Consider the following 72,089-nt stretch of genomic DNA (forward strand, 5'->3'; position numbering starts at 1 on the left):
TGTGTGTGTGTGTGTGTGTGTGTGTGTGTGTGTGTGTGTGTGTGTGTGTGTGTGTGTGTGTGTGTGTGTGTGTGTGTGTGTCTGAAGACAAGGGGAGAAGAAGGTTAGAGAGGCAATGGGACACATGGTATAGGGCCACAGCAGGGGGCGGGTGGAGAAGATGCAGTAGTGCAAGAGATGGAGAGAGCATTGATGGGAGGTTGGGTTGGAGATGACAAAGAGAGGATGCACAGCTTACCAGAGAGTGATGAGATTGAAGAAATAGTTTGGGGGAAACCCACTGCAGACGCAATGTCAATCTTAATTATTAATTCATTAACCTGCTGGTCTCCCATCCCCCGATGCAGCAACACACACACACACACACACACACACACACACACACACACACACACACACACACACACACACACACACACACACACACACACACACACACACACACACACACACACACACACACACACAGATGCACTCCCAGCTCCCTCATCTGTGTCCCTAGAGAGGCGGATGGATGGATGGCGAAATAAAGAGGTGCGTCTGCTTCTAAGTGACATCTGCTGGACCATGACAGCGGAAACATTTTGGGAACACTGGAAATCCCTGATGTGACAACGGGATGGAGGAAGGAGTTATTGCTGAATGAGGAGAAAAGATAACAGCTTGGCTTTATTAGAGTTATGATGGTGCACACATCATACAGTATGTGTGTGTGTTGTGAAATGACAGGAATATGTGCTGTCACGCAAAAAACACTGATAAGTGTTTGTTTGTGTGTGTGTTTGTGCACGCGCGCGCGTGTGTGTGTGTGTGTGTGTGTGTGTGTGTGTGTGTGTGTGTGTGTGGGTGGGTTCTTGTATTTCTACCCTTCTTGAGACATCAACAAGGAAAAGTACCTTCCATATCAGGACCGGTGAATAAGTTAGGACCAAAATCATGGTCCCAATACGGAAAACCAATGCGTTTAATAGAGAGTGTCTTATTTTCACCCCTGGTGGTGAAATCTATCAAAATTAGGGTGGTCCCAAAAAGGAGGGATTTTTCAAATTGACTGTGTGTCTGTTTTAAAAGTGCTTCCCCTCTTGTCAACATATGAAATAACAAGCGTGTGTAAGAAATTGAAATGTGCCCCCTTTGGCCAAAATTAATTTAAAAAAAGAATATATATATATATATATATATATATATATATATATATATATATATATATATATATATATATATATATATATATATATATATATATATATATATATATATATATATATACATATATATATATATATATACATATATATATATACATATATATATACATATATATATATATACACATATATATACACATATATATACATACATATATACATACATATATATATACATATATATACATACATATATATATATATATATATATATATATATATATATATATAGAGAGAGAGAGAGAGAGACATACTGTAATAACTTGAAGTAAATTACAAACAAAGAAAAATACAAAAAATTAATGAACTAAAAGCAGTCTTTTTCTCACGTGTCGACTTTTTTCTTATAAAATTGGGAACCATTTCTCATATTCTTTCTGTTTCTGTAATATTGCAATATTTTCTCGTAAAATTATTCCTTTTTTATGTAAAATGATTACTTTTTAATGCAAAATGGTGACATTTGTCATATAAAATTCTGACTTTTATCACATTATTGCCAATTTTTTTGTTGTTCTTGTAAAATAGTGACATGTGTTGAGTATAATTATGACTTTTGTCATAATTTTGCCAAGAAAAATTCAGATTATTATTATAATATTAGCAACATTTTTAAGTTTTCTTATAAAATTGGGACTTTTGTTGAGTAATTACGACTCTTTTCATAAATTTGTCAAAATGTTAAGCTTTTCTTCTAAAATTGCGACTGTTCTTGAGTAAAATTCCAACTTTTATCATAACATTGCACAAATGTTCAGTTTTTCACGTGAAATGTTGACATGCTTTGAGTAAAATTACGACTTTTATTATAACATTGCACAAATGTTCAGTTTTTCACGTGAAATGTTGACATGCTTTGAGTAAAATTACGACTTTTATTATAACATTGCCAAAATTCTAAGTTTTTCTTGTGAAATTCCAACTCATTTTTCACAACAAGCGTTTTTATATTTGAATAGTATGTTCAGCGGTCGCAGAGGCAAAAACTCGGACATGGGAGGAGTTCGGGGAAGCCATGGAAAACGACTTCCGGACGGCTTCGAAGCGATTCTGGACCACCATCCACCGCCTCAGGAAGGTGAAGCAGTGCACTGTCAACACCGTGTATGGTGCGGGTGGTGTTCTGCTGACCTCGACTGCGGATGTTGTGGATCGGTGGAGGGAATACTTCGAAGACCTCCTCAATCCCACCAACACGTCTTCCTATGAGGAAGCAGTGCCTGGGGAATCTGTGGTGGGCTCTCCCATTTCTGGGGCTGAGGTTGCTGAGGTAGTTAAAAAGCTCCTCGGTGGCAAAGCCCCGGGGGTGGATGAGATCCGCCCGGAGTTCCTTAAGGCTCTGGATGCTGTGGGGCTGTCTTGGTTGACAAGACTCTGCAGCATCGCGTGGACATTGGGGGCGGTACCTCTGGATTGGCAGACCGTGGTGGTGGTTCCTCTCTTTAAGAAGGGGAACCGGAGGGTGTGTTCTAACTATCGTGGGATCCCACTCCTCAGCCTTCCCGGTAAGGTATATTCAGGTGTGCTGGAGAGGAGGCTACGCCGGATAGTTGAACCTCGGATTCAGGAGGAACAGTGTGGTTTTCGTCCTGGTCATGGAACTGTAGACCAGCTCTTTACTCTCAGCAGGGTCCTTGAGGGTGCATGGGAGTTTGCCCATCCAGTCTACATGTGATTTGTGGACTTGGAGAATAAATGATAAATGGGTTATACTTGTATAGCGCTTTTCTACCTTCAAGGTACTCAAAGCGCTTTGACAGTATTTCCACATTTACCCATTCACACACACATTCACACACTGATGGCGGGAGCTGCCATGCAAGGCGCTAACCAGCAGCCATCAGAGGCAAAGGGTGAAGTGTCTTGCCCAAGGACACAACGGACGTGACTAGGAAGGTAGAAGGTGGGAAGGCATTCGACCGGAAGTTCTGTGGGGAGTGCTCAGAAAGTATGGGGTATCGAACTGTCTGATTGTGGTGGTCCGCTCCCTGTATGATCAGTGTCAGAGCTTGGTCCGCATTTCCGGCAGTAAAGTCGGACACGTTTCCAGTGAGGGTTGGACCCCGCCAAGGCTGCCCTTTGTCACCGATTCTGTTCATAACTTTTATGGACAGAATTTCTAGGCGCAGTCAAGGCGTTGAGGGGATCCGGTTTGGTGGCTGCAGGATTAGGTCTCTGCTTTTTGCAGATAATGTGGTCCTGATGGCTTCATCTGGCCAGGATCTTCAGCTCTCACTGGATCGGTTCGCAGCTGAGTGTGAAGCGACTGGGATGAGAATCAGCACCTCCAAGAGAGAGAGAAGCATCAGAAGAAAGTCCAAGCGGGAGGTCGAGAATCCAAAAGGCAGTCCGGGGGGCAAGGGGAACAACGAGGGATCACAGGGGAACACGGGAAGCGCTGCGGGAAGACAACAAGAACATCAGAACAATGGAAACATGGAAGTCACAGGGAAGGAGCGAGTTCGCGGGATGGAAGCCAGATACAGGACGCTTACAAGGGTAAAGAAGACTATACTCCGGCGCCGCCTGGCAGGTTCTGCGAGCTTATGAAGGCAGGTCCTTCATTAAGTGCAGGTGTGCAGAATGCCGGTGATCGTTTGCAGCTGGTGGCTGCCGCGGGGCGGAGACGCGCACGGCGCGCTCCTGGATGTGCGCGCCCGTTGGCGTGTCCCGAGGTGCGCTCACTGGAGCGCACAGACGGATGAGAGGCGTTGGCAGGCGCCTGAGCCGTAACATCTCGCCCGGAAAAGGGTGGAGTGCCATCTCCGGGTTGGGGAGGAGACCCTACCCCAAGTGGAGGAGTTCAAGTACCTAGGAGTTTTGTTCACGAGTGAGGGAAGAGTGGATCGTGCGATCGACAGGCGGATCGGTGCGGCGTCTTCAGTAATGCGGACGTTGTATCGATTCGTTGTGGTGAAGAAGGAGCTGAGCCGGAAGGCAAAGCTCTCAATTTACCGGTCGATCTACGTTCCCATCCTCACCTATGGTCATGAGCTTTGGGTTATGACCGAAAGGACACGATCACGGGTACAAGCGGCCGAAATGAGTTTCCTCCGCCGTGTGGCGGGGCTCTCCCTTAGAGATAGGGTGAGAAGCTCTGCCATCCGGGGGGCGCTCAAAGTAAAGCCGCTGCTCCTCCACATCGAGAGAAGCCAGATGAGGTGGTTCGGGCATCTGGTCAGGATGCCACCCGAACGCCTCCCTAGGGAGGTGTTTAGGGCACGTCCAACCGGTAGGAGGCCACGGGGAAGACCCAGGACACGTTGGGAAGACTATGTCTTCCGGCTGGCCTGGGAGCGCCTCGGGATCCCCCAGGAAGAGCTGGACGAAGTGGCTGGGGAGAGGAAAGTCTGGGCTTCCCTGCTTAGGCTGCTGCTCCCGCGACCCGACCTCGGATAAGCGGAAGAAGATGGATGGATGGATGTATGTATACATTATTATTGTTGTAAATACAAATCTTTATATATCTAGAAAGGATGGTCCTATAGAGGTAGGCATTTTTCGGAGGTCTCAGGAAGGTAACAAATACAAGAATGTGTGTGTGTGTGTGTGTGTGTGTGTGTGTGTGTGTGTGTGTGTGTGTGTGTGTGTGTGTGTGTGTGTGTGTGTGTGTGTGTGTGTGTGTGTGTGTGTGTGTGTGTGCGTGAGTGTGTGTGTGTATGTGTGTGTGCGTGCGTGTGTGTTTGTCATCATATCAGTAAAAGAAGCAGGCTTATGGAATGACAAATCAATAGGCTTATGTGCTCAAACAACAACATTATGTACAACAACAACGCCAAGGTTAAAAGGTTTTTGGTTCGACACCACAGAAAATTATTACCAAGTGGACACAGTTTAACAATACCTCACACACACACACGTACACACATATCTGAGGATAAGCTCACTCACAAAGATGGGTGAATACTGATGGAAAATGAGAGGAAAGAATCCTCCAAATGAGCACCTGTCCAAGATGATTAATGCTCTAAAGCCGTCTGCCACAACAGGCCAAACAACAGGGAGTTGTTTGAGGCAGACTGAACACGCAACAGTAATATGTCAAACACACAAACTCACACAGTGCACGTGCATGTCTACACATAGAGACTTTATATAGATTAGTGTGCTTCTGTGTAAATCGTTCATTTTGATCTGCTGACTTTGAATAAGAAAAATGTATGCGTTTTTACTGTGTGTGTGTGCATGTATGTGTGTATGTGTCTTTATGAGCCACATCAGAATCATAATCAGAAATACTTTAACAATCCCTGAGGGGAAATTAAAATTTTCAGCACAATCCCATTCAAGATCAGACAAACATTACAGGGAGACAGAACAGGATCGCTGACGGGTCTGCCAACTTCCGGCGCCCCTTACAAAAAAGGTGAGAAACAGGTAAAAGCTGGCCTAAGCTTAGGCCCCTGGAGTGGGGGTCCAGACTGAGGTCAAGGAAGAAAAAAACCTAATAGCCATAGCACACATAAGCATGTGTGTAAGAGTGAAACATCAAACATCAAAGAACACAAATGACATTAAAGACATTAACAGAGCAGAGCTGATGCAACCAGACATTTCTACATACAGCAACAAAAGTAAAAACAACAAAAAACAAACATATACACTGTTGTGGCCTCTGCGGTGTTCCACGCCATCGTCTGTTGGGTTGGGGATAGCATGACCAGAAACAGGAGCAGACCCAACAAAGCAACCAAGAGAGCCGACTCCACCCTCGGCCGCCTACCAACTCTCGGCCAGTGTCCAGTCTGCATGGATGAGCAAGGATGCGTCTAAGGAGACTGAAGTGTCCGATACCTGCTCATTCAGCCAAGACACTGTGAAGCTTGTCCGTCCCGGCGCTCAGCGCTAGCTCCATGTCTTAAATATAACTCATCATTTGGCCATTCGGTTAGAAAGAGGTGTTTGCTGTAAAGAGTGTAAACAAGAAGCCCAGAATACTTATCCTATGTTCAGCAGACATCACTAGGCTAAACCAAGTACATCTACAGTCTACATTAAGATAAATGCAACAGTACAACCCCGGGGAAAAAAATGATGGAATCACCAGACTTGGAGGATGTTCATTTAGTTGTTTCATTTTGTAAAAAAAAGCAGATACCATATTTGGTTATGGTTACAGTGTTAGCTTGTTTCATACATGCATACAATTACAATATAATTAATCATGTTTCCAGGAGCAGAAAGGAGCAGATAGCAATTTCTAACACACTGGTCTACTCTATCTCCAGCACAAGAGTGAATTGATAATACATGATGAAGTGAATAAATAAATAGATGACACAAAACTATAATTAGTTTATAGTTTTTTTCAACATTCTGGCTTTAAGAAACTCTAAATTGTGGTAATAACATTTTTAGATCAAACAGAGTAAAAAAAATATGGAATCACTCAATTCTGAGGAAAAAAATATGGAATCCTGAAAAACAAAGAAACAAAAAGCACGACAACACACCACTGGTACTTTGTTGCACAACTTCTGGCTTTTATACTAGCTTGGAGGTAACGAGTGACCAACAGTACTCTTCATCAATCTTGCTACAACTTTCTCTAATTGCTGTTGTCAGATCAGCTTTGCAGCTTGGAGTCTTGTCACGGACCATTTTATTTCATTTCCACCACCGATTTTCAGTTGGATTGAGATCTGGACTATATAAATGCATATATTATATAAAAAGATCATATAATATAATAATATAATATATCAGTATATATTATATACTGTATATATAATATACACAGGAGAGGGGGGCAGAGCAGAAAAGAAATGGCAGATCAATTGGTCTAAAAAGGGGTCTATTTAAAGGCTAGTGTATACAAATGAGTTTTAAGATGGGACTTAAATGCTTCTACTGAGGTAGCATCTCTAACTGTTACTGGGAGGGCATTCCAGAGTATTGGAGCCCGAACAGAAAACGCTCTATAGCCCGCAGACTTTTTTTGGGCTCTGGGAATCACTAATAAACCGGAGTTCTTTGAACGCAGATTTCTTGCCGGGACATATGGTACAATACAATCAGCAAGATGGGATGGAGCTACTTACTACGTAAGTAGTACAACCTTAAAGTCACATCTTAAGTACACAGGAAGCCAGTGCAGGTGAGCCAGTATAGGCGTAATATGATCAAATTTTCTTGTTCTTGTCAAAAGTCTAGCAGCCGCATTTTGTACCAACTGTAATCTTTTAATGCTAGACATAGGGAGACCCGAAAATAATACATTACAGTAATCGAGACGAGACGTAACGAACGCATGAATAATGATGTCAGCGTCGCTGGTGGACAAAATGGAACGAATTTTAGCGATATTACGGAGATGAAAGAAGGCTGTTTTAGTAACACTCTTAATGTGTGACTCAAATGAGAGAGTTGGGTCGAAGTTAAATACAGAGATTCTTTACCGAGTCATCTTGTGTAATTGTTTGGTTGTCAAATGTTAAGGTGGTATTATTAAATAAATGTCGGTGTCTAGCAGGACCGATAATCAGCAGTTCCGTTTTCTTAGCGTTAAGATGCAAAATGTTAGCGGACATCCATCTGCTGGGATAGGCTTCAGCTCCTGTGTGACCCTAATGATAGAAAATGGATGATCCACCTGAATACGCTTATGTCTGATGGTGTTTATTTTACATGTACGTCTCAATGTTCATGTAAATGCGAAACACTGAGAACATTTATAAAAGCCTTTATTTGGTTTCTAGTTTGAAAGGTGTTCTTTAAAAAATCAAAATATCAAATACATTCTATAAAAGACACTGGTTATTTCCTTTATTTTCCATATTTTTCAGTGTTCTATATACAGTAGGCCTACTATTACTACTGCAATAACACTAAACATATTTTTATTACATTATATGACCTTTAAGTGTTTTGCAATGTGGCTCATCAGCATCACAATGGCCGTGTTTTGCTTCACACCACGGCTTCATTCAGTATGAACTGACGATTATTCAGCTGCTTTGTGTTGGACTCCACTGACTGCCTCATCAGCCGTCATTGTCATGGAAGAGGACACTGCCTGTCAGCGTTAGTGTGTGCAAGTGTGTGTGTGTGTGTGTCTCATCTAGGTCATTATATCTACAGGCATGAAAAAGTAGGTAACAATGACATACAGTACATCGCCTTATTGGACAGAGGCAGATAAACGGGGGATGGTCGTCAAGAGGCATCCATCACTTTCACCTGTGACCACTTGGCGTTGAGACTTTCTGTTTACAGTGTGCATATGGCTTCATGTGCTTGTGTGTGGGTGTGCGTGTGGGTGGGTGTGAGCGGGCGTGAGGGGGTATGTGTGTGAGAGAGCCTGCCAGACAGACAAACATGGGAAACCCTGCCAACATAATGACAGAATGTGCAATGTGTGTTTGAGGCATGCGTGCCAGCTATGAGTTTGCCGGGCAGCCGGGTCAACAGACTGACACGTCGCCATGGCAACAGCACCGCACTCGGTACTCCCATGCCAAGTTGAAAATACGGAATTATGGTAGTATTTTCAATTGTACAGGTAAGTTGTCAGTTTTGGAACATGCATGCTGACACACAGGTGGAGAGGGTGTCATTCAACATTTTCCTTCAATGATTCGACATGAATCCACTCGAAATATGATGCCTTTTTTTGTGTGTGCATGAATTGCGTCCAATTTCCAGAAAACTCAGACCCCTGACAGAGCAACATTTGAAGGAGCTAGAGAGTGTGCTGCAGGAAATAGGAGGAATACCTCACTGCCGCTTTTCTTTCCGAAGAAGAAGCCAACACATGCGCGCTCCTGTTTGGCCTTCAGCTTGTACATTTTCTACAATTGTTTTTCCAGTGTTGATCCCGCTGTATGGAAGGCAACTGTTTTCAGCCATGAGCTTGAATTAGTCCCACAGCACGAAAGGCTGACTAAACCAAGAATACATGGTTGACATGACGCATGTTGCAGGAACAATTCTTGCTGATGAACAAACTCAAACATGCATCCTGCCTTACTGGTTGGCTAATTGTTGGTCTGCACCTCATCCAATAACCATTACTAATAATCAACACTGTAGAGCAGGGGTGTCAAACGTACTGCCAGAGGGCCGGATCAGGCCCGCGAACAGGTTTAACCTGACTCTCGCCAGACCCTTGTAGTTCGCTGAGCTCAACACAAGGGTCTGGGCTTGAAGGCATTGCAAACTCCTTCCAGATAGCAAAAAATAATGAACCAATCAGGATCGCCGAGTGGGTTTTCATAGATGTGACGTAGCGCCAAAGCGACTGTTTGATTCAAACAACAATGGGGGCACGCAGCCCTCGCTGCGTCGTGTGCTGACATTGATTCTGCTGTTGCAACTGTTTTGTCGAATCTTTCGAATATTAATTATTTAAAAGATGAACAGAGAACAGTTTTGAAGGAATTTGAAGGTGGCAAGGATGTTTTGGCTCTTCTTCCGACCGGGTTTGGATTTCCCACCGTCGCTCTCATCAGCGTCACGGGTTGATTTCGATGTGAGTGGTTGAAGTAGCACGTCATTCAAGATAACGGACAAGTGGTTTATCCAATCACATACAATTATTTTTTTACAAGGCCCCGCCTTCTGAAATAAATGTCCTATTGAGAAGTCCCAGATCCTTGTGTGGAGCTCAGCGAACTACAAGGATCTGGCGAGAGTCAGGTTAGGATGAGTTTGTTAAGTATAAAAATGTACCTGAAATTTTTGAATGAAAGAAACTGCTGTTCTAAATGTGTCCACTGGATGTCGCAAAAGCAATTCTTTGAATCTTTTTAGATGATGCTACATATGTACAAAATAAACCACATGATGTTAAAGTTAAAGTTAAAGTACCAATGATTGTCACACACACACTAGGTGTGGCAAATGTATTCTCTGCATTTGATCCATCACCCTTGATCACCCCCTGGGAGGTGAGGGGAGCAGTGAGCAACAGCACTACATGAATAACATACTGTAATTTGATTTTGATAAAAAAAAAAGTATCTTGATGGACTGAAAATTAACACCAATGAGTTGACTGATGAACATTATCACATAATTTATTCAGAAAATATAAATAACGACAAATAAAGATAGAATACTATTAACCGCAACATGCAAGTGTAAAAAAACAACAACATTATGATTTGTAAAATATCAGAATGTGCTTGTTCTATTTTTAAACAAAGAAAATAATCTGAAGTTGTCTTTATTTTTACGTTATCGTGCCCTGATTTTAGCAGTCCGGCCCACTTGGGAGTAGATTTTTCTCCATGAGGCCCGCGATCTAAAATGAGTTTGACACCCCTGCTGTAGAGACTTCCAAAGAAATGACATTATCATGATGTTTGGAAAATAATACCAGTGGATATTAATAATGGAAGGAGCGTTACCTGGAAGGGGTGTTACAAGGGAGAGAGAGACAGGCTCATTGGGAGGAGGAAGTTTCAATAATGTGACCACTATGGGGTTTACTTTCCACCTTGTCCTTTTCAATGGAGCTGACCCTTTCACATGTTCAAAAGTACAGTTTTAATACTTTACTATATTGCATACCGAGCATTTTACGTTGCCTAATTTCACTTATGAATGGGTGGTATGGCCTAAAATCTATATTGCAATATACTGCTGCCTCCTGCTATAACAATATTTATCACAATACACTATTTGGCATATAAATAATAATATAACCATTTCAAAACAGGTTAAAAAGGTTCCTATTTTGGCTGCAGACATATGCAGTAACACATTTCCAGTTGTATTATCTTCTCAAAACTGTTATTAATGTACTTGTTTGTTTACTGTTAATATCTAGTTACTTTCCGTTGTAACATGGTTTTATATACACTTCTGTTCAAATTTAATAAGCTCTTATTCTTCTGTTGTTTGGATACCTTACATTAGTTTTGGGCGGTACAAATCTAGGTATAATATGGGTGTAAATATTTACACCCATATTAATGTTAGGATCACTAACTGATTACATTTGTAAAATTACAAAACTGGATGGTGGTGTAACGATATCATCCATCCATCGATATCAATCAATGCTTAAAAATAATTTCCCTATTCTATTTTATCACACACAAAATGTATGATAAAGTCAATGGTGTAAAATAATTAAACAAAATCAAAAACTGCTTTTGGCTGGGATTTAAATCCTTTGCTTTTTGCACTTAACGTACTCCAGCATCCAGAGACTTATTTCCTGAGCTGTAAACAATAACAAAAACAATGTTGTCATAAAAAAATATTGATCTAATCACTGTAGTACCAACCATATACTAATACGTTACAGTACTTGATATCGTTACTGAAAATATTTGTAACGATCTGCCCACCCTTGTTTACATTCAAGAGCTCAAGCTTAGCGGTTAGCTCTTCTTTTTTGTGTATCCTCATACGGTGTGTTTACTGTAGCATGTTTAGCTGTTTCTTGTCTTATTATCATCCAGTGATACTGCTACATGTAAGAAATAATGTTTATTTGCCGGCATATAAGCGAGGAAATGTGTGGGACACAGCTAGAAAGCCCCATTTTCCAACATACTAGGTTCCCTTCAAAGGTAAAAGTGATATTAAATGTTAATTTATCCATTTAATTTGTTTAAAATTATAATTATTCTCTACAAAATGTGTTTCATATTAATATGTATGTGTGTCTGGATCAAATCATTAGATTAATATTATTTTTGAAGGGGAGAAATGTTGTTGTTTTTGTCAGACCTTTTGAAACAGGTAGTACAAGCCAAGTTACCATTTAATTTCTCTATTTCTTTTTGCACAGTGTTACTAATTTATGGAGGTGTGATATAACCAGAAACCGTTGTAAAACAAGGACCACCTGAACACCATTGTATGATGTTTCAACAATTTAGAACATCTGGACCACTAAAGTGGTACTTTATGGAATGTTTAACCACAAATATTTCCCACACAGAACTCTGCCAATGCAGAGGGAGAGATCCATGTTCAAACTATAATACTGTCAGATAAGTAATGTTCAAAATAAGCTACCAGGTTTTTGTTGTATTATTATGACTCAAGATATGATTTCATTTGAGTCTTTAATTTATGTCAGAAATAAAACGGAGTCAGAGGTTTTTGTTCTGAGATTTCTTTCCATCCGATTACGCATATTTGGGTCAAGAGTGTGGAAAATGTTACTGATTCTTCATGACTGCCTCTAAAAATGGAGAGCAGGAGGTGGTTGTAGGATTTGTTCTCCATTCTGCTCGCACACCCTGCACAACCACGTCCACAGGGTAAGAAAAAGGGAAATATAACAATTTAAAAAGTAACGTGCAGGATAATCTGAAATGATTACTGATTGTTTACTTGAAATTGGTTGCATTTAGAAACTTTTGAATGAGAACATAATAATAAAAAAAATAAAAAGATTCAAAATATACAATGTGAGCGGAAGGTTTAAACACACATTCTCATTCTAATAAATGAAAATGAGTCTTTTGACTCAAACAGTATTATCATGTATCTCACTATAAAGTAGCAAAAGAAATAACCCAAAAAAGGAAAATCATCAACAAATAAAAAAATATATCATTTTAAATATACAGTTTGCGGCTCTGTTGCAAACTTTTTAAAGAAAATTATTGCATTCCTGGCCTAAATTAAGAATTTTCCAGTATAGCAATGGCAATGTACAACAAACATTAATACTACAGTAGTGCTGGCCACTGAAATACATACATATTGGATCAAACAAGTTTAAAGGTGATGATGTGGGTGTTAATTCATGTCGAGAGGGCTCTCATTGTGTCAAAAAAACATATATGAAATGTCGGTGATGTTTTTTTTTGGTTGTTTGTTTTTTATGCTGTAGCAACATGAAACTATTTCATATATAATTAATAATTCTGATTTGGTTGCTTTGTTGGGTCTGCTCCTGTCTCTGGCCATGCTCACCCCACCCCAGCAGATGATGGCGTGGAACACCGCAGAGGCCACCATAGTGTACATGTTTATGTTTTTTTGTTTCTTTGTTTGTATTTTTGTTGTTATTTTATTTTACCTGTTTACCTGTTTCTCACCTTTTTTGTAAGGGGTGCCGGTAGTTGGCAGACCTGTCTGCTCTTGAATGGGATTGTGCTGAAAGTCTTAATTTCCCTTCGGAGATTAATAAAGTATTTCTGATTCTGATTCTCGGAAATTATTTTACCATGGTCGGGCCTGGAATCAATTAACAGCAATAAAATGAGAGCTTCTGTTAATGAAATCATAAACACATTATGTTACCAAAACAATATTGTAACTATGACTATGGTTTTAGAGGTGTAATAGCACTAAGCTTTTGTTTTAGAATTTCCATGCATGCAAGTAACAGTTTTTTGCAGGTTGACAAAGGGGTTCTTATACCCACAGTTCCCAGATTAACCATCCAGGGCCCCATATAGCATATATATTCAAGAGATATATCCATATTTTAACACTTCATTTATTTCCCTTACATTTGATATTCTACTCCATGCAGCTTTTTGTTATCTCCTATTATCCCAGCTCATCATGAGTACTTATTCTTCTCGAACAGGAAGTAAACAAACCATCAGTTACTGCTGTGGCATGAAGAAGGGATTAGGAATACATCAAATCTGCTTCTTCATACTTCTTTTTGGATATGTGAATGGTGCAGGTGTAAACAATGTTGAATGTAACACTGTTGAGCAAGCTCAGAATTAACCTTAAGCATATAATACTCTTTCAAATGTTCTTGTAATCAGACCATATTTTTTGGTATATTAGATGGAATCTTTACCTGACATGTTTCGACTGTCATCTGCAGTCTTCTTCAGAAGGGTCACCTGACCACTGTGACCAAACATCCCACAGCACGACAAACTATCAGTCGTGAGAACACTTATGAATGGGCCAACATCATAACAGAAGAACAAAATAGACAAAAAGAAGAGAAACACATCAACAATGCACTCAAAAACTGCCAATATCCCACCTGGGCCATCAAAAAAGGGGAACAATAAGTAAAAAACAAGTAAAAGAGAACAAAGAAGAAACTCAAAGAAAAACCTGAAATGAAGAACAAAGAGGTCATAACCTTACCATACATTCGGGGAGTAACTGAACCAATACAGTGGGTGATGAAAAAACACAAAATAAACAACAGTTGTACCTCACACAAAAACAAGACAGTTACTTGTACATCCAAAAGACAAAATAGAACGAGACAACAAATGCAATGTCATCTACGAAGAATGAAATCAGAAAGAATGCGAAAAAGAGACTACTGGAAGGTTTATAAGAAGCCTAAAACAAAAATCCGAACAGGAAATCTTAAAATCAGCCATATCAGATCATTGCAAAATAAATAACCACATCATGGACTGGGACAAGGGGCAAAATCATCGGGACTGAAAGTAACACATTTAAACGATGGATTAAGGAGGCGATCGAACTAAGGAAGCGGCCCAAGGAAACCATCAATCGGGATGAGGGAGCAATCATGCTTTCGCATACCTGGGACTCCCTCCTCTATTGACCATCAAGCGGCGGGAAGTTAGCCAACCAGGTAGACTTGACAGGTCTACCTGGTTGGCCACGCCTATAAGAACAGCTGATAGGCAACACGTCACAGTGGCCAGGTGACCCTTCTGAAGAAGACTGCAGATGACAGTTGAAACATGTCAAGTAAAGATTCCATCTAATATACCGAAAAATATGGTCTGAAAGAATATATGAATAAGAAGACATAATTAACCTTTTTGAGCAACTTAAGCATATACAGTAGATCCTGTTGTTTAGTGTCTATTAAAAGAATACTGAAACCCACTACTACTGACCACGCTGTCTGATAGTTTGTATATCAATGATGAAATCTTAACATTGCAACACATGCCAATACGGCCGGGTTAGATTAGTAAAGTGCAATTTTAAATTTCCCGCGAAATATCCTGCTGAAAACGTCTCGGTATGATGACGTTTGCGCGTGGCGTCACGGATTGTAGCGGACATTTTAGGACACCATTCTGGCCAGCTATTAAGTCATCTGTTTTCATCGCAAAATTCCACAGTATTCTGGACATCTGTGTTGGTGACTCTTTTGCAATTTGTTTAATGAACAATGGAGATAGCAAAGAAGAAAGCTGTAGGTGGGAAGCGGTGTATTAGCGGCCGGCTGCAGCAACACAAACACGTAGCCGGTGTTTCATTGTTTACATTCCCGAAGGATGACAGTCAAGCTTTACCATTGGCCTGTGGAGAACTGGGACAACAGAGACTCTTACCAGGAGGACTTTGAGTTGGATACACATTGGCCTGTGGAGAACTGGGACAACAGAGACTCTTACCAGGAGGACTTTGAGTTGGATACGCGGTACCGTGAGTACGCAGCTGCGGCTTCCAAACATTTGATCGCTTGCCCGTATGTGCGTGCCGCTATGTACATGTCACGTACGTAACTTTGGGGAAATATGTGCTGTATGAACTTTGAGGAGGTGAACGGTACTTTGGGCTGTGGGATTGAGTGTGTTGTGCGGGTGTTCGAGTTGTATTGGTGGGTTATATGGACGGGAGGGGGGAGGTGTTTGTTATGTGGGATTAATTTGTGGCATATCAAATATAAGCCTGGTTGTGTTGTGGCTAATAGAGTATATATATGTCTTGTGTTTATTTACTGTTTTAGTCATTCCCAGCTGAATATCAGGTCCCACCCGCCTCTCACAGCATCTTCCCTATCTAAATCGCTTCCACTGCCCTCTAGTCCTTCACGGTCACTTTCCTCATCCACAAATCTTTCATCCTCGCTCAAATTAATGGGGAAATCGTCGCTTTCTCAGTCCGAATCGCTCTCGCTGCTGGTGGCCATGATTGTAAACAATGTGCAGATGTGAGGAGCTCCACAACCTGTGACGTCACGCTACTTCCGGTACAGGCAAGGCTTTTTTATCAACGACCAAAAGTTGCGAACTTTATCGTCGTTTTTCTCTACTAAATCCTTTCAGCAAAAATATGGCAATATCGCGAAATGATCAAGTATGACACATAGAATGGACCTGCTATACCCGTTTGAATAAGAAAATCACATTTCAGTAGGCCTTTAATGTTGTCATTCATCCAGGTCATTGTCATCTCAAGGCATTCAATCGATCACAACTGTTTGGTTTGTCCCATCCGAGTAGGCTTCATCAGTTCGTCCTCATATACTTAGATCAGTTCTAGTCCATCCTGTTGTTTAATTGTACTTCCTGAGACCTATAGTTTAAAAACTTGTTTCGACAATTTTAGCCGTTCTGCTATAACTGGACCTATAGCAGAACACTGATCTATATAGTACAAAAAAGTTGTTTTATTTATTGTTTTTTTATTTTTATTTTCGTATTTACCTATGTTTTATTTTTATTCATTTATCTATGTTTTAAAAGAGGCCTGTCGACTAAATTCTCTATCCCTGAATGAGTAATTGGTCTGCATGTGTCCATTTAGTCCAGCAGATGTCGCTATGTGTACAACATTCACCATGAAAACCTGCTCTGACGCCTGAATCCTAATCTGATCCCCCTGCAGGATGACGCAGTGTTGGGATTTTCCCAAAGTGTCGCCTGGCTGGAGGAAATGCAAATGTGGGTTAAATGGCGAGTTTCTGACAGAAAAACATGTCCTCATAATCTAATCTTTTCCTGACTCAGCCTCTCATGACTCCTGCAGCATGCATGTGTCACCTTGTTGTCGCATCATGCCCACTGTTATATTTTTAAAGTTCAACTTGAAACCTTGAATTTTAGTGGCGTTGTTACTATTACACTTTAAAATAAAATTAAGACTAAATGGGGTTAGTATTTGCCAAGAATTGATATCCAACAATAAATACATTTAGAGAATATTTTAGTATCAATTTTTGTATCTTCCAAGTAAATAGGGCCATGGCGCCAATACCATCACTGATACCAATATCACTTCTCATTGAAGATTTTTAAAGATCTTTTAAATAATATCTTGATTTTTGCATTTGATTAATTTATCATGATTTCAATCCGAACAAAACAAATAGTTTACACACAAATTGAAAATGTAGTTTATCAATGCCTACAGCTGCCAGCACTAAAAGATGAGCCTGTTTTGATGCTATGATAAATGTTATGTTGTGATACTGTATTTTATTTTTTCTTATATCGTAAATGTATTGTGTGCTTTTTTTCTTTTTCTCACTTTTTCTTTTCTTTCTCTTTGAAATTGTCATTTTACTGCCTTTTTCACATCATGGCCAGGGGACTAGAGATGAAAACTAGCCTTCTGGCTAATTCTGGCTTTTTTAACCATGTATAGTCATTTGTTTTAAAATTGCATTGTCCCCTTTGAAATAAACTAATCTTAATCTTAAACACACTCCTATTTATCGTATCCATATATTACAAAAATAGTTTGAGCAAAAAAATAAAAGGTCAATATTGCCAAATAAGTCAACAAAGGCTCTCATTCAAATCTTTCCATGCACTCCTGTCATAGAGACTTGATCCCTGAGTTTTTAAAGAAAATATCAACAATATTTCTGAATAAAAAATCACATACAGTACTGTATATATTTGTGAAAATAAACAGGGAGAACTGAAAAATATTAATCTGATCACACTAGTATTGATCTGAAACCTAAGCCATACTGGTATAGAAAATGTCTGCATTTGGATGGATGGGTTCCCCTTTATATGTACTGTTATGATCAAGGTTTAGTGACTGGCATTGGTGAGTCTGGGTGACGCCACAAGACTTTTTAGTAGAGTGCTAAGATAAGTCCGATAATCAAAAGGAAAATGAATACATTTTTAGTTTTGTTAGTGATGGAGTGAAAAGAGCCTGGCGTGAGCAGAAAACTCCCCAAAATATTTATATTCTTTGAAAACACTTTTAAAACCCCTGGTTTATAGAAAGTAGGTGTATACAAGCCTGTGTTATGCTAACCTTGACCTTTCCTCTGGTCATGCCAGTGACAAACTAAGTCAAAAAACAAACAAGCGTCTGGTTTCACTGCAGCTCTTTTTGCCAGAAACATATCAGTATCAACTGGTCAGAGATGTGGTTTCTGTTGACGCGTTGTAGTGAAGCAAGGTTTAGAGCAGTGACGAGCAGTTAGGTTCATAGCTGGTGAGGCACTGAACTTTTTTGTGCTTTGTTGTTTCAGGTTGAAGCTCAGCTACTTTATTGTAAAAGGGACACCGTTTCAATTAAAACATCTCTCAGCCACTTTTCCTCTCCGTAGAAATGCGGCAGCCACGAGCACCTGCTATCTCACATACGGTATCTTACGGTATCTTACATACTTCATTATTAATGAAAATTCATTACACTCTCTGTAGAAAGTCATGGTATACTGTATGATAAACAGTATAATAGAAGCTACTACAACTATAGTAGTTTTATGACGTAGCAACACATGCTAGGATACCCAAAAATCCACACAAGTTATTGCTAACAAATATCGTCATGGCCAACGTAAAATGTATTATACTCAAGATGCCCGAAAAGGAGCTAATCACTGCTTTGAATCAATGTGTGAATAGGTGCTGCTTCATGATCATAACCAAAAGCTGGCTACATCCAATAATGTATGACGCGGCTATCTAGCTAGCAGCGTTAGCCACCGATAGGACCGAAGAAGAGAAACCGAAAGTGTAGGAAAGTGAAACTGTGTGTGTACGTGATGTGTGTGATGATAGTATATATCTGTATCATGAATCAATTTAAGTGGACCCGGACTTAAACAAGTTGAAAAACGTATTCGGGTGTTACCATTTAGTGGTCAATTGTACAGAATATGTACTTCACTGTGTAATCTACTAATAAAAGTTTCAATCAATACGTGGAGGTTCTCATGGCGCAACGCTGATCCTTTCATCTTACACATCAAGTGATGTTTCTATTCCACCTAATGCTAACATTAGCACTGTTCTGAGCTAGCCTTCATGATTAGCTACTGTCCTTCACGCTCACTTTTTTCATTCCAATGTTTAGAAAAACAACATTTTGTAAAGTGTAGTTAGTCATATACTACTAGCTAAAAATTGAGTTTATGGAGTTTACTGTGACATTCGCTATGCTAACTAGCAGTGAGGAGACTTGTAATATTAATTTTTTGCACCCATCCTAAGCAGAGAGACAGCTCGTATCCCAAAAGACTCGGGAGGCCCTCATAAACCGAGGTACCACTGTGTACACTGCAAAAACTGAAATCTAAGTAAGATTAAATATCTCAAATGAGGGTGATGTTTGCTTATTTTCTGTCTGATAAGATAATTCTTCTCACTAAGCAGATTGTATGTTAGAGTGTTTTACTTGTTTCAAGGGTTTTGGTCCTAAATTATCTCTGTAAGATATTACAGCTTGTTGCTGAGATTTTATGACCTAAATTGAGTGAAACATGCTTGAAACTAGAATATCAACTGTTGAAAAGGTGTGTCATCAACACTCACAAGTATAAAACTACTTTTTTAAAGTAATAATTTCTTATTTTAAGCATGTAAAAAAAAATCATGACTTTGACACAATTGTCTCATATTAAAACAGATGACAGCCAAATGGACTTTGCTGTTTTATTTTCAATTAAACAATAGAAAATACGTACTCATATAGTAGTACAGTTGTTATTAGTGAGAATATACTTATTTTAAGGAATTTTTGGGTTCATTGAGGTTAGCTAATTTTACTTGTTTTGTAAAGTCTTGACGAGCCAAATTTTCTTGTTCTATTGGCAAATAATTTTGCTTAGTTCAAATAAAATACCCCTAATTTTTGTTTTGTTTTTTCTTGTTTTTGAACACTGACTTTTTGCAGTGTAGTTTACTTTTTGTGCCATTGTTTGGTGGTATGTCCTGAGATTTTTCTAATGTAAATTATATTTCTTTCTCAATGCAGTCGTCCCTCGCCACCTTCAAAGTTTTGTGGCTTCACTGTAACACTAATGTTTTGGGGGTCAAAAGTATTTTTTGTCTAAATCAAACATTTCCAAGCAAAAAAAAAATGGCCTAATGAAATAAAATTCTTGATGCTACTGAAATATTGATGAGACCAAACCAACCAGAGCACACTGTTCAGTAATGTGGTCTCTTATTGGCTCAGCCTTGGGCGGCATCCCTGTATTGGATTACACGAGTGTAAAGGTGATTAAAGTATGTTATTTAATGTGTAGAGGGCTCTCGTAATGTTAAAACACTTATTTAAAAGGCCATAAACAGTTTTCTTAATGCTACAGCTATGAAAATATTCAGTTTATTATGGTTTGTCATAGTTTGTTACTTTGCAGAGATTAATTTACAATGGTCAGGTCCAGAACCAATTAACAGGGATAAACGAGGGTTTACTGTAATTCAATCATGTGAATGAGCTGTATAAAAAATTATGCTTACTCCCAATACGCAGATTAGATATGTAGTTTAACGCAGTGGTTCTCCAACTTTGTTTCACCAAGTACAGCAAAAAAGCTCTCTAAGTACCACCATAATGACCAACTTTCAAAAAAGTAGCATAGTAGGCCTAAGTATTAATTAAAAACTTGGCAGAGGTTTTACTTAACAAGTATATTTAACATTTTTGGCCACCGTAACAATACACGCAGTTCGAAGAGTAAAACTGTGTTTGAATTAGTGTTGCCGCGATACCAATATTTTGGTACCACTACCGGTACCAAAATTATTTTGGTACTTTTCGGTACTTTTCTAAATAAAGGAGACCATAAAAATTGCATTATTGGCTTTATTTTAACAAAAAATCTTACGGTACATTAAACATATGTTTTGTTATTGTCCTTAAATAAAATAGTGAACATACAAGACAACTTGTCTTTTATTAGTAAGTAAGCAAACAAAGGCTCCTAATTAGTCTGATGACGTATGCATTAATTTATTGCGTAATTTTCCATTCTATTATTTTGTCAAAATTACTAAGGACAAGTGGTAGAAAATGAATTATTAATCTACTTGTTCATTTACTGTTAATATCTGCTTACTTTCTCTATTAACATGTTCTATCGACACTTCTGTTGAAATGTAATAATCACTTATTCTTCCCTTGTTTGATACTTTACATTAGTTTTGGAGGATACCACAAATTTGGGTATCAATCCGACACCAAGTTGTTACAGGATCGTACATTGGTCATATTCAAAGTCCTCATGTGTCCAGGGACATATTTCCGGGGTTTTTTAAACATAATAAAAATGTTAAAAAAACGAAAGAAGATTTTTTGATGCTAAAAATATCGACGTAATCATAGTAGTATTGACTAGATACGCTACTGTACATGGTATCATTACAAGTGGATGTTAGGTGTAGATCCACCAATGGCGTTTGTTTACATTTGGTTGGTGGCGGACCGGTACTTTTCAGAGGCGGTATAGTACCGAATAAGATTCATTAGAATCGCGTTACTATACTAATACCGGTATACCGTACAACCCTAGTTTGAATATACAAAAATAAAACACTGTACTTCAATCAAGTGATTCTTTGGCATACCACCAGATGGCGCCTGTGTACCACAACTGGTACACATACCACAGTTTGAGAATCTCTGGTCTAATGTGTATTTTACCCTTCTTGTATAGTTAATACAAGGTAACCAGAATGTATACAGTAGTAGTTAGCATGCAGGCTGCACCGTCAGGAGATCTGCGTTCAAATCTCCGTTTGTGTGGAGTTTGCATGTCCTCCTGTGCGTGGGTGGGTTTTTAACCACATTCCTTAAAATAGTGTTTTTCAACCTTTTTTGAGCCAAGGCACATTTTTTGCGGAGAAAAAATCCGGAGGCACACCACCAGCAGAAATCATTAAAAAACGAAACTCAGTTGACAGTAAAAAGTCGTTGGATATGACTTTAAACCATAACCAACCATGCATCAATATAGCTCTTGTCTCAAAGCAGGTGCACTGTCACGACCTGTCACATCACACTATGACTTATTTGGAGTTTATTGCTGTTTTCCTGTGTGTAGTGTTTTAGTTCTTGTCTTGCGCTCCTATTTTGATGTCTTTTTCTCTTTTTTTGGTATTTTCCTGTAGCAGTTTCATGTCTTCCTTTGAGCGATATTTCCCGCATCTACTTTGTTTTAGCAATCAAGAAGTTTTAAGTTGTTTTATCCTTCTTTGTGGGGACATTGTTGATTGTCATATCATGTTCGGATGTACTTTGTGGACGCCGTCTTTGCTCCACAGTAAGTCTTTGCTGTCGTCCAGCATTCTGGTTTTGTTTACTTTACAGCCAGTTCAGTTTTAGTTTCGTTCTGCATAGCCTTCCCTAAGCTTCAATGACTTTCCTTATGGCCACTCACCTTTTGTGTATTTTTGGTCTAAGCATTAGATACCTTTTTACCTGCACACTGCCTCCCGCTGTTTCCGACATCTACAAAGTAATTAGCTACCGGCTGCCACCTACTGATATGGAAGAGTATTACACGGTTACTCTGCCGAGCTGTAGACAGCTCCGACACTCAACAACAACACATCATTTGCAGATTATAATTACTGGTTTGCAAAATATATTTTTATTCCAAATAGGTTAAATTAAATAATCTCCCACGGCACACCAAACTGTAACCCAGTGGTTGAAAAACACTGCTTTAAAAGATAAAAATACACAACACAGACACACGTACCATAGCCCCCCACATCACACGCCTTCGTCACTTCACTCCCTTGGTCGCGGCAGCTTTGGGATGTCAGCTGGGATAGGCTCCATCTTCCCCGTGGCCCTAATGAGCAGCAGTGGTATAGAAAATGGACGGCTGGCTGGCCCGATGCACTAATTATTTAGGAGCAAGTGCACTCAGGTATGTCGCTGTAAGGCGGGAAGGCCAAAGAAACACAATGCGTGGATGCTTGATGATCGTGCCAACAACCTGTCATCAGCTGAGTCCTAACTATGCACATTCCTTCCCGCACATGTGGTGTTGTGATTACTGCTTTCACACGAAGCCAGCAGGACTTCCTGCAGGAAGAAAACAACGGAAGGAGACTGAAAAACAAGCCAGCCGCTGTGAAGCAGACACAATCATTGGAGATAATAATTTACCGGTAGCCTAGAACGTGCCCTGCTCCCATTTCCTGTTTGTGCCGTCCACATTCCCCCACGTAGCTGATTATAAAAGTTTGTTCAAACCTTTTATGCAATATGCAACGCTTTGTGTTTGTTTTGCCTCACGCAAGTGCTGTGTGTCATTGTCTCAAAGGTGATACGCAGAGAGGAGGAGGGATAAAGATGAATGCGCTGATGTCAGGCCGTCCCACTGGTGTTGGCTACAAATGCAGCAGAGTAAAGCTGCGCCTGCATTCCAGCCCTCTGACGACTGACCTCACACACACACACTTGCACACACACACACACATACACACAGACTTGCACACACAGCTCCATGCTCCCACGTCACACACTCATCACACGACTCAATCGGTACGAGGAGATGCTGGCAGCTGGCGGCCACTGAGTAAGTCCACTCTCATTCTCTTGGCGTCTTTGTTGCGATGGCTATTCTACGGCCAGTCATTTATCTCCCGCGCCCTCTGAAAACATCCACTGTGTTGTCACACGGAGGGACTTTCCAAACTCTTCTCTCAGTATGCCTTGCACACACCTTGACCCTCTCTCTCTCTCGCTCTGCTCCCCCGGCTTTCTGTTCCCTGCATGGTGTGAGCAGAGGCACAAGCGAAGACTATTTGCATGTTGGAGCGCAGCCAGAGGGGGGATGCTTTGTCTTGACATGCCAACCACAGAGTTAGGCCTGTGGATGTCGGTCCTCCATGCAGCAGTGTTTAATGCAGGGGTGTCAAACTCATTTTAGATCGGGGGCCACATGGAGAAAAATCGACTCCCAAGTGGGCCGGACTGGTAAAATCCTGGCACAATAACTTAAAACTAAAGACAACTTCAGATTGTTTTCTTTGTTTAAAAATAGAACAAGCACATTCTGAAAAATCATGAATCCGCACAAAATAACACATGAAGAAACATGAATTGGACATCATGTGGACTAAGAAACCAACCAAAAAACAAAAAAAATAACAAAGGAAAAAAAAAAAAAAAATCAATGAATCAAACAAAATATATCCATATTGGTGTATGTATACCGACTTGTCATTATCATCCATTATCATATGTTATACTTGTTCTGAAATTGTCATGTATCCATCAAATCTGCTGTTGAAACTTGGACTATATAACCAACATATTTAACCAAAATATAAGTTGATTGTAAATGAGGGGCAGGACATGGGTAAGCATTCTTGCTTTTTTCCTGTATCCCTTTTCGGTGGGTGCCGTTGCATGTCTGTCGAATTACAAAGAGTGATGAAGTGTTGCTATATACTGTATGTCTGTCTGCCGGAATAAATAAACAAATAAATAAATTCATTCATTCATTCATTCAAAATGTACAAATCATAATGTTGCTGGGGTTTTTTTACACTTACATGTTGCAGTTAATAGTATTCTATCTTTATTTGTCGTTATTTATACTTTCTGAATAGATTATGTGATAATGTTCATCAGTCAACTCATTGGTGTTAATTTTTAATCTAACACAATAAAAAAATAATATCAAAATCAAATTACAGGATGTCATTAATGTAGTTTGCTCATTTTTCCTCGACTGGTGCACTAGCATCAGGTGGTTGTTTTTTTGTTTTTTTTACATATGTTGCATAATTTACAAAGATAAAAATAATTGCTATTGCCACATCTAGTGGACACATCTAGAAAAGCAGTTTCTTTCATTCAAAAATTTCAGCGGGCCTGATCCGTACGTTTGACACCCCTGGTTTAATGTGCATGCTTCATTACTGCATGTATAAACCACTTCCTTGTATATGAAATGAGAAATAAGTTAAAGTAAAGTTGAAATCCAAATTGATAAAGCTGGTGGACTCAACACGCTGTAGCTTCATTCATTCATTCATTCATGTTTTACTGCCTTTTCTGCCCAGGGTGATAGGTGAGCTTGGACTATGTTTTAAATGTATTTTCTCTACAATTTAGTAAAACTTGCAAATTGAACCTGAGGTTAGTGTGCAATTCTTCGTTAACTGAATGTCTTGCGCTCGTTTTGGTTTGTCAGTAGGTTGTCAATATGTTTGCAATACTCAACATATTGTTGAGTATTTTGTTTCACCTGACCACAGAACTTTCCTACAGAAGGTCATATCTTTGTACATGTGACAAAAATTGAGCTGTTTGGCCACAATACCCAGCAATAGGTTTGGAGGAGAAAAGGTGGCACCTTTAATCCCAGGAACACCATTCCTACCGTCAAGCATGGGGGTGGTAGTATTATGCTCTGGGCCTGTTTTGCTGCCAATGGAACTGGTGCTTTACAGAGAGTAAATGGGACAATGAAAAAGGAGGATTACCTCCAAATTTTTCACGGAGGTTGGGTCTTGGGCGCAGTTGGGTGTACTAACAGGACAATGACCCCAAATACATGTCAAAAGTGGTAAAGGAATGGCTAAATCAGGTTAGAATTAAGGTTTTAGAATGGCCTTCCCAAAGTCCTGACTTAAATGTGTAGAGAATGCTGAAGAAACAAGTCCATGTCAGAAAACCAACAAATTTAGCTGAACTGCACCAATTTTGTCAAGAGGAGTGGTCAACAATTCAACTAGAAGCTTGTGGATGGCTACCAAAAGCGCCTTATTGCAGTGAAACTTGCCAAGGGACATGTAACCAAATAATAACATTGCTGTATGTATACTTTTGACCCAGCCGATTTGGTCACATTTTCAGTAGACCCATAATAAATTCATAAAAGAACCAAACTTCATGAATGTTTTTGTGACCAACAAGTATGTGCTCCAATCACTCTATCACAAAAAAAATAAGAGTTGCAGAAATGATTGGACACTCAAGACAGCCATGACATTATGTTCTTTATGTAAACTTTTGACCTCGACTGCAGGTGTTTTATTTTGTAGTGTAATGTTAGAACATATTTGATCAAGTGAAATTACTCAGAGAACAAAGGTAGGTATGAAAAACGCTAACCTTATGACAAATTTATGCTTTTGAAGTCGAGCCTTGTTTTTTTGATGACACCTCGTGGCCTCAATAATTCAACAAACTGGGGTCATGAGTCGCAGGAAGTTGAATGGTGCAGACATGTTTGTTACTGGATACTTTCTAATAGGCTTCATTCTGCTCTGGAGACTTTGTATGTGTAAGTAATATACAACTATAATTCTTTAATACTTGTTTATATTGACAAATCCCCACCTTCTACCATCCTAGTCACGTCCGTTGTGTCCTTGGGCAAGACACTTCACCCTTGCTCCTGATGGCTGCTGGTTAGCGCCTTGCATGGCAGCTCCCGCCATCAGTGTGTGAATGTGTGTGTGAATGGATGAATGTGGAAATACTGTCAAAGCGCTTTGAGTACCTTGAAGGTACAAAAGCGCTATACAAGTATAACCCATTTATCATTTTATTTACAAATGTTGTGTTTTAGACTATGGTATTGTTCAAATAAGGACACTTAATGTGTTTGTCTATAGATCGTGTACTATTGTGTGCTTAGCTGTTGTGTAGCAGCTAGTTCCTCGTACCCTATAGACCACCATTTTACCGTTTGTAAAGGACTTGACTAAAATACAAAAAAATACCAACTTTATGTGCTTATTGGAGCACATATGGATGTTAAATGGCTGTCCAGCTTTGCACAAGTAAACAATGCTGCAGGACTGCTTGTATCAGAGCTTAAATCAGAGATTTCACATGCAAGGCAATACCATCTGATACTTGTCACTTTTCTCCTGATAACGGGCCGATGCCCGGTATCCCTATCGGATCGGGACACCCCAAAGTGTGACATCATTATTTTGCCAAGGGCAGAGCCGTACGTGAGCTAGCAGGTGCTTGTCGCCGACATCTTTCTATAGCAAGGTACGGCATAGCTTAGCCAGGATGTTCACAACAATTCACAAAGCGGCTGAGAGAATTTTAAAACTAAAAGAAAGTAAGGATGAATATATAATAACAGAGCTTCCAAGATGATGATTGTTGTTGTTTTTTTCTTACTCCTCATAATAAGCAAACTGTATTAATATTTTAATAAGTTAAAGTAGAGGTGCCCAAACTCAAACCCAGAAGTCAGTTCCAGGCCGCAACATATTCCAAAAATAATATTAAAGTCAATCCATATCAGAATATAACAAAACAGGATGAGGGGCACACTAAAGTACTTTTAATAACTATTCGCTTTGTTACACAAAGCTGAAGTATAAGCTGTTTTTCTGGTACATAGAGCACATATTATTGGTTTTTACCTGTTCAAACCTGGGACTACTTTTGTGTACGTGTGCACGCTACAGCCATGTGCTTGTGTACGACAAAGACAGCCAAAACAATTATTTGTATTGGATTAAATATGTAATTGTGAAAGCTACTGAGACTTTAATTTTTTATGTTTTCGTTTGAATATAGTTTGTGCTAATATTTTTTGTTTTAAAATTTCTCAATTTTGAGCCATTTTGTGAAGTTATTACATTTCATTTTTAAATATGGTGCAGGCCAATCATCAACAAGCTGCTACATTTTGCATTAACTATTTGGAGAGTGTCTTGTCAATATTTAAAATAATGTTTCCATGGCGATTGTGTCTGCAGGTTGTTGTGGAAAAAACTTCACCCACCATTACTGTTATCTCAATATGTGGTAGTTAGGATTACATTTAAAGGTTTTGAATCAATATCTAATTTGGAATCAGCTGTTAGAGGCAGAAAATAATTGTTGTGCAGCTTTGTAAGACCCACAAACGTTGAAGAGCACGCCTGCTGAAAGGTTTAGCGTAATGCTTAGCTCCAAATCTGGCTGACACGTGGCCACACCTGAAGCCCCAAAGTCAGGCCTGATGTTTCACCTGTGTCAACACTGTCTGACCGCCGTCCTGCAGCCATTGGCTGAACCTTATCAAATACCTTCAATCCCATTGGCTCATCCGGAGTCATCCCTTTTTGAATTGTTGTTTACGCACACTTTGAAGGGGGAATAAAGTAACTGCCAGGAATTTGCTTTTTGAGGACTTCCTTGTAATGACTAACTGGGCTGTTAATGGCTACCAGTGTTGCGTGTGGAGGTTATTTTCTGGAAAGGGGTTTGTGCATATGAGCGCTTGTGAGTCAGATTAATTATAAAGCTTTTCGAGTAAGACTGCAGTCGATATATAACTTGTTTGCCTCGCAGTGTTTGAAAACACATTTTCACTAGTATATGCTGGTCATAGTCTGTCACTTCAGTCAGACCCTGCAAGATTTTGCCAGGTTGTGATTGCACCAGCGAAATGTGTGCTACTGTAAAGGACACAGAAATGAAAAGGTGGATAACAGGTAGTCTTCCACTTTCGCTTCCATCTGACTAAAAGCACAAACAAAAATGTTGCTCTTCCAACTACCTACTTTTGCTTTACCAACTTCTTACTTCACTATTTATTATCCTAGCTGCACTCGGGCGGAAGGCGGGGTACACCCTGGACAAGTCGCAACTCATCACAGGGCCAACACAGATAGACAGAAATACAAAATACAAAACAAATGTGTGTGTGTATGTGTGTGTGTGTGTGTGTGTGTGTGTGTGTGTGTGTGTGTGTGTGTGTGTGTGTGTGTGTGTGTGTGTGTGTGTGTGTGTGTGTGTGTGTGTGTGTGTGTAATAGGCAATTTTTCCAAAAAGGAGTTGCAAAGTGAAATACTTTAGATAAGGTAATCACAGCCTTTATTAGGTCAATAGTTCATGTTTCAGGTTCGATCCCCGCTTCCGCCATCCTAGTCACTGCCGTTGTGTCCGTGAGCAAGACACTTTACCCACCTGCTACTGGTGCCACCCACACTGGTTTAAATGTAACTTATTTAATAGGTTTCACTATGTAAAGTGCTTTGAGTCACTAGAGAAAAGCGCTATATGAATATAATTCACTTCATATCAACACTGATTTTTGATGGATTATAATTTTTGGAGCAATTGACAGTTTTTGCCAGAAATTCACACTATCCCTCATTGCCGAAAAATGGAGAAACTCATAGAAGTGTGATAAGTTACACTACCATTCAAAAGTTTGGGGTCACATTGAAATGTCCTTATTTTTGAAGGAAAAGCACTGTACTTTTCAATGAAGATAACCTTAAACTACTCTTAACTTTAAAGAAATACACTCTATACATTGCTAATGTGGTAAATGACTATTCTAGCTGCAAATGTCTGGTTTTTGGTGCAATATCTACATAGGTGTATAGAGGTCCATTTCCAGCAACTATCACTCCAGTGTTCTAATGGTACAATGTGTTTGCTCATTGGCTCAGAAGGCTAATTGATGATTAGAAAACCCTTGTGCAATCATGTTCACACATCTGAAAACAGTTTAGCTCGTTACAGAAGCTACAAAACTGACCTTCCTTTGAGCAGATTGAGTTTCTGGAGCATCACATTTGTGGGGTCAATTAAACGCTCAAAATGGCCAGAAAAAGAGAACTTTCATCTGAAACTCGACAGTCTATTCTTGTTCTTAGAAATGAAGGCTATTCCACAAAATTGTTTGGGTGACCCCAAACTTTTGAATGGTAGTGTATATGGGATTTATAACACTTTAAATCTTTCAGAAGCTTCCAACCTATCCATACATTAAGTTGTTGTTGTTGTTGTTTTTTTATGTCTTTTATATTTTATTTTATTTTTGTGAGAAAATAATACATTATTTTTATAATGGGAAACATAAATTATTGCTCAGTGGAATATTTGAGATTAGGTATTGGCACCCCTGAAAGGGTAATAATTTATAACACAGATTTTGATGCGGTAACAATTTATCAACAACCCAGCAAATATTGTACCAAAAACACAAACCAGCCGCTACATTTAAGAAACAAGAGAACGTGAACAAAATACAACTTTAAAAGTGAGCTATACAATAATACAACATCCTGTATTTATTTTAAATAAGTAAAAGACAGATTTTATGTACTTTTTCCAAAAAAACTTTGCACATCTGGTTCACTGTTTCACCACTCCTTAGTGCTGGGGGCACATTGCCTGCGCTCATGCCATGCCATCAGGCGACACTGTCTACGATAAGCGCTCTTGCTACGCCCTCCAAAAATAGATGGCCTGGCGCTATTCCATGCACGATCCACAGACATAAAAAGTACTTATGCATTGTGACATGTATCATGTGGGACACCTGTGTGACCTCCAGCGGCAGGAGTAAGTGGCACTGACCTGCAATAAAAAATCTAATTACATCAGATTGATAAAATGATACATCTTGCTATGAAACAAAAATAGTTTACTCTATTACAAATAATCATTCTTCATTAAGAGATAGTAGTAGTAGTTGTAGTGATAGTAGGGATTCTTCCCTCCTCTCCTCTGGTATGTAAGGATTAGAGCAGGTGTCCCTAAACTATGGCCCAAGCATCCAAAATCCGGCCCACAGGAAGTCCCAAGTTTAAAAAATAAAAAAAATACTTGTGCTTTTGTGGGAATGTGGGCAAGTTCGCATGTTTTTGTATGCATATGTATGTGTGAATGGGATTTTACGTGGGTATCTGATAAACATTTAGAAGCACTACATGTTTGTAATGATCCTTTATGTATTTTACTGTAAACCTTTTTTATTTATATTTTCCACGGAGGGAGAGAGGAAAGATGACGGTATAAGGGAGAATGTATAATATTTAAGGGACTAAATTGGTTGAACATTGGATATCATACAGGCGACAAAACATTATGGAACCTGATCTGTACAGGGTTCAACTTGAATATCTTTTCATACTCTTGTGTACTAAAAGAGGGATTTGGAAGGCATTTCCCCTTCGTCTCAGCTCGATTGTTGTCTCTGCTTTCACCACCTATTTCCCTCTCTCCCTCTATATTTTTCTATTTGTTTATATTTTTTATTATTTTCTATTTTATTACTCAGTTGTACTGCATATATGTTGAGGATGAGACCGATCTATATATACATCAATATTATGGATAAGTTGTTGACTTTGTTTTACACTGGACATGCTAGCGTAGAGGGGCTCCCCTGTCCTCGTTCCCGGTGGGCTTGTCTCCGGGGCGCTGTGGTGGGTGCTGCCGTAGCTGGGTCGACAGCCGGTTTAGTGTTGTGGTGCTGCGGTGGCGCCCGTTGGGGCGCTCGGGAGACGGGTCTATACGTACCCTGGTGCAATGGAAGTAGTTTGATATGCGAAATGAATACTACCACATTCCTTTTTTCAAGTGAATATATGCGTGGTTGTGGGTGAGTGCGTATATGTATTTACATGTATGTGCACATATAGGTCCGCATATATATTACCGGTTTTTTTCTGTTTTGTTTTTTTGTCTCTCATGTTCAAAAAAGAACACTGGTTACTAGGTAGTATAACTAGGAATATGCTCTCTGTCCTGATATAGATATAATCCCAGAGATTTAACTTTGATATAGAATCATGAACCGTGGATATTGATACTTTTTGTTTTCTTATTGGAACATTGACTTTTCTCCTATATACCCTCTTAGGGGTTTTTGTTTATCTTTTCTTTTATTCTAACTCACAATGTTATGGTTGAGGGACCTGTGTAGAGGAGAGTCGCTCGCTGTGCGATAGAGATAGGAAATGGTTAAAGCTAGCCAGGTTGAGGATTGGAGAGGATCACGCGAGCGAGCCTCTGTACCTTGGGGGTCATCTTTTGTTTCTTGTTTTATTTTTATTTTTATTTTCTTCACTATTCAAAAAAATTTAACTGAAACATGCAACAGACGTGATACAGGGAAGACAGAAAAAGTACGAAAGGAAAACCTTTATGCAAAGTAATGAAGTAAGGGTGGTGTCATTGAATGTTAATGGGTTAAACAATCCGATTAAGAGAAGCAAAGTCTTGGCTAAATTCAAAAAGGAAAAGATGCAGGTAATATATTTACAGGAAACGCACTTATCTAAACAGGAACATGAAAAATTCAGGAAACTCGGGTACAACAATACATTTTACAGTACATTCTTAAAACAGAGTAATAGGAGGGGTGTCGCCATATTAATATCGAACTCAGTTAAATTTGAATTAATCAAGGAAATATGTGATAAAGAGGGGAGATATATAATAGTGAAAGGGAAATTGGAAAACCAAACAGTAACGTTAATTAATGTCTATGTCCCCCCAGATAGCGGTAAATCCACGTATGAGAAAATATTTGATGTTATTAACAAAGAAGCAGAGGGGGTTTGGCTGTGTGGAGGTGACATTAATCTGACTTTGAATTATAACTTAGACACGACAAGCACGATTAGAAGTAAGGAACACATTAGCAAATATGTGAACATAATGATGAAGGAATTGGGAATAATAGACATATGGAGAGAACTACACCCGTTGGAGAAGGACTATACTCATTACTCAGCACCACATCAAATGTACAGTAGAATAGATATGTATCTGATGAACAAAGAAGAAATACACAGAGTGAAGGAGTGCAACATAGGAGTAACGGATCTCTCAGACCATAGTGCCATATACTTGACAATTCATCTAAATAGTAGGAAGAAAAACACGTTATGGAGATTGAATGTGGGCATCCTGAATAGTGAAAGTGTGATAGAATCAACAAAAAAAGATATAACCTCATATTTAGAAGAGAATGATAACGGGGAGGTGGAGCCGACAATTTTATGGGATGCTCTGAAGGCGGTCTTAAGGGGGAAGTTGATAGCTCAAACATCTTTTATGAAAAAGGCAAGATTAGAATTATATCAAAAACGAATCGGAAAATTGAAAGATTTGGAACAACAACATAAAACAGTGGGAACCTCTGAGATAATGGATCAGATTAAAGACATGAGAAAAAAAGTAAACGAAATGCTTATGGATGAGGTCGAAAAAAAGACCAGGTTTGTGAAACAAACATACTACGAGGGAGGCTCTAAAGCAACAAAGATGTTAGCTAGGAGACTGAAAAAACAACAAACATTAAATAATATTCACAAAATAAGGGACCCCAAGACCAACAACCTATTATACGATCCAGAAGCGATTGAAAACGTATTTGAAAATTATTATCGAACACTATATACACAACCAGTTGCGGCAAGAGAGGAGGAAATGGAACTTCTCTTAAATTCATTGGACCTGCCTTCATTGGGAGTTAGCCAAAACAAGATGCTAAAACGCTAATATAACAATTGGGGAAATTGAAGAAGCAATACAAAGGACCAAAAATAACAAATCCCCGGGGACAGATGGCTTTAGTGCCGAATTTTACAAGACATTTAAAGAAGAGTTGATTCCCTTATTACAGACCTCCTTTAATTACACCCTTAAAAAAGGAAAAATTCCCCCCCTCATGGAAAGAAGCGATTATATCAGTAATACATAAAGAAGGTAAAGATAAAGAAGACTGTAACAATTATAGACCTATTTCGCTACTGAATGTGGACTACAAGTTGTATACATCTATTATTTCAAAAAGGTTTGAAAACTTTATGTCGGATCTAATAGAGGACTGCCAAACTGGATTTATTAGGGAAAGACAAACTCAGGATAACATAAGGAGAGCCTTACATTTAGTTGATGAAATACAGAAGACAAAAACAAGTGCTATGCTCGTGAGTGTTGATGCTCACAAAGCATTCGACAGTGTAAATTGGTTATACCTGTATAAAGTAATGGAAAGACTAGGCTTTAACAAAAAAATCAGTACAGATAATAAAGTCACTATACCAAGAACCATCAGCTAGAGTCAAAATAAATGGAAGTCTTTCGAAAAGCTTCAATTGGAGAGGTCTACCAGGCAGGGTTGCTGTTTATCCCCGACGTTATTCGCATTATTTATAGAACCATTAGCCCAACTGATTAGAGAAAACAAGGAAATTAAAGGTATACAGATTAGACATAATGAACACAAGGTGGGGCTTTTTGCAGACGATGTACTGATCTATCTCCGAGATCCAGAAGAAAACATTCCCTAGATTAATGAGAACCCTCGAAGATTATGGACGATATTCGGGGTATAAGTTAAAATGTCACAAAAACACAAATATTATTGTTAAACTATAACCCCTCATTAGAAATTAGAGAGACGTATAAACTAAATTGGGACCTGGAAATGGTCAAATATTTGGGAGTTAATATAACAAAGGGAAAGAGATAAACTATATGAAAGCCAACTATGGGTCGATAAATCTGAGGCTTAAAATGGATCTGGAGAGATGGTCAGTGCTGTGTCTGGACTTAAGCTCAAGAATAGAAATAATCAAGATGAATGTGTTGCCGAGACTCTTGTACTTGTTTCAATCCCTACCAGTAGCAGTACCACAAATACAATTTGATGAGTGGGATAAAAAATATATCGAGATTCATATGGGGGGGTAAAAGACCCCAGAATTAGGTTCGAAAACTCTCCAGCTGCCCAAGGTAAAAGGGGGAATGGCATTGCCAAATCTGAAAGAATATTTCCATGCAGCCCAACTTCGGTATCTAGTATGCTGGTGTAGACCAGAATACGAAGCGAAATGGAAGGGAATTGAATTAGACCAGGGGAGAGATCTTATCCAAAAACTTGTTGGCAAATAAAACAATAGAAAAGAGAGTAGAGGCAGAACTGAGTCCGATTACTAAATTTACAATTGGAATTTGGAATAATATCTCAAAAAAATACAAATTAGAGGATGAAAGAAAGATACTAGGATGGTTGACACGTGATCCCAATTTCAAGCCTGGGTTCGAAGATCATGGGTTTAAACAGTGGGAACGAAAAGGCTTGACGGCAATGTGCACACTGTTGGAAGATGGGCAGATGAGGAGTTTCGAAGACCTACGGGCGACATATGATCTAGACAAACATGAGTTCTTCCGGTATTTACAGATAAGGGACTACTATATTAAAAAAATTAAAAGGGCATCAATGAACCCGCTAATTAGAATAATGGTACAAGCTTATAATAATAAAAAATGTAGAGTGATCTCAGCTGTTTACCAGGGATTGATGACAAGCAAGGGGACTTCAACCATGTACATTAAAGAGAAATGGGAAAGAGGATTTGGGGAGCAGATCACTGAAAAGGACTGGTATAATATTTGTAAAACGCAGTGCACGGCCACGAGTTCTAGGGTATGGAGGGAGTTTTGCTGGAAAAACATGACTAGATACTTTATAACTCCAAAAATAAGCGGAAGAGTCGCAGCAAAGAAACAACCATGTTGGAGGCTATGTGGAAATATGGACGCTGACCACGAACATGTGTTCTGGAACTGTCCCAATATTGAAAAATATTGGTATGACGTGTGGTCAGTGATAAAAGAAGTACTACAATATGACATTCCAAAAACAAGTATGATACTATACTTGGGAAACTTGACGCAGGAATATATGCAATTCGATGATTTCTATTTAGTCAAGGTTTTGTTAGCAGCCAGCAAAAAGGCAATTACAAGACTGTGGCGTAGTAGCAGCTCACCGACCTGTGAACAGTGGCTGTGCATTGTGGAAGAACTATATGTAATGGAAAGATTTACACATAGACTCAGAATACAGGAGGAACTATTTCTTGAGAAATGGACAAAATGGACTGAATACAAAACTCAGGAAAATGACACCACAAATGCTTGATATGGAATATAAATTGACTATGTATATATTGTAAGATGTTGACCCTGTTGATATATGTATGCATGTGACAGAATAAAAATTTAAGTTTAAAAAAAATAAAAAAAAATAAAAAAAATAAAAAATATTATTTTAAAAAATTAAAAATTAAATTAAATTAAAAAATAAAATAAAGAATAAATAAAAAATAAATACAATAAAATAAGAAATTATTATTATATTTTATATTTTTATATAATTATTATTATATTTTATATTTTATGTTTTACATTATTTTTGTATATATATATATATATATATATATATATATATATACATATATATATATATATATATATATATATATATATATATATATATATATATATATATATATATATATATATATATATATATATATATATATATATATATATATATATATATATATATATATATATATATATATATATATATTTGTTTTTTTAATCTGTCCTTTCTCATCCATTTTCTACCGACTGTTACTCTCGGTGTCTCCTAGTCGCTCAGGCAAATCATGTTGTCTAAAAATGCATTTTCCCATCAAAAACGTGACATCATCACGCTCGGAATATATATAAACAGTCCGGACCCCGGACACATTTTTTTAACCCAAGTCAAAAAGTTTGGGGACCCCTGGTTTAAAGCCTCATCCCCAACTACACTATACACTAGTATTTATACTAACATAATATAAAATAGCAAATAATTGATGCATAATTGTGCTTACTTTATGTAGATGGTCTACAGCCCCTTTGCACGCATTGTAGTCCATATTCCACATGTTATCATTTAGGGTTTAGTGGTGGCATTGCACATATATCAGAATCAGAATCAGAATCAGAATAGTTTTATTGCCATTGTTTGAGAACTGGTTCACAAACTAGGAATTTTTCTTGGTGCAAACGTGCGACATAAAACACATATAACACATATTACACACTGACAATCAACACAAAATGTCTTCAAAACCACATTTACACATTTCTTTGTAGCAATAAAAACCTACCCCGATCATTGTTTGTTGCATTCAAGTCGTTTGTTGGCATATTTTTCAATTTGAAGGAACTAGGCAAAAACACTGTATGTATGAATTATGTCTCTCCTACATTAACTAGTGGTTGGGAAGTGTAATTACAGATGCTTAAATCCATACAGTATTTGTGGTGAAGGTATTACAGTTGTCAGGTTTTAACTACATTGAAAAATATGTGGTAAAAGGGGGAAAGTGTATAGTAAATTAGTATCTCCTATTTGGAATAACTTTGTAAAAAGTACAATGATACCATCTTAAAGAAAAACTTGATCAAAACTGTGTGGCCAAATTTCCACCTTCTAACATTCAAATTTAACTGATTTGCAAAAAGTTTCATTTTTTTTGGTCAAAGCAGATTCAAGTGTTATTGGCAAAGACTACTCCCTGACTAAGCAACACATTGAAGCCTATACACTACTGCCATCTTATGCTTTAGAATTGCAGCTGCATGCAAAGTCTGCTATACAACACTTGCAAATGAGACTCAAAAGTATAAGAAAACAAGATGTAACAACTGGATAGCACCGTAATCATTATCCGATCAGTGTTAAATGTTAAATGAAAAAATACAACTTTAATATTAAATAAATTAACATTTATTAACGCATGAACACAGAAGTACTAACAATTGGAAACGTTGTGTACCGGTACCGATTCCCAGGTACAAGGAATTGGTACCGTGTTGATTAAAATGTGAAGTACCCATCACTTAATACTCATTCAATAAAAAAAATAAAAGCTTTTGAAATTATTTTTAACGTGACCACACATTTCCTTTTCAAAGAACACTTAGCTGATGCAATGTTATTAAATACAATTAGCCTAAAATATTGCAACTATTACGCAAGTTTTGGAAAAAGCTGCGGTGAAATCAGATAGTTTAGGCCGCGACAATCACAAAAAGCCAGCAAAAATCCTGGAAGCAATGTTCATTGGTAAAATATGATTTATTTACCACAATAATGTACAGTTGCTAATGTATCCATGCTAGCAACATGTAGTAACAGGGCAGAATAAATACACTTTTTTTCCTTAGATGGCAGGAGGATAATAATAAACCTGTGTATCCATCTGTTGCCATTTCTACAACAAAATAAGTCTTGACACGTTTGATTGTGTGCAGGGAGATTTACCTGATGTAAAATATGAGTCTTGGCTCAGTAAATGTTGGGAAACACTGCTGTATGCACAGCAAACAAAACACACACACACACACACACACACACACTCACACACACACACACACACACACACACACACACACACACACACAAACTGCCTGTTGTATTGACCAATTGTGTTCTGCTGAATGGAGATGCAGTGAACAACCTCGCTCTCTTTTCAGAAATCAGAGTACCAGCTCTACGGAGAGTCCATCCAGACACACCTGCACCTCAGGACAGTCGGACAAAAAGACACCAGGGCATCTTCTACCTGATCCTTAACTCCGTCCCAGAGCAGGGAACCTGAGCCCCAGCACACCTTATTAAGCCACCAGTGAAACAAGACCGAGTGGACAGAACGTCTACAGGGCTGACGGTCAGTTCTGGTTCCTGCTGGGGACACAGCCTCAGGATGCTGGCTAAAATCCTGGAGGAGATGTGGGTGGAGCCGGAGGTGCTGGAGGCCCTGAGCGAAGAACAGAAGAGGATCCTCTTCCTCAAGATGAGGGAGGAGCAGGTACGCCGCTGGAGGGAAAGGGAGGAGCGGGAAGGAGAGGACATTGTCGTCAGCAGGTCAAAGAAAGGTAACGTTGCCGGGAACTGTTAGAGATAAGGAACCAGTAGCAGTAGGGTTTTTGAGGAATGTAGTCTTTACTCCTCCAACAAATGCAGATATGATGTCGCCAAATAAAGCAGAGGTGTCCAAATGTGTTCCATTTTGATATATTTTGTACAAATCCCTTTTCCATATGAGTTGGGAAATTGTGTTAGATGTGAATATAAACGGAATACAATGATTTGCAAATCCTTTTCAACCCATATTCAGTTGAATATGCTACAAAGACAACATATTTGATGTTCAAACTGATAAACATTTTTTTTTTTGCAAATAATCATTAACTTGAGAATTTGATGCCAGCAACACGTGACAAAGAAGTTGGGAAAGGTGGCAATAAATACTGATAAAGTTGAGGAATGCTCATCAAACACTTATTTGGAACATCCCACAGGTGAACAGGCAAATTGGGAACAGGTGGGTGCCATGATTGGGTATAAAAGTAGATTCCATGAAATGCTCAGTCATTCACAAACAAGGATGGGGCGAGGGTCACCACTTTGTCAACAAATGCGTGAGCAAATTGTTGAACAGTTTAAGAAAAACCTTTCTCAACCAGCTATTGCAAGGAATTTAGGGATTTCACCATCTAAGGTCCGTAATATCATCAAAGGGTTCAGAGAATCTGGAGAAATCACTGCACGTAAGCAGCTAAGCCCGTGACCTTCGATCCCTCAGGCTGTACTGCATCAACAAGCGACATCAGTGTTTAAAGGATATCACCACATGGGCTCAGGAACACTTCAGAAACCCACTGTTGGTAAATATAGTTGTTCGCTACATCTGTAAGTGCAAGTTACAGAAGGCGAAAACCGTTTATCAACAACACCCAGAAACGCCGTCGGCTTCGCTGGGCCTGAGCTCATCTAAGATGGACAGATACAAAGTGGAAAAGTGGTCTGTGGTCTGACGAGTCCACATTTCAAATTGTTTTTGGAAACTGTGGACGTCGTGTCCTCCGGACCAAAGAGGAAAAGAACCATCCGGATTGTTATAGGCGCAAAGTTGAAAAGCCAGCATCTGTGATGGTATGGGGGTGTATTAGTGCCCAAGACATGGGTAACTTACACATCTGTGAAGGCGCCATTAATGCTGAAATGTACATACAGGTTTTGGAGCAACATATGTTGCCATCCAAGCAACATTACCATGGACGCCCCTGCTTATTTCAGCAAGACAATGCCAAGCCACGTGTTACATCAACGTGGCTTCATAGTGAAAGAGTGTGGGTACTAGACTGGCCTGCCTGTAGTCAGGCCTGTCCCCCATTGAAAATGTGTGGCGCATTATGAAGCCTAAAATACAACAACGGAGACCCCCGGACTGTTGAACAACTTAAGCTGTACATCAAGCAAGAATGGGAAAGAATTCCACCTGAGAAGCTTAAAAAATGTGTCTCCTCAGTTCCCAAACGTTTACTGAGTGTTGTTAAAAGGAAAGGCCATGTAACACAGTGGTGAACATGCCCTTTCCCAACTACTTTGGCACGTGTTGCAGCCATGAAATTCTAAGTTAATTATTATTTGCAAAAAAAAAATAAAGTTTATGAGTTTGAACATCAAATATCTTGTCTTTGTAGTGCATTCAACTGAATATGGGTTGAAAAGGATTTGCAAATAATTGTATTCCGTTTATATTTACATCTAACACAATTTCCCAACTCATATGGTTACGGGGTTTGTACATTAAATATGCTAAAAACCAACATCCGCCCATGCGTTTTTCAGCTATGTTGCGAAGTAACAGACAGACAAACGAGCCCAAATAATAACTGAAATTACAGAGTATGCCTTTGTTTGTTTTGTTCGTCTGTTACTTCTAAACAGGCTGCAAGAGAGTTCACTCTTTGCATCGGTCTCAGCACTTGTGTGCATTTGTTCAACGGAGTGAACTCCCGTGTCAGTCATTCACTCTCTTTGTCTCTTTGCGTGGAGGCACGGCTGCTAGCATAGACACAGAGAAGTTAGACGTAGATATAGACTTCCTTTTATTGTCATTCAAATTTGAACTTTACAGTACAGATAAGACCGAAATGTTGTTGCATTAGCTCGTTGTAGTGCAGGATAAAAGAGCAATAGGGTGCAGATATAAATAAATAGTTTACTGTACAGATAAATATGTTGCACTTTTGCATATGCATCCACGTTTATTGATGAATGTTATATTGTCTTTAAATTCCGGCGAGTTAATCCGTTTTTGTTTCTACCTTAAATGAAATGTAACGTAGTAGAAATGATCCGCATCACCCCCAAAGTCAAGTCACTTGTTCCTTATCTCTTTTCTGACATTTCCTAAAAGTTTTATCAAAATCCACCAATAATTTTTTGAGTTATGTTATTAACTAAATGGTTGAGCTAATAGTATACAGTATATCTTATTGATAATTAACTCAATATTTACCAATAAAAAAGAGCTGGAAAAAATGCCCTGGGCTGCACTTTGGACACAATTGCTTTAAACCAACTTTATTTGTCATATGAGCTCACATGGCAGTTTTTTTTAGGTATTTTTATTTATTTAGTAGTTTTAGTTTATTGTATTTTGTATTATTTCTGGTCCAGCACTCAAATTTTTCGTTCCACTTCCTGTTTGCCTCCATTGCTCTGATCTGAGCCCAGGCTCCCTCAGCGGTCCCTGATTGGCAATTAGGACACACCTGTCCCTGGTTGCCAATCACAATGCTTCTTATGCCAGCCCTGTCTTTTGGATCGTTTACTCTGTTTCCTTTGCGCTTTTCATGTTTGATCTTCGTGCACCTGCGCTTTACTTGATGATAAGGGCTTATTTTACGAAATTGCCTGACGTCTCTGCATCTCGGGGTCCAGACATACACCAGTAGGGTACATTATTTCTGCCTTTTGTGTTATTTTGGCAACCACAGACTTCTTAACACATGCCCATCTTACACCACAATTGTTGGCTTTCTTTTGCTGTGTTTATTATTGTGGTTTGCAGTGTTACTGATTGTATCTTTAAGACCCTCTAATGGGGTAGGAAAACATTACAAACAACAGTCGGTATGATGCAGTGCACTTCGAAATACAAGTAAAATAATAAACATACACATCATTATAATTAGGGGTGTCACGATACAATTTTTTCACTTCTGACACCAATATTGGAGCCTTGAGTACTGGCCAATTAAATCATACATACATTTATTGTTCTGTAGTGTGGAATGTTAGAAAAGGCTTGAGCAAGTGAAATCACTCAAACTAAGAACAAAGAGATATGAAAAACACTAACCTGCTGTATTTATTGTTAACTGTCTGGAAAGGATTTATATTGTCTTTAACGGGGACCTATTATTCTAAACCAACTTTTTTTTTTTACCTATTAGTACCTGTTTGTGTGTATTTCGGATCTGCATAAGTCCCGAAAAATAATTAATAGTTTTTTTTTGCAAATATCGGACCAATATCCAATATCGATATTGGATCGAGACACCCCTAGTACCTAATCTCAAGTATTCCACTGAGCAATATTTTTTGTTTCCCGTTATAAAAATAATAAAACATTTTCTCACAAACAGAGAGTAAAATATAAAATTCATTAAAAAAAACAACAACGACAACTTAATATCTATGGATAGGTTAGAAGCTTCTGAAAGAGTTAAAGAGTTTAAAGCTAAAAAAAAAAAAAAAAAAAAAAAAAAAATTACCAAAACACATATAATTTATCACACTTTTATGAGTTTTTCCATTTTTCGGCAAGGAGGGATAGTGTGAATTTTTGGCAAAAACTGTCAATTGATCCAAAAAATATAGTTATAATGAATGTACAAATCTATTGGTACATTTAATTAGATTATTTACATTTTGGATTGTTACTACAATTAACACACATTCAAACAGTATTGCAGTTAACTACATATCAGGAATGACACACACACACACACACACACACACACACACACACACACACACACACACACACACACACGGTTTGGAGCAGTCCTTCTCGAATAGTGGGCCGGCCCCCTCTGGAGGGGGGTGCGGTGCAATGCCAGGTGGGGGCACGTGTGACCTTGGGAAACATGCTTTTTTTTTGCCGTACCAGAATATGATGAAGCTTATGTAGCACTTGACTTCACTGTAACCACGGTGGCAGACGGTAATGGTGTGTTTTTTCCATTAATGTTAATAAACTTACAATGTTATGCAGAGGTATATTCAACTTTAACTTTATTGACAAATTATACTATTTATAGTTACGGTGGAGAGTGGGGCGGGGGGAGCGACGCAAAAAATATTCTCACTGATTGTGCAGAAATTTTTTGGTTATGCAAACCAACTGTTGCAGCAGCTGTCCGGGTGGCTGGTGTCAGACAATCATGAAGGTGCACCTGCTGGAGGTGGAGGGCCTGGGCTGGTGTGGTTACATGTGGTCTGCCGTTGTGAGGCCAGTTGGATGTACTGCCAAATTCTCTGAAACGCCTTTGGAGATGGCTTATGGTAGAGAAATTAACATTCAATTCACGCGCAACAGCTCTGGTGGATTTCCTGCAGTCAGCATGCCGACTGCACGCGCCCTCAAAACTTGCGACATCTGTGGCATTGTGCTGTGTGATAAAACTGCACATTTTAGAGTGGCTTTTTATTGTGGGCAGCCTAAAGCATATTTGTGCAATAATCATGCTGTTTAATCAGCATCTTGATATGCCACACCTGGGAGGTAGGATGGATCATCTTGGCAAAGAAGAAATGCTCACTAACACAGATTTAGACAGATTTGTGAACAATATTTGAGAGGAATAGGTCAAATTATACTATTTATAGTCACGGTGGAGAGTGGGGGGGGGGGGAGCGGCGCAGAATGTTTTTATTTGTACCTCGTGGGGGCGTAACAGAAAATATTTGGTTTGGAGTAACACTCGCATTTGTTAGCGATCTGATTAAGGTGTTAAAAATAAAATACACAAGGCAAAACATACCCAGTCTTCCCGGCTCTCCCCTTGTACACATCCTCCTCTGATATGTCTTTCTTATTTATTCCTTCCCAGAGGAGAGCCTGAACTGGCTATACTGGTCCAGACACACAATAAGAATGTGTGTGTTTGTTTGTGTATCTGCGTGTCACTGACAGCCGCTATCAGCACTCCTCCAATCCATTTACTGGCTTGCTGCTGAGGAGCACTGACTAAGCCCCTGCGGTCTGAACCATATATTAGGTTACTGTCTTTGTGTGCCCAAACTCTGCCTTGTCACCTGAGAAGCAACCAAGTCTGTTTGTGTTACACAACATTCAATGCAGTCACCGATCTGCCGTTACATGTGCTGCGGATGGTGAAAACACCTGATTACAAAATTGACTATTGAATACAACTACTACTATGCCGTTTTAGCCATAGGCCAGATGGGTTATATGCATCTCATTCTCTATGGGGCGCCACGGCTGCTACTACTGCTTCGAATGATGATAATAATCATCACACCCTAATAATCAAATTAAAGATTACCACAAAACTTAAAGGTGTAAGTAAGGGACCCATTAATTTCATTATACAGGACGGCAGACCCCTTCCAAGAGAGAACCTTTTCCAAGGACCCCTTTAATGCCATGCTGAATAATATATAAAGATAAAATTAGAATAATATGATAGTAATTCTGCCATTTGTATGTAACTTCGCAGAAATTCAGGTGTCACAGTCATGTCAGGAACCAATTAACAGCAGTAAACGAGGCACGACTGTATTTGTTTAGCTTTATCCTAATAAATTAAGTGGGCACTAAACCACAACAACATTACAGTTTTGTGGGAAAAGCTAAAACATCCTTGTGTTATAATTAGGGATGTCAAAATTAACAAGTTAACTCATTCAATTTAATAACATTATATTAAAAAAAACTTTATTTGTTCCCGGGTGGCGGTTAAAAGTATCACGCTATTAATAAAAAATAATAATAATCATGAGCACACTTTGATTAATCATGCAATTGATTTTGACTGTACAAGCTCTTTTACCTTAACCGTAAAACGGTCATTGATCGGATCAAACAGTATAAAAAATGAATGACTGGTGTACTCACTGGCGAATTTCACTCCAAAATCCAGCCAAAAAGAACATTAGATAAAACTGTTACCAAGTTTTGTGCAAATAAATGACATTGCATTCAAGTAAAATATTTAAAAATGTTCCTGGATGACATTCTGATAATAAAATGGTATTTGTGTACAATTATTGGGGTCTTTTCTTCAGTCAACTTTAATTATACAAGTGAGTAATCACCTGTGATTAATCATGATTAATTTCAAAATGTGATTAATCTGATTTAAAAGATAACCATTTGACAGCCCTAGTTAAATTTAGTATTAACATTTCAGCTTTTTGCACAACATTGTGTCTTTTCGTTCTATTTACCTTTCCCAATTGTGCTATGCTTTTTTTTTTTAGTGTAATTTTGTTTCCAGAGTATGCCGTAAAAGAAATGCCCCCCGGGCCGCTCTTTGGACAGCCCTGACATAGACTGCTCAGTATGTGCAAACTAAAAGGTGTGTTTCCCAGACACAGCACGACTGGTTCGCTGACCTCAGCGTAAGACGTTGCGCTCTCATGCACCTGCGTGACTGTAATAAATACATAACCTCTAACAAAGCTACCCTTGTTTATACATCTGAATTTATCCAGCCTGCTTGACAAAGCAGCTCTTTTGTATTCTCCAACCGCACCCTTATGCCATCGCAGGTGCAATACCTCAGAAGGACTAATGGGATGGAAAACAACTGTCTCAATGGGGAGTCGAGGCTGTTCTTGCCTACTGTGTTGTCAGCTCATCAAATAACTGCTAAAGATAGCCTCTTTTAAAAAATAATAATAATAAATGACAAAACTGGGGAATTAAATATGCTTAAATTAAAATTAAAAATTAAAGATTAAAGATACCAATGATTGTCACACACACACTAGATGTGGTGAAATGTGTCCTCTGCATTTGACCCATCCCCTTGGGGAGCAGTGGGCAGCAGCGGCGCCGCGCCCGGGAATCATTTTGGTGACTTAACCCCCAACTCCAACCTGTGTTGCTGAGTGCCAAGCAGGGAGGTTATGGGTCCCATTTTTATAGTCTTTGGTATGACTCGGCTGGGATTTGAACTCCAACCTACCGATCTCAGGACAGTAAAGCCTAAAATGTTCATCCCAAAGCCACATTTTCAATGTGCACTTATACATTTTAATATAAAATATTTGTTTTCAAGTAAAGATAGTCTTTTGCACCATTTAAAAGGGTGCAAAAAAGTTTGTATTTATACAAACAACGGTAACACTTTAGTATGGGGAACACATATTCACCATTAATTAGTTGCTTATTAACATGCAAATTAGTAACATATAGTTTTTTAATTAGTCATTATTAAGTACTTATTAATGCCTTATTCTGCATGGCCAACCAGTAAGCCATTAATTAAGAGTCTTCCCTCAATAACCTCAGAATTATTGCTTATTAGTAACCCTAACCCTAACCCTTATATGTTCCCCTAGTGTCCAAATAACTCTAAATTAAGTATATGTTACTTTAATAAGCAACTAATTAATGATGAATATGTTCCCCATACTTAAGTGTTAAACAAACAACTTTAGACATACTTTTTCAAATATAAATTTTTCATTGAATGGACAAATCAAATTAATTTATATTGCGCTAATTCACAACAAAAGTTATTTCAAGGCACTGACGCCTAGAATGAACCCAACATTAGCAAGCACTTTGCAGACAGAGGCAAGGAAAAACTTCCTCTCCACAAGTGCAATAATGATGATGACGCTTTGTTATTAACATTATGATATTCGCAGGGCATGAGAATACAATGACCTGGATGAATGACAACATCCGTAGCATATTATTGGTATTACTGCTACTACTGAAAGTAATTATGAGAACTCTAACAATATTGTTTGTGTTGCCTCTAAGAGCATGAGTGCCTACTACAGCGGAGAATAACAAACTACATAAAAAGGTTGACAGTGATATTATTATGATCAATTGAGGTGCACTGTCAATAGTACTATTGCTGATGTTTACTTCTACTGTACTATAGCACTAAAAACAATGATTGGAATAAGACATCTGCAGCTTTGGAAGTGGGAATGCCTGCAAGGGAGAGAATTAGTACTATTGTAACTTAGTGAGATGAGTAAGGTAGAATACTACAGAGTAGGTCGACGGATTGGTGCATCATGGTTTGATCCTCAGCATGTATAAATGTATGAGAACATAACCATAAGCAGGAGTGATGGATTAGCAATCAAGGCCTACTATCAAAATAGTCTTTTGTCATGTTCTTGTGACATTTACAGCTGTTTCCGGCTTCCTCCCACCTCCAAAGATCTGCACCTGGGGGATAGGTTGATTGGCAACACTACATTGGCCCTAGTGTGTGAATGTGAGTGTGAATGTTGTCTGTCTATCTGTGTTGGCCTTGCGATGAGGTGGCGACTTGTCCAGGGTGTACTGCTTGAGTGCAGTCGGGATAGGCCCCAGCACCCCCGCAACCCCAAGAGGGACAAGCGGTAGAAAATGGATGGATGGATGGATGGATGGATGGATGGATGGATGGATGGAACTCAAAGATCTAAAACATTTTTCTACATACACACAAGACCTATTTCTCTCAAATGTTGTTCACAAATTTGTCTAAATCTGTGTTAGTGAGCATTTCTTCTTTTCCAAAATAATTCACCCTACCTCACTGGTGTGGCATATCAAGATGCTGATTAAACAGCATGATTATTGCACAGATATGACTTAGGCTGCCCACAATAAAAAGCCACTCTAAAATGTGCAGTTTTATCACACAGCACAATGCCACAGATATCGCAAGTTTTAAGGGTGCGTGCAGTTGTAATGCAGACTGCAGGAAATCCACCAGAACTGTTGCCCGTGAATTGAATGTTCATTTATCTACCATAAGCCATCTCCAAAGGCGTTTCAGAGAATTTGGCAGTACATCCAACTGGCCTCACAACCACAGACCAAATATAACCACACCAGCCCAGGACCTCCAGCAGGTGCACTTCCATGATCATCTGACACCAACCACCCGGGCAGCTACTGCAACAATTGGTTTGCATAACCAAATAATTTTTTCACAAACTGTGAGAAACCGCCTCAGGGAAGCTCATCTGCATGCTAGTCATCCTCATCGGGGTCTCGACCTGAGTGTCGTCGTAACAGACTTGAGTGGGCAAATGCTCGCATTCGATGGCGTCTGGCACATTGGAGAGGTGTTCTCTTCACGGATGAATCCCGGTTTTCACTTTTCAGGGCAGGTGGCAGACAGCGTGTGTGGCGTCATGTGGCGTCTTGCTGATGTCAACGTAGTGAACCGAGTGGCCCATGGTGGGTGTGGGGTTATGGTATGGGCAGGTCTATGTTATGGACGACGAACGCAAGTGCATTTTATTGATGGCATTTTGAATGCACAGAGACACTGTGACAAAATCCTGAGGCCCATTGTTGGGCCATTCATCCCAGACCATCACCTCATGTTGCAGCATGACAATGCACGGCCCCACGTTGCAAGGATCTGTACGCAATTCCTGGAAGCTGAAAACATCCCAGTTCTTGCATGGCCAGCATACTCACCGGACATGTCACCCATTGAGCATGTTTGGGATGCTGTGGATCGGTGTATACGACAATGTGTCCCACTTCCTGCCAATATCCAGCAACTTGGCACAGTCATTGAAGAGGAGTGGACCAACATTCCACAGGCCACAATCAACAACCTGATCAACTCTATGCGAAGGAGATGTGTCGCACTGCGTGAGGCAAATGGTGGTCACACCAGACACGACTAGTTTTCTGACGCACCCAGACCCTAATAAAGCAAAACTGTTACTTTTACCGTGGGCGCCCAAAGGCAAACGTGTGCAATAATCCATCCATTTTCTACCGCTTGTCCCTTTGTGTGCAATAATCATGCTGTTTAATTAGCATCTTGGAATATCTTGGCAAAGAAGAAGTGCTCACTAACACAGATTTTTATACAGATTTGTGAACAATATTTGAGCAAAATAGGTCTTTGTGTATATAGTAAAAGTTTTACATCTTTGAGTTCTGCTCATGAAAAATGGGAGCAAAAACAAAAGTGCGGCGTTTATATATGTGTTCAGTTTACAAAAGTTGACTCACATTATGAGTCTTCACCTTAACAAACATGAATTTGTGAAATAAAGGGGCAGGAATATCCAGCCCACAGAGGCTGCAGGAGGATGAAACTTAAAGGACAGCACCATCTTCTGGATGCAAGCCTTCATAACAGTCTCAATCTTTTTTTCAGTCATACAGAAAGATGACAATCTGAAGTTCCATCCATCTATTTTGTACCGCTTGTCCCTGAAGTTGTTTTTCTTTTTGTTGTTGTTGTTGCTTGCAGCATCCAGTAAGCGTGTGAGCTGGCTGCTCGGTCGTGATGGAGACGTCAGTGTCCTTGTGATCGGAGAGGTCGATGAGTTCAGGTCCTCCAAACTTCTCCAGACCATGATGAACAACAGGTTAGCACACTAATAAAATAGAATTCTGTTGAAATGTCACGTGGTGCAGTGTGAATGATGTATTCCGGATTATGTTTGTTTGATTTGTGAATTCAACTACAAAACACAGAAAGAGCAATTGAACGCAGCATATTATTTCATAATAATGTCCATCATTTAAAAAGTGAGTGCTTCACACATACATAGCCAAGTATAACATGCAACTACTCCATATGTTTATTCTGTTCTAATACAGAAACTTTGTAGAACTAATTAACAATATAGTGGGTGTTGCCTTCGCAGTAAGTTTATTCATGTGGTTGTGCTCATAAAATGTTGGTGACCTCTTGTAGCTAAGTAAACAGCTCCCATCAGTTATGGTAATAGTTTAGTTGTTGTTTTTTATACATGCATGCAAGATCACAATGAAGTACTTTACACCTGTCTAAAAAGGAGTAGGAAGAAACAGATCTACCAATCACTTCCTGTGTTCATTGACTGAATTGGTCCCATTCAGGAAATAAAAAGTATAAATGCATGAAAGGATTAACTGTAAAGAAAAAAAAGGGATATGAAAATGTATCTAAATGCATATCTAATAAATGCAGTTTTACCTTGAACAATGTTGCCTGTGCCCTCTTCCAAACTGTGACTTTATTTTGGAATATCCTGATTTATATCAATCAAAAATGTTTATTATTTAATAGTTACTTTTTATCTCAAGAATGCTTTGACTTGATTTCTTACAGAAAACAAAAACAATTCAGACAAATCCACACATTATTCCATGGGTTTTCACTCACATTGCACATTACGTTCTCTGAAACATTTGGAATATTCCATAAATCACATGGTCCACAGAAAGTTACATCATTCAGATTATCTGCAGACTATTAGAAGGCTAAAAGTCAGTTTATTCATTTATTTTCTGTATATTTGATATTTCAACTACTGTATGTCTGGATTAAAAATAGCAGCAGTCCTGTTACCTTAATTTTATTTCTCAGATTGCTTTTGGGTTGAATCACTGTAATGTCAACATGCAATTAGCATAAATATCATGTGGCTATATTTCATGTATTTGCTAAAACTCACTCCTGTTACTTTCAGTACTGCTGCTGAAATGAGTCAACAAATGTTTCATTGGAGTATTGCACGAAAATGAAATAAATACACGTTTAGAATGTATTGTAACCTCAATTTACGAACTTAATTGGTTTTTGAGCATGGTTTGTCTATCGAAAAGTTTGTGCAGTGAAGCAAAGTTCCCCAGAAGAAACATTGTAAATATGAGCAATGGGTTCCAGCCTCAACAAAAGTCCATATTTTAGTGAAGGTGTGTAGACTTTGAACACAATATAAAGTGCTGTACACTACTGCATATCAAACAAACATAGCAAGGACGTGATGGATCAACTTTCTATTTAGTAACAACTGAAGTGTGCTGGTAACATGCGCGCACACACACAAAAGCCACTCTCCAACTGTACTAAAATCCTTAATAGACATTCAAAAGAGTAAAATCCAACCAAATTAACATCATCAACAAGGATTTTAGGAGAAAAATCAGCTGGTAGGGACGGATAAAAACAGAAGGGAGCGAGGTTTTAAAAAAAAAAAAGAAAATTATGATGATGTCTAAAATTACAGTTAAAGGGGTCACAATATTATTTTTTTCTACATTTTAAACACTTCCTTGCGGTTTACATAACATGCAATGGTGGTGCTTTTGTGTTGTATGCATAGATTAGGTTTTATAGAGCATCTTCAAACTGCTTTGTATTTTTTTATTTACATAATTCTACTTCGACTGCGTCTTCTCCCCGTCATCTCTGTTGTAGTTTTCAGCGCTTCCATATCGAGTCTACTGACAGATATATTATAAATATTATGTTTATTTATATCAGAAATGGCAACAGTGGGGGATGCATGTGCAAGTACGAGACAGTCTTCCCCGCAGCAAGAGGGGAGAGAAAAAGAAAACAATTTCTGACTACAATGGCGGATCCGCGCACAGGTCTTTGGGTACATTTCTGTTATATATGGAGACATCCATTGACGTCAAAAGTCAGAAAACATCACAAGTCAGAGCAAATTTCAAACGGCTCTTTTGAAAGAAATATGAAGGAAGGCAAGAATATTTAATAAATATCTCCACAATGCCTGCAGGGTTTGATTTCAAATTTTCGGGACTTAATGCAAATCCCAAAAATAGGTAAGAAAAGTTGGTTTTGCATAATAGGTCCGCTTTAAAAGAGAACTAGCTAATTCTAAGCTAAAGTCTTTCAGTCCTGTTACTGAAATGAGTCAACAAATAAAATGCATGTACAAATAAATAATAAATCAATAGAAAATAAACATATAGAATAAATGTTCTTGAAATGGGCCAATACAAGGGCACCAGGGTGACACGGGGGTTAGTGCTGGTGCCTCACAATAAGAAGGACCTGGGTTCCATCCCCTGGCTTGGGGTCTTTCTGTGTGGAGTTTGCATGTTCTCCCCGTGACTACGTGGGTTTTCTCCGGGTACTCCAGCTTCCTCCCACCTCCAAAGACATGCACCTGGGGATAGGTGGACTGGCAACACTAAATTGGCCCTAGTGTGTGAATGTGAGTGTAAATGTTGTCTGTCTATCTGTGTTGGCCCTGCGATGAAGTGGTGACTTGTCCAGTGTGTACCCCGCCTTCCACCCGAATGCAGCTGAGATAGGCTCCAGCACCCTCGCGACACCGAGAAGGACAAGCGGTGGAAAATGGATGGATGGACGGCTGGGCCAACACACGTTTAGAATAGTTTAATAATAATAATAATTATCATTATTAATATTATTATTATTGCTATTAATAATACATAATTATTAATTATAATCATTATCAATAGTACTATTGTTGCTATTATTGAGGCATAATTATTATTACTAATTATTATAATGTTTTATTAATGGTACATAATTATTATTAATAATGTTAAGAATTATTATTATTGTTGTTCTGCGATGAGGTGGCGACTTGTCCAGGGTGTACCCCGCCTACTGCCCGAATGCAGCTGCGATAGACTCCAGCGACCCCCCGCAACCCCGAAAGGGACAAGCGGTAGAAAATGGATGGATGGATCGATTATTGTTGTTGTTGTTATTATTATTATTGTAATAAAAATAATAATAATACATTCTGAAAATGTGCCAATACATATTTAAAAAAGTTATATAATAATAACAATTATATTAATGTAATGTAAGTTTATTTTAAGAGCTACTCATGAATAATTTTTTAAATAATAAAAGAAAATGATAAAAAGTACTTGTCAATTATTTACTATTCAACTGGCGCCCCAAGAATCTACAGTGAACACTTGTATTATGGATAGCGGAACAATATATTTTTGGAAATGTGTAACTCTGACAAAAGAAATAAAACAAATATAGGTTGCTGGTTTTCAAATTAAGAATAATAGTGAAGTTCCTATAGCTTTCTGGAGATGAGTATAGACTATAACAACCATTACTTATTTTACAGTAATATGAACAAATAAATAAGGGAAGCATTGTTGGATAGTAAAAAAAAAAAAAGTACAGATGTGTAATAAACCTTAATTTACGCCAAAATGATTATGCAGTGCAGTTCAGTATCAATTAAACAATAGCACCACTGTAGTATGAGCGTTCTGTCATGTTGACATGTTGCTCATAAAAACATGACGCCAGCTCTCTGCCCCCCATTATGACGTCACTCACAGCCGTTGATGAGATGGACAGTGAACTGATGCTAGCAGTTTGCTGATTCTTCAAGTTATGTGTTTCAATGAGGCGACTCAAAGGTTGGCCTGATTGTTCTGTGATGGCGATTGTCCCCCCCCCCCCCCCCCAGACTCCAACATGATCGTATGAATGGCATCCAGACAGCAGACGTGCAGGCAGGAAAAGAGGCCCAGCAGCTTGGATTAACAGAAGAAAGCCATCCTCCCTGCATGGACACGACCACGGTGAGCGGACGTGTGTCGTAAGCCCGGCCAATAAGATAAACCCCCACAGATCTTAACATGGTGCTTCTCTGGGCACAGAACCACCAATCATCCGAGGACGAGTCGGACTCCTGCAGCGCCAATGACGACCTGAAGGACCCCGATGAGGGCAGCGACAGTGAATCAGGCAGCAGCTCGGACAACCTCGGCGACTGGGCTCCTCTCTACAGGCCCCATCTTAGTAGCCATGGCAACAAAGCAGCACTCAAAGCCCAGCTGTCAGGCGCAGAGAGGGTCAGCACACAAGCCAGAGGTGAGAAAACAAGAGAGGCTTGGTGGTGAGAACGAGTGGTCAATGTTCCCTTCGGAGGTTCTGTGGAAGACATTAATGGATGTAAAATATGCCAGAACATAAAGATGATAAATATGATTGATTCATTTGAAAAGGAGTAGCCAAACAAAATTATTAATTATTATTAACTTCGATGGTTCTTCTTAAAATGATAGAAATTCTAAGTTGATGTTTACACACACTAAAAACCTTCATTGTAAATTCAAAGCAAATTACTGGCTAATAATTGCATTACTTTCACAGGAACATTTACAGTCGATTACTGCAAAATATTTGCAATCTTTAAATTCACTACAATAAAGGCACAACTAATTGCTGTAACTTCACAATTCAAAAAAGTTTATTGTTTATTAGTCTTTCGGTTTAACAACATACTGCCACCTACTGTACAGGAGTTAGAAATGTAGTCTATGGATACCCATAAGACAGTCATTTGTTGTGATGTTACAGAGGACAATGATTACAGTAATTTACTGTGAAATATAAGGGTGTCATGATTTTTACAGTAATTTCTTGTAATGTTACAGTAAATTATGTTACAGTATTTTACTGTGGAAAAATACTGTTAAATGCTGTGAAAGCCTGGTATTTGTTTCCACTGCAAGACTAATTTTAACTGAAAACTGTGTTTTGTTTTTTTCTTTTCTGATTGGTTTCATTTTGGCTGTCAAGGACCATTTCGATATTTGTATATCTGTTTTTAATTTTGGAAAAATAACTTTTGTCTTGCTGGCTTTTGCTAGCAAATTAGCTTGTTCTGTTTAAATGTTTTCTTTTTGCTCAATCGTTTTCCCATTTTTGCTGGTATTTTTTGTATTATATAAATCCAATCAAACACAAACTAAAAACCAGTACCTGAAAACAAACATTAAACAAGTTTAAGCTAAGTTTAACAACTGCTTAACCTACTTCCATTAAAGTGTACATTTACTCCACTCCTGCCGTGTCCAGTGCAGTTGCATTGCTCACTATCGCCAGCTAGTGGCCTGGCATGCATATCACAGCGCCTGTCTGCAATGGAGGTTTGTCATCTGCATGCATGTGACACTTCAAAAACATCAACACAAAATATCCCAGTTTTTAGGAAGCTGTTGTCATGTAAGAATTATGTTACTAAACAAACATTTCGACTTACTTGGTCTTATTTAAATTGATGAAAAATGAACAAACGCAACAAACTTCTACATGATGTTGTATGTCAGCATGGACTGTCCTGCCCACACGTAGTCTTCCTGTCACCCTAAGGCAGCTTGCATAGACTCCAGCTTCCCTGCAAGTTGCTGCAACCCTGAAAAGGATAAGCAGGAAAAAATGTGTGGATATTATTATCATTATACATTGATTGATTGAGACTTTTATTGGTAGGTTGCACAGTGAAGTACATATTCCGTACAATTGACCACTAAATGGTAACACCCGAATAAGTTTTTCAACTTGTTTAAGTCGGGGTCCACTTAAATTGATTCATGATACAGATATATACTATCATATATACTATCATCATAATACAGTCATCACACAAGATAATCACATTGAATTATTTACATTATTTACAATCAGGGGTGTGGAGGGAGGGGGGGTGGGGGGGGGATATGGACATCAAGTAGTGGACATAGAGAGAGAGAGAGAGAGAGAGAGAGATCAGAAGGCATAAGAAAAAGAAAAAGTATCTGCATTTGATTGTTTACATTTGATTATTAGCAATCCGGGGAGGGTGTTAGTTTAGGTTTGTAGCTGCCTGGAGGTGAACTTTTATTGCGGTTTTGAAGGAGGATAGAGATGCCCTTTCTTTTATACCTGTTGGGAGCGCATTCCACATTGATGTGGCATAGAAAGAGAATGAGTTAAGACCTTTGTTAGTTCGGAATCTGGGTTTAACGTGGTTAGTGGAGCACCCCCTGGTGTTGTGGTTATGGCGGTCATTTACGTTAAGGAAGTAGTTTGACATGTACTTCGGTATCAGGGAGGTGTAGCGGATTTTATAGACTAGGCTCAGTGCAAGTTGTTTAACTCTGTCCTCCACCTTGAGCCAGCCCACTTTAGAGAAGTGGGTAGGAGTGAGGTGGGATCTGGGGTGGAGGTCTAAAAGTAACATGACTAGCTGGTTCAGGGATGTTTGGAGTCTAGATTTGAGGGTTTTGGAGGTGCTAGGGTACCAGGAGGTGCATGCGTAATCGAAAAAGGGTTGAACGAGAGTTCCCGCCAGAATCCTCAAGGTGCTTTTATTGACCAGAGAGGAAATTCTGTAGAGAAATCTCGTTCGTTGGTTAACCTTTTTGATGACCTTGGTTGCCATTTTATCACAGGAAAGGTTAGCCTCTAGAATGGAACCTAGGTAGGTGACCTCATCTTTCCTGGTGATGACACTGTCACCTACTTTTATGGTGAAGTGATTGACTCTCTTAAGTTTGATGTGGGACCCAAACAGGATGGATTCTGTTTTACCCAAGTGTATGGATAGCTTGTTGTCAGCGAGCCAGGTGCAAGTTCTACAGAGCTCAGCACTGAGGATTTTCTCCACCTGTGACTTGTCCTTGCCGGATACCAGCAGGGCAGAGTCATCCGCAAACAAAAACAATTCACAGTCGCATGCCGATGACATGTCGTTTCTGTATATTAGGAACAGTAAAGGTCCCAATATATTGCCTTGGGGGACTCCACAGCTCACCGAGAGGGGGGGGGGGGACACGGTGCCGTTCACCGATTTTTATCAACTGATTGCAATAATGTAAATTTGTTTCAACTATTAAATGAACCAAAAATATGACTTATTTTATCTTTGTGAAAATATTGGACACAGTGTGTTGTCAAGCTTATGAGATGCGATGCAAGTGTAAGGCACTGTAATACTATTGTTCATTTTTATTTTTATTTTTATTTATTTTTTATAAATGTCTAATGTTAATGTAAATGAGGGATTTTTAATCACTGCTATCACATTATATTATTATACATGTAATGTGGAACCAGTTATGGTGACTGGCTGACTAGTGTTTGTCAAACACTAGTCAGCCAGCCAGCAAGTCATTTTGGCTATGTCAAACAATGTTTCACATAGCCAAAATTAAAAGTGAAACCATCCATTGTTTGCACAATGACTTTGAACAGAAACATAAGCAGAAAAGTCACAAATAAAGGATTTTGGAACATGCAGGAGTTTTCCTTTTATTTGAAAGAGTTTTGCGCTATTTTTGTTGTATGTTTTGATTACAATAACAATAAAACCTTAATATATGCACTAGGGCTGCGAATCTTTGGGTGTCCCACGATTCGATTCAATATCGATACTTGGGGTCACGCTTCGATTATAAATTTATTTTTTCTATGCAACACGATTCTCAATTCAAAAACGATATTTTTCCAATTCAAAACAATTCTCTATTCATTCAATACATAGGATTTCAGCAGGATCTACCCCAGTCTGCTGACATGCAAGCAGAGTAGTAGATTTTTGTAAAAAAAAAAAGCTTTTATAATTGTAAAGGACAATGTTTTATCAACTGATTGCAATAATGTAAATTTGTTTCAACTATTAAATGAACCAAAAATATGACTTATTTTATCTTTGTGAAAATATTGGACACAGTGTGTTGTCAAGCTTATGAGATGCGATGCAAGTGTAAGCCACTGTAATACTATTGTTCATTTTTATTTTTATTTTTATTTATTTTTTATAAATGTCTAATGTTAATGTAAATGAGGGATTTTTAATCACTGCTATGTTGAAATTGATACTAATATTGATACTGTTGTTGATAATATTGTTTTGTTGGATTGATTAATTTAAAAAAATATATATATATATATATATATATATATATATATATACAGTATATATATATAAACACAAAAAAAAATTAAAAAAAATAGATTTTTGAAAAATGAGAATCGATACTGAATCGTACAACGTGAGAATGCCGATTTTAATTCGAATTGATTTTTTCCCACACCCTTAATATGCACAGATCTTTCTTCCGGTGGCTAACAATGTAAAAAAATATATAAAATGCATGCATTTGGTTGTTTTTGGCATTTTTTGTAATATAATCCAGAATAATGCTGCCATGCTTTTATTTTGAAGCTTACATTGCTGTGAACAGGAACGGTGCATGTTTTAATGCTAAATAGTGACTTTGATGCTTCTTGTCAATGACATGATGTATGTCGACGTCAATTTAAGCAAGATCTTTTTAGTAATAAGAAGGGGACCGGGGCTTGATGAGTTGGTTGACATTGACGGGTTGTTGACATAAATGGAACTGACAAAAAAACAAAAAACAGCTCATTTATCAACTAGAGAAGCAATGATCATGCTGGTATAGTCGATAATAGATGTCTTAGAATGGATCCCTGAGGGATTCCGCGTAATACAGTTTGGCCACAGGCACATCCATCCATCCATCCATCCATCCATCCATCCATCCAGGCACACCAGTACCAAAACCAATACAGCTCAGATACTGTTTTATTGTAACTCTGATTTCTGTTAGCTATTGCTATAAATATGTGTCTTGATGTTTGCTTTTACAAATGAAGCCAGTTCAAATAATTTACTTCATGATTCCCTTCTGTTTTTCTCAGGTATTTTCATTGAAGAGAAGACGTCAGAATACGGCGGCAGAGTGGCCCAACTCAAAAAAACATTTGTGTCTGATCGTCACAGCTTCACCAAACCTCCTTTACCTGCCAAACCTGCTCATCTACTGACCAGAGGTGCTCCCTTGATCCATTAAGACTCCACCTGACATTCTGCTGTCACACCAAAACACTCATGCTGATTAGCGTCACATGTTCGACACCCAGGAGGACTCCGTAACTCGTTGACATGGGTGGGGGTCCAGGAGGATCCTCGCTCAGACCCAGTAGGTGAACTGAATATTGTGCAAAGATAAGGACAATAATTTTCTGTTAGGACAACATAATTGGATTTTTAATGTTTAATGCATATTTCAATTACATATTTTTCTTATTCCGATTTCATTAGTTGGACTTTTGTGACCTGGATGTGTTTCAAAGTACATTACTGAGTATCAGTTACTGTGCTACCTTGACACACAAAAAAATGTCACATAGGCCAAGAAGAAGCTTAGTGAGGACGTGGATAAATAATGCTGTTTATAAGAATCGCTATGACGCTCCTCTACTTTTTTGCACTTTTGTTAACAGTTATTACACTTTCTGAAAAGTAATAGTGGACCAAAATGGTTACTCAGACTTTTGACATGTATAAAAAGTACATAATGAATAGTTGAGCTACTCACCTTTAACATATATCTTTTTGTGAACGTTTGAAAGTCACTTACTCTCAACACATCACTCACAACTGACCTGCTGTACAGTATTTTAGGGCTTTAATATGAAGACTGTCGTGAGTTGACTCCTTTTTTAGAATGTAACGCTGTTTAAAAATCCACCAGATTTCCCTTGAATGTTGGCTTTTATAAATAAATAAAACATCAGTGAAACTACTGCACTGCTGGAACAAGACCGCTTATTGCAAGTTGACATTATTCCATTTTTTCTACTGCTTCCAGACACCATATCCTAGGTCAGAGTTTCACAACCTGTCAGCCGGAGTGGGACCCCAATGCACAGCAACAAATAAATAAGAATGACAACTTAACTTAACTTAACTTAACTTTTAACTAGATCCACTCGACGTCCATTGCACCGGTCGCCCAGGTGGGGGTCCCCAAATCTGCTGTCCACCCCAAGGTTTTTCATTGTATCCCATTGGGTTGAGTTTTTCCTTGCCCTGATGTGGGATCTGAGCCGAGGATGTCGTTGTGGCATGTGCAGCCCTTTGAGACACTCGTGATTAAGGGCTATATAAATAAACTTTGATTGATTGATTGATTGATTGATTGATTGATTGATTGATTGATTGATTGATTGATTGAACAAAAAAAAAAATGCACTCAAAAAGGAGTGAGGGAGGCACGTTCCTTAACAAATGTCATGGTTTTTAACAAATAGTTTCACCAAAAGTTAAATGGAGTGCCCAAACAAAGAATACAACGAGCCACTATGAGGCCAAAAAAAGTTGTGAGTACCAGAACTTTGATTTTAAAAAAAGGTGGGAAAGAGCGCTCGTAGCAAAGTACGATGGGGGCGTCCTCCTCCTCCTCCTCCCCTCATTGCCGTTTTTGCCAACAAGAGTTTTCAATAGGGGTCCTGGAAAATATCGATTAACATCCAAATTGCCATTCTTATTTATTATAACAACATGTTAAAAATTGATTTTGAAAAAGTCGTCTTTTCGTCCGTTTCTGCGCTTACTTTGTGTAGCCTGTGACCCGTTTTGAAAAGTTTTTCATACAATTAATATACCAAATGTTCTTTTGCAAGAATCAGTTCAAATAGATCATCTTGTTGAGTCAAGAAGTGGTTCTGAATCGAATTGCCGGCCCAAGAATGGGAATCGAATTGAATCGTGATTTCTTAAGTTTGTAAAAATTGTGAGATTAATGTCCCTAGTTTCCAATAACGGTGAAGGTAAAAGTCCTTCATTTATTTGTAATTGCCATTGTTGTCCGCATGTGAAAGTATAAATATTCTACATCAAATGTTTTGTGAATTAACATTTTGGATGTATGTAACAGAATAATTGTATTTGCATGTTTTCTTATAGCAAAAATTGCTTCTGTATGTTTCAGCTTTTGTCAAAGCTTTTATAACATATTGATATAACAAAAAACAAGGTACTATTTTATTTTACCAAGTCCTTCATCACTTCTTCAAGGCTAATTATGTACCTTCTGATATCTAGTGGCAGCACATTGAACTGTTCTGCCCGTCACTCGTGCACACCAAAGATCACACCAGTATATGCAGGGGGCGCCGTGCATTTTGCATGAATAAGTTCATGTAAAACTATATAATGTGGCCCGGGGACCTCAGAATTGTATTCTTCTTGGGGTCCCAATTTAGCCAGCGCAGATCATGCGGTCTGAATAGGGCCCCTCGACCCATGGGGGGGGGGGGTCCCGTTTTGCATGAATAAGCGCATCTAAAACATTAATTAATGAGTGACATGGTGTTTCATATGATATTTTACCGTAAACGAAGCCCCTTCCTGCTCCGTCACTGATAGGAATATAATGGCAAATTCACCCAGACATTTGCACTGTCAGCTTTAGTGCTGGGCTGATAAACCGTCATGCTGGGATCTAATCCCGGTCGGAGATGTATCATAAAGATATGTAAATAAATGTTTAATTAGATATTTTGCACACAAAAAAGAATTACCAAACAATTTATTTCCCATTAACCCGTTTTTATAAAAAACCTGCATCAAAATAATTAAAGTGTGATTAAAACATTAAAAACTAATTTTCACAAAAATTTAAAGTGTGAACAAAAAGCAAAGAAAAAGGGCCAACTCAGGCCTTTTTTTTGGGACATCAAGTAAAATAAAACAAGTGACACATCCTAAGAAAGACAGAGGGGCAAAGTTGAAGATGGCGATAAAGATTATTCAATGAGGAGAAAATCTTGTGACATTTTCTTCCATTGAAACATCACAACATTATTAGGTAAGATATTCTTATTATTTTGTTAACCTTGTTCCACAGCCTGTGGTGTGAAAATGCTGCAGAAAACAACACACAATAATGAACAACTGATATGGAACAGTATTTTAGTATTAGTTCTCATTAGATTGTGACAGTGTAGCTAATGCTGTGGATTGTGACAGTGTAGCTAATGTTGTGGATTGTGACAGTGTAGTTAATGTTGTAGATTGTGACAGTGTAGCTAATGTTGTGGATTGTGACAGTGTAGTTAATGTTGTGGATTGTGACAGTGTAGTTAATGTTGTGGATTGTGACAGTGTAGCTAATGTTGTGGATTGTGACAGTGTAGCTACTGTAGATTGTGACAGTGTAGCTAATATTGTGGATTGTGAAAGTGTAGTTAATGTTGTGGATTGTGAAAGTGTAGCTAATGCTGTGGATTGTGACATTGTAGCTAATGTTGTGGATTGTGACAGTGTAGCTACTGTAGATTGTGACAGTGTAGCTAATGTCGTGGATTTTGAAAGTGTAGCTAATGTTGTGGATTGTGAAAGTGTAGTTAATGTTGTGGATTGGGACAGTGTAGTTAATGTTGTGGATTGTGAAAGTGTAGCTACTGTGGATTGTAACAGTGTAGATAATGTTGTCACATTGTGACAGTGTAGCTAATGTTGTGGATTTTGACAGTGTAGCTAATGTTGTGGATTGGGACAGTGTAGATAATTTTGTCACATATTGACAGTGTAGCTAATGTTGTTGATTTTGACAGTGTAGTTAATGTTGTAGATTGTGACATTGTAGCTAATGTTGTCACATTGTGACAGTGTAGCTAATGTTGTCACTTTGTGACAGTGTAGCTAATGTTGTGGATTGTGACATTGTAGCTAATGTTGTCACATTGTGACAGTGTAGCTAATGTTGTGGATTGTGACATTGTAGCTAATGTTGTCACATTGTGACAGTGTAGCTAATGTTGAGGATAGTGATCATCAGTACGTGTCAATGCACTAAATTAGTCCGATTTCTCAAATAGTTTGTCTCTAATTGAGCCTCCTATGGCCCATGGAAACACCTTATTCCGATAGAGTTCGGTTTTTTGAAAAGCCGGACTAACACACCTGGATTATGCGATTAGAAACCGGATCTCTCGAGTGGGTATGTGCGGCCGGAAGGGATCCTTCGTATTGCGTATGCGCTAGTTTCAACGCACGGGATACAAATCGGAAGCAGATAATAAAAAATAAAATTAAAAAATAATTCAATAAAAACATAGCAGCAATTGTAATGAAGAGGATACTTTATATGTGCTTCACAAATTAAAAGAACATAACATTTTGAAGTGCATTGATGGTAGAAGAAAAGTTTAATTCGACTTAATTCGGACTCGCGAACAAAATATGAATGAGATTAAATATAATGAAGCAGGTATATTAAAGGTGTATAATAAAGTGTACACAAACCTCTTCATGCTTCAAAATGATTTTCGTCCAAGATTTATTTCGAAAAAACTCTTCCACCAGTCTTTCCTTGCATCCGACCTGCATCCGCCCCGATACAGTCTTGGTAGTAGCGTCATGCTTGTCGCACAATCCAAGATCATTTCTTGATAGTGTCTACTATTTAACATCAGCATAGCCATTAGGGGCGTAATATTAGTAATCTGTGCCAATATTACAGCGGACATCACTTAAAACAAGTTGTAAGGATCCGCAGGTGCCTAGTGTGACGTCATAGGTCAACCGTAAAATAAATTTATTTAACCACGCTAAAATGAGAGAAGGGCCCCCCAGTGTATGGGAGGCACATGACATATGACCAATAGTCGCATTAGAGAGTGTGCATGGACACTTGGACTTCACACGTAGACGTAAAATACAAAAAAAACTAACTATTTCAGAAATCAGATTAATTTAGTGCATGGAAACGTAGCGAGTGTAGCGAATGTTGTGGATTGTGACAGTTTAGCTCAGGGGTGTCAAACTCATTTTAGATTGGGGGCCACATGGAGAAAAATCTACTCCCAAGTGGTAAAATCCCGGCATGATAACTTAAAAATAAAGACAACTTCAGATTGTTTTCTTTGTTTACAAATAGAACAATCACATTCTGAAATTGTAGAAATCATAGTGTTGTTGGGTTTAGTTTTTTTTACACTGACATATTGCAGTTAATAGTATTCTATCTTTATTTGTTGTTATTTATATTTTCTGAATAAATTATGTGATAAAGTTCATCAGTCAACTCATTGGTGTTCATTTTCAATCTATCAATATTTTAAAAATCCAATTATAGTATGTTACTTATTAGGGCTGTGAATCTTTGGGTGTCCCACGATTCCATTCAATATCGATTCTTTGGGTCACGATTCGATTCAAAATCGATGTTTTTTCAATTCAACACGATTCTCGATTCAAAAACGATTTTTTTTCCCGATTCAAAAGGATTCTCTATTCATTCAATATATAGGATTTCAGCAGGATCTACCCCAGTCTGCTGACATGCAAGCAGAGTAGTAGATTTTTGTAAAAAGTTTTATAATTGTAAAAGACAATGTTTTATCAACTGATTGCAATAATGTCAATTTGTTTTAACTATTAAATGAACCAAAAATATGAGTAATTTTATCCTTGTGAAAATATTGGACACAGTGTGTTGTCAAGCTTATGAGATGCGATGCAAGTGTAAGCCACTGTGACACTATTGTTCTTTTTTATTCTTTTTTATAAATGTCTAATGATAATGTCAATGAGGGATTTTTAATCACTGCTATGTTGAAATTGTAACTAATATTGATACTGTTGTTGATAATATTCATTTTTGTTTCACTACTTTTGGTTTGTTCTGTGTCGTGTTTGTGTCTCCTCTCAATTGCTCTGTTTATTGCAGTTCTGAGTGTTGCTAGGTCGGGTTTGGTTTTGGAATTGGATTGCATAGTTTTGCTGTGTATTGTTTTGTTGGATTGATTAATTTAAAAAATTTTAAAAAATAAATTAATTAATTACTTTAAAAATAAATAAATAAATAAATAAATAAAATTAAAAAATCAATTTTTTTTTTAATGAGAATCGATTCTGAATCGCACAACGTGAGAATCGCGATTCCAATTCGAATCGTTTTTTTCCCACACCCCTATTATTTATGTACTTTGATCCTTTTCCTCGACTGATGACTAACATCATGTGGTTTATTTTGTGCATATGTAGCATCATCTACCAAGATACAAACAATTGCTATTGCGACATCCAGTGGACACATTTAGAACAGCTGTTTCTTTCATTCAAAAATTTCAGGTACATTTTTATACTTAACAAACTCATCCCGCGGGCCTGATCCAGCCCTCGGGTCGTACGTTTGACACCCCTGGCTTAGCTAATGTTGTGACATTACAGTGTAGCTAATGTAGTACATTGTGGTGGAATGGGACTGTTTATCAAAGTTTGTAGTCAGACCTGTTTCCTCTTGTCCAGCGTGCGGGTGTACATCAACACACACTACAAGGAGTCAAACCATGTCAAATATTGACAGACCGAACTGCACTGTGTCCCTCTTGGGGCGTTCTAGACCAGAGAAAACCACATCAAAACAGAAGTCAGTGAATCGTAACATGAGCCGGAGAGCACCCACATGAACGTACTCATACTCTCCAAATGAGCTAGAAGATATAGGAAAAAACAGAACGAAAGACTTTATTTTTTACTTTACCAAAGCCGTGAAGGCATTCCAAGTGGGGTTGGGGGTGGCCTGATAGGGTTGGACACAGAGAAGTTGTTGATAGCGGCGACTCGCACAATGATTATCTATTCAGCAGCCAAAACAGCCCACCAGAGATCAAACGGCGAGCACATAAAGCTGATTAGCGCGTGGTTAAGACGCAGAGACAGAGGGCGAGACGCTCGAGGAGACGGAGCAACTGGGAGTCGGGTCACGGGAGAAGCAACACGTCACAGCCAACTCATTAAAGCTCCTCGCATTCCCTCACCACCTCCGCACCCTCAGCCTCAGGATTTGGCGTCTGTGTGTGTGAGAACACTGTCTGTGTGTGTGTGTGTGTGTGTGTGTGTGTGTGTGTGTGTGTGTGTGTGTGTGTGTGTGTGTGTGCGTGTGCGTGTGCGTGTGCGTGTGCATGTGCGTGTACGCCCCATATCTTGGATCATGTGACCTGACACACATGCCCGCAGTGTGAAAAGGCCCACTATATTTAGCAGGACAGTGTTGGGTTTCCCAGGCAGGCATTGTGGGGACCGGAGTGCTCGACTTTGTCACACAAGAAAAGTGCACGTCATTGCATATGAGTGAGTGTGTGTGTGTGTGTGGGTGGGTGGGTGTGCCCATGTGTGTGTGCGTGTGGTAAGAGTGTGCAGGTGTTTTTTGTGTCTGGTGCAGATGGAGAAATCAGGACACTTCTCATGTGTTGTGACAAAGCACCTGGCCAAGATCACCGGCTGGACACCCGAGATCATGTCCTGCCGTAATACAACAACATAATATTACAAAAACATAACACAACAACATATTCGTAGAAAACATAATAGAATATATCAATACAAGTGTTCATGTGGATAAATACTGTAGTAGATTGTAAAACTTGCAGGTAACTGTTGATTGGACAAAACACCCAGGACTGCCCCTGGCTAAATTTGGGACTCAAGCAGAATTACAAAAGTTTTTCCAGACCCTTTTTTTATATGAAATTATTTTTATACTTTTTTTAAATCTAATTTAATTTCATTTGATGGTCTGTTTTATACTACAATTAATTAATTGGAAATAAATTATTCAATAATGTTTTTCAGTGTATATATATATGCTAGTCTTTTAAATACTTCCTGTATGCATATGACACACCCATGGCCATGCCCACATGACCAGCACCTTCCTTCAGCCCTGCAGACACACCCCACACAAATTGCTACCCAAAAACCTTCATTCTGTCTCCTACAATATATATATATATATATATATATATATATATATATATATATATATATATATATATATATATATATATATATATATATATATATATATATATATATATATATGTATATATTAGGGCTGTGAATCTTTGGGTGTCCCACGATTCGATTCAATATCGATTCTTGGGGTCACGATTCGATTCAAACTCGATTTTTTTTCAATTCAACACGATTTACGATTCAAAAACGATTCTCTATTCATTCAATACATAGTATTTCAGCAGGATCTACTCCAGTCTGCTGACATGCAAGCAGAGTAGTCGATTTTTACAGTACAGGCCAAAAGTTTGGACACACCTTCTCATTCAAAGCGTTTTCTTTATTTTCATGACTTTTTACATTGTAGATAGTCATTGAAGCCATCAAAACTATGAATGAACACATGTGGAGTTATGTACGTAACAAAAAAAGGTGAAATAACTGAAAACATGTTTTATATTCTAGTTTCTTCAAAATAGTCACCCTTTGCTCTGATTACTGCTTTGCACACTCTTGGCATTCTCTCGATGAGCTTCAAGAGGTAGTCACCTGAAAGGGTTTTCACTTCACAGGTGTCATAGTTCTGCAACGTAAATAGTCCTGAAAATAAAGAAATCACATTGAAATGAGAAGGTGTGTCCAAACTTTTGGCCTGTACTCTATATATATATATATATATATATATATATATATATATATATATATATATATACACACTACCGTTCAAAAGTTTGGGGTCACCCAAACAATTTTGTGTTTGAGCCTTCATTTCTAAGAACAAGAATAGACTGTCGAGTTTCAGATGAAAATTCTCTTTTTCTGGCCATTTTGAGCGTTTAATTGACCCCACAAATGTGATGCTCCAGAAACTCAATCTGCTCAAAGGAAGGTCAGTTTTGTAGCTTCTGTAACGAGCTAAACTGTTTTCAGATGTGTGAACATGATTGCACAAGGGTTTTCTAATCATCAATTAGCCTTCTGAGCCAATGAGCAAACACATTGTACCATTAGAACACTGGAGTGATGGTTGCTGGAAATGGGCCTCTATACACCTATGTAGATATTGCACCAAAAACCAGACATTTGCAGCTAGAATAGTCATTTACCACATTAGCAATGTATAGAGTGTATTTCTTTAAAGTTAAGACTAGTTTAAAGTTATCTTCATTGAAAAGTACAGTGCTTTTCCTTAAAAAATAAGGACATTTCAATGTGACCCCAAACTTTTGAACGGTAGTATATATATATATATATATATATATATATATATATATATATATATATATATATATATATATATATATATATATATATATATATATATATATATATATATGTATATATATATATATATATATATATATATATATATATATATATATATATATATATATATATATATATATATATATATATATATATATATATATATATATATATATATATATATATATATATATATATATATATATATATATATATATTTATAGTTATTAGGGCTGTGAATCTTTGGGTGTCCCACGATTCAATTCAATATCGATTCTTGGGGTCACGATTCGATTCAAAATCGATTTTTTTTTTTCAATTCAACACGATTTTCGATTAAAAAACGATTCTCTATTCATTCAATACATAGGATTTCAGCAGGATCTACCCCAGTCTGCTGACATGCAAGCAGAGTAGTAGATTTTTGTAAAAAAACTTTTATAATTGTAAAGGACAATGTTTTATCAACTGATTGCAATAATTTAAATTTGTTTTAACTATTAAATGAACCAAAAATATGACTTATTTTATCTTTGTGAAAATATTGGACACAGTGTGTTGTCAAGCTTATGAGATGCGATGCAAGTGTAAGTCACTGTGACACTATTGTTCTTTTTTATTCTTTTTTATAAATGTCTAATGATAATGTCAATGAGGGATTTATAATCACTGCTATGTTGAAATTGTAACTAGTATTGATACTGTTGTTGATAATATCCATTTTTGTTTCACTACTTTTGGATTGTTCTGTGTCGTGTTTGTGTCTCCTCTCAATTGCTCTGTTTATTGCAGTTCTTAGTGTTGCTGGGTCGGGTTTGGTTTTTGAATTGGATTGCATTGTTATGGTATTGCTGTGTATTGTTTTGTTGGATTGATTAATAAAAAAATTTAAAAAAGAAAAAAATTAAAGAAAATTCTAATAAATAAATTAAATAAATAAAATCGATTTTTCAAAAATGAGAATCGATTCTGAATCGCACAACGTGAGAATCGCGATTCGAATTTGAATCGATTTTTCCCCACACCCCCAATATATATATATATATATATATATATATATATATATATATATATATATATATATATATATATATATATATATATATATATATATATATATATATATATATATATATATATACAGTACAGGCCAAAAGTTTGGACACACCTTCTCATTCAAAGCGTTTTCTTTATTTTCATGACTATTTACATTGTAGATAGTCACTGAAGCCATCAAAACTATGAATGAACACATGTGGAGTTATGTACTTAACAAAAAAAGGTGAAATAACTGAAAACATGTTTTATATTCTAGTTTCTTCAAAATAGTCACCCTTTGCTCTGATTGCTGCTTTACACACTCTTGGCATTCTCTCGATGAGCTTCAAGAGGTAGTCACCTGAAAGGGTTTTCACTTCACAGGTGTCATAGTTCTGCAACGTAAATAGTCCTGAAAATAAAGAAATCACATTGAAATGAGAAGGTGTGTCCAAACTTTTGGCCTGTACTATATATATATATATATATAAATATATATATATATATATATATATATATATATATATATATATATATATATATATATATATATATATATAAATATATATATATATATATATATATATATATATATATATATATATATATATATATATATATATATATATATATATCAAAATGTTGCAACTGTAAAGCCTTTATTACCATCATAACATTTGAACGTTCTTAGAAAGTGTAAACATAATAAAATTGACATTATAAATTGGGTAGTAAAAAGTGTAATTGTGCCACATTAAAACGTTTAAATTATAATTTGGTTTTCAAGATTATTCATCAAGATCAAGGACAAAGGACTGTGTGTGCTGGGAGATGACTCTCTTCTTGTCAAACTGATCACAACTGCCTCTGAGGTGTGCATTTTTTTATTAATATTGTTGTATATTTTTATTAATATTGTTGTAACTTGTAGCCATATACCGACTACTACTTTCATTGCTGCATTACCACATCATATCAGGTTCTATGGTCATCATCACACGTTTCTTCTTGGCCACCATTGGTAGCATTACAAGAAGAAGAAAAACCACTGAGCTGACATCTCATGTGATTTGCTAAAGTCACATGATGATGACTTTTAAAGCACGGTTGGTCACCAAATCTGAGGCCAAATTATTGCATGTTTCTTGTCACTTCTCCAATGGTTGCAGTCAGTGGCAGTTTTAACTATATGTGCTATATTTTCTAGGAGACGCCACAAGGAGGCAAAGTAAAAATATATACTTATACCAATCTGATATTGATATTGGTACAATATAAGCAAAACAACAAGAATAGGGTTATATCGGCTTGCATCAAAAATGTCCAATATTTGCTTCGATACAAGCAGTCCTGCAGCATGTTTACTTGTGCAAATTTGGACAGCCAGTTAACATCTAAATGTGCTCCAATAAGCACATGAAGTCATTTACATAAGGTTTTTTAGTCCGAACATTAAATATCTTGTCTTTGCAGTCTATTCAATTGAATATAGGTTGAAAAGGATTTGCAAATCATTGTATTCTGTTTTTATTTACAAATTACACAACGTGCCAACTTCACTGGTTTTGGGTTATGTGGACTCGCCGAGTTGGTACTTTACGAAACACTTGTAGCAAAAATGCGTTCTAAACTCCGAAACAAGATAAAATACATATAATATCAAGTTAATACTTAAATAGTAAATACTAAATATTAAAAGTAGAGATGAATGCTATAAAATGTAATATCGGAAATTATCGGTATCGGTTTTTTTATTATTGCAGTGACGTGCGGTGAGGTTCATGGCTGGTGAGGCACTGACTTCATCACAGTCAGATTTACAAACATATGAACCATAAAGAGTATCTTATTACCATTTGATTGGCAGCAGTTAACGGGTTATGTTTAAAAGCTCATACCAGCATTCTTCCCTGCTTGGCACTCAGCATCAAGGGTTGGAATTGGGGTTTAAATCACCAAAAATGATTCCCGGGCGCGGCGCTGCTGCTGCCCACTGCTCCCCTCACCTCCCAGGGGGTGAACAAGGGGATGGGTCAAATGCAGAGGACAAATTTCACCACACCTAGTGTGTGTGTGACAATCATTGGTACTTTAACTTAACTTTAACTTTACACATACAAACTGTAGCACACAAAAAAGCACATTTAATAAAAAAAAACGTTATTATGGTCTTACCTTTACTTATAAATGAAGTCCATGCGCCGCTCCTTTTGAACAAAAGCATTGATAACTTGTTTATAGAAGTCTTCCTTATCTTTCTTCAGTTTTAAAAGTCTCTCTGTCTCAATGGAGATCTTCCTTTAAGTATTACCTCTTGCTTCGATTGAAAGTCCAGTTTAGAAAACTGTTTTATTTTGGATATGTAATCCTCCATGTTAAAAGTCCAGGCGAGAGGAAAAAATAAACGTTCGCTGCTAACTGTTGCTGCTTGTTGTCACTTCTTCTGCCGCCAAGTAGTCGCAAGAATGATCTCTGGGATCACTAGCACCCTCTACCACCAGGAGGCGGAATTACTGCGAGCCTCACACAGTGCGTCTTCGCAGCCGTTTTATGATTGCTCAGCACAAGAAATACGTTACACACATACAGTTTTTGACAAAATACACTGTACATTATATACCTCAGCTAACTAAACTATGGAAATGTATAATATAGTTCATATAGCAATACGGTCTCACTGTACAGCAGGCCAGCAGTTAGCCGAGTCATTGCGCAATCCATGGTGAGGCTTAACTGGCTGGTGACTCACCGCAAGTCTCTTCTCAGTATTTGAACGGCAAATGTGAAAATTCAGCGATTTTGAATAAAAATAATCTATAACTGGTGAAGTTGAATGGAAAATAACTTTATAGTATAATCACTGTATACATATAACAATTTAATTATTTTTTTCTTTTTACATTTCTTTTCTTCCCCTGACTGCATGTCACTGTATTATCGGTAACGTTTTTTATTTTATTTTTTATTTTATTTGTTTTATTAAATCAACATAAAAAACACAAGATACACTTACAATTAGTGCACCAACCCAAAAAACCTCCCTCACACTCATTCACACTCATTCGCACAAAAGGGTTGTTTCTTTCTGTTATTAATATAGCGGTTCCTACATTATATATCAATATATATCAATACAGTCTGCAAGGGATACAGTTCGTAAGCACACATGATTGTGCATGCTGCTGGTCCACTGATAGTACTAACCTTTAACAGTTAATTTTACTCATTTTCATTAATTACTAGTTTCTATGTAACTGTTTTTATATTGTTTTACTTTCTTTTTTATTCAAGAAAATGTTTTTTATTTATTTAACTTATTTTATTTTATTAATTTTTTTAATAAGGACCTTATCTTCACCATACCTGGTTGTCCAAATTAGGCATAATAATGTGTTAATTCCACAACTGTATATATCGGTAACGGTTGATATCGGTATCTGTAATTAAGAGTTGGACAATATCGGAATATCGGATATCGGCAAAAAAGCCATTATCGGACATCCCTAGTTAAAAGTATATCAAACAAAGTTTTGAACGAAGTGACCACTGCAAACTCATGCATTCTTAGTCTCTTGAAATAGAGTGCGTGCCACTTTTCTTGTCGTTTTTTGTAAAATCTTGCACTCTTTCGCCCTTCTTGATTACCTCTTGAGGAACTCTGAAGATCCTTTTCGCTTTTCCAACAGCCTAAAACAACGCAGGCATAGAGCATTTTTCTTCGGGAAAGACCAAATGCCTCCCAGAACGTTTTTGACAACAGACGCTCGCTGGCCCGTCACTTCGAGTCACACATATTTAATGAGCCGGACGTGGCGTCCGATGAATACAACCTGTAACCTGGAAATCACTGTATTTGTGCTCATCAAGTCAGGATGTTTGTTAAAGGCCTACTGAAATGAATTCTTTTTATTTAAACGGGGATAGCAGATCTATTCTATGTGTCATACTTGATCATTTCGCGATAT

The 72,089-nt window shown here is 38.0% G+C and overlaps 1 protein-coding gene and 1 long non-coding RNA gene across 3 annotated transcripts; one reads left to right on the plus strand and one right to left on the minus strand.

Moving 5' to 3' along the window:
* Positions 1-3,558: 3,558 nt before the first annotated feature.
* Positions 3,559-23,310, minus strand: LOC133647942 (uncharacterized). Its single transcript, XR_009825810.1, has 3 exons — positions 23,190-23,310; positions 22,774-23,105; positions 3,559-3,606 (listed from the first exon to the last, which is right to left on the minus strand). It is a non-coding gene; the product is annotated as an uncharacterized LOC133647942 (long non-coding RNA).
* Positions 23,311-23,358: 48 nt separating this feature from the next.
* On the plus strand, positions 23,359-58,838 carry LOC133648898 (SH2 domain-containing protein 4A-like). Of its 2 annotated transcripts, none has more exons than XM_062045422.1 (6): positions 23,359-23,601; positions 38,130-38,531; positions 48,942-49,059; positions 52,906-53,020; positions 53,099-53,312; positions 58,015-58,838. In XM_062045422.1, exons 2-6 carry the CDS (start codon positions 38,360-38,362, stop codon positions 58,056-58,058), a joined length of 663 nt encoding a protein of 220 aa, XP_061901406.1. In that variant the 5' UTR covers positions 23,359-23,601; positions 38,130-38,359; the 3' UTR covers positions 58,059-58,838. The 2 variants fall into 2 exon arrangements, with proteins under 2 accessions (XP_061901406.1, XP_061901405.1); XM_062045421.1 differs by having other exon boundaries at positions 23,370-23,601; positions 57,933-58,838.
* Positions 58,839-72,089: the final 13,251 nt, after the last annotated feature.

The sequence above is a fragment of the Entelurus aequoreus genome, linkage group LG04 (assembly GCF_033978785.1).
Source record: "Entelurus aequoreus isolate RoL-2023_Sb linkage group LG04, RoL_Eaeq_v1.1, whole genome shotgun sequence".
Classification (NCBI taxonomy): domain Eukaryota; kingdom Metazoa; phylum Chordata; class Actinopteri; order Syngnathiformes; family Syngnathidae; genus Entelurus; species Entelurus aequoreus.

Bases quoted from the DNA above. Each gene is read 5' to 3' on its own strand.
- LOC133648898 (XM_062045421.1), top strand. From the start codon at position 38,360: ATGCTGGCTAAAATCCTGGAGGAGATGTGGGTGGAGCCGGAGGTGCTG. The intron at 49,060-52,905 runs GTTAGCACACTA...CCCCCCCCCCAG, and splicing joins CAGACCATGATGAACAACAG to ACTCCAACATGATCGTATGA. The intron at 53,313-57,932 runs GTGAGAAAACAA...TGTTTTTCTCAG, and splicing joins GGTCAGCACACAAGCCAGAG to GTATTTTCATTGAAGAGAAG.